The sequence below is a fragment of the Alexandromys fortis genome, unplaced genomic scaffold (assembly GCF_014885135.2).
Source record: "Alexandromys fortis isolate MF-2015 unplaced genomic scaffold, M_Fortis_MF-2015_v1.1 scaffold_30, whole genome shotgun sequence".
Lineage (NCBI taxonomy): Eukaryota > Metazoa > Chordata > Mammalia > Rodentia > Cricetidae > Alexandromys > Alexandromys fortis.
This window is the reverse complement of record NW_026067922.1, coordinates 7,385,759-7,444,393: the sequence shown is the minus strand read 5'-3', so window position 1 is coordinate 7,444,393 and position 58,635 is coordinate 7,385,759. Positions and strand designations below refer to the sequence as shown.

The following is a 58,635-nucleotide window of genomic DNA, read 5'->3' as shown; positions in this document are numbered from 1 at the left end:
CTTGCTTGCTTGCACAGGGGAAAGGAGATGTTAAGGGAAAAAGGCCTTAGGAGAAACCAACCCAGCCAATGTGTTGATTTCAAACTCCTGGTCTCCGTGATCATGAAGAAATCCATTTCTGTAGATTTGGTCATCCTAGGTGGGGCTTTCGAATGAAGGTCTCAGCAAGCTTTGCTCCAGTCTGTTACAGCGCCTCCTGGCAAAGCTGGATGGCAAGCGCTATGTTTGGCTGCTTCTAAATGTCTTGGATAGTCATCACAGACTTACAATACCACATGCTTAGCGTGTGTGGGTCACCCATCACATTCCGCTTTGCCTCCAGAATAAGGTTGGGCTGAGAAAGTCACCCAGAAATCTTTCCCCATTGGACATGCAGCTGGGGGCAGTGGAAATAACGCGTGCATGGTTTTTGTCTGGAGACAGGGCTCTGTAGGCATCTTCTAGACTCTGTTTCATCATTTACTTTATACCCTACAGAAGAGGAGGACACTTGACCACAGATCTAGCAGGTGAGAGGCCTGTGGGCTCAGAGTTCTACAGAGAACTGAACCTTGGCTTCCAGGATCCGTGAGAGTCTACACATGCGCTGTCCAGACTAGATACTCACAAGCATCTATTCCGAGCCCTCTTGTAAATGGGATATGCTTTGGTGTGCCCAGAAAGGGGCACCAGGCATGTCATCTGGTGACAAAGATGGAAAAAAAGATTACACAGTCAAAAGGGGCTGGATTAGCCTGGGACTGGCTCCTTCTAACTCCAAGTCATCCAGTGGGCAGTCTTCATGTGGCTAAGGCAGGTCTGAGCCATGTTCTGGAGGAGAAAGCAACTTCTTGTTATCCCGGGACATTTGGCATCCATCTCTAATCCCTTCTTCCTCTCCTCCTCTCCTCTTCTCTTCTTTCCTCTTGTTTTCCTAAAACAGAGTCTCACTATATATTCCAGGCGGGTACAGTTCTCACAGCTTTGAGATTCCAGGTGTGCTTCGCCATAGCACACTTTCTCCCAGTCCTAACCTCAGTTGCTCTCCTTCCCCCTGGAAGTCCTTCATTCCTGCTGTGCAAGTATGATGGCCTGAGTTTGATCCCCCAGAACCCATGTGAAAAATCGGGGTGTTGTGTCACTAATCTGTAATAGCAATGTTCTCGGGAGGTTCATCTGCAGGGCTCACCATCCATCCTCTCTAGCCAGATCTGTCCTGTTTATAGTCTCCAAGCAAACCTTTTTATTTATGCACTTCTAAATTTGTTGATTTATTTAAGAAATGTTTATTGAGCAACTACTATGTGCTAGAGGTTATGTCATAGGAACCAGGGATCTAGAGTCAAGAAGAACTCGGTTCATGATCTTGCCCTAGGGAAGACAGCAGATGGATGGATGAGCAGCGCCCAGAGCCCAGGCGCATCATCAGAAAGTGCTGAGTGGTCTCTTAGAATACATAACGACTAGTCTGTGAGCAATCCACCAGAAAGGGCCTTATCGAGAAGGCCTTTTTAGAGAAGAGGTAAGTAAGAAAGCGTCCCTTGCAGAAAACAAAAGCAAAAGATGCTAATGCCTCGGCCTGAATGGTCTCCAGTGCATGTGAGTGAACGGTGGGGTAAAACATCACATTGTCTCATCCACTCAACATCACACAAGGATGCCCGTGTTTCACTGTCTTTGCAATCTGCCTTGTCTCTTCTCCTCCCACGGCCACTTGGCTGCACTTGTTCAGCAGGTTCTTGCCACTGTGGAACTTTTCATCTGGAGCAGACACAGGTGGCATTTTCTTTACAGAGTCAGTTCATAAAGTCTCTAGGTGTTACAGGCCATAGAGGCTTGGTCTTAGCTTCTCATCTCAACCGCAAGAAGAGCAAAAGCAGCTACAGCCACCAGCTAAGCAAGAGTGTAGATGAGCCAACAAGGCTGTCAGGACAGAATGGTGGGCTAGCTTCGGCGCATGGCTCAGAGTTTGTCAACTCCTGGTCTACAAGGAGAGCTAGACACGGAATAAGTCCCAGAAGGTAGCTGTAACCTCTGTTAATGTGATTCTTCTCCCTGTATCTGGGCCAGTGTGCAGAGAGCTGAGCTCCACTCTGTAGCTCAGGGACACGCTACTTGTTAGTATGTTCCAAGTTCTTCTGTGTGTAAGTGTCTCTTGCCATTCCCATGATCCTCTCTGAATAGGTGAGTGTCTCAAGGCACCTGCTCTGTACCTTCAAAGCAACTCTCTGGGCTGTGTCACTGAGCAGGGACTTCTGAAGGGTCATAGACAATATTGTGCCATCAACTCCGTTGTTTCTAAGGCCCCATTCCACTGACTCTCAGTTAGGCTGAGTCGCTTTTCATACTGCAAACCCGAGAAGCGTAAGCACTGATTTTGTATGTTGTCTTGACTAAGCCACAGTGTCCAGACCAAGGTAACGGTGCTGGTTGCGAAGATATTTTTAGATAAGATTAGCATTAAATTCAGTAACTCTTAAAGAAACTGTATTATCCTTCGGATCTCCAGACACAATATGTACTTCCTTTTGGAGGAAGGACTTCTCCCTCAAGACTGTAGCATTGACTCTGGGTCTCCAGTCTGACCTGTAAAATTTAGACTCACCAGTTTGCACAGGAATCATGCCTGGCAGGAATTCGTGTGTGTGTGTGTGTGTGTGTGTGTGTGTGTGTGATGCATTCCATGTGGTGTATTCACATGTGCAACTGTGTGAAGGCCAGATGTCAGATGTCCTCCTCTGTCATTCTCTGCCTTATTCCTTTACAACATAACTGATCGATGCCTAGACCAGCATGCCTGGGCTTCATTCATTCAAACCTCAGTTCTCGATGTGATAGAATCTATGGCGTCTTGTTTTTCCTGAACAGCCTAAGCACCCACTGGCATCGTGGCTCACCATGGACCTGGGATCTTTGGCATCTTCTCAGACAGGCCCCCACTAACAGCATCTCTCCTTCTCCTTCTCTCAGAAACTCCTGATGGGGTGATGTCCTTAAGACTCAAAGAGGTCTCCCTCCTCCCCCATGGCAAGCCATCCTCTGAAGTCAGGTGTCTACTTCCCTGACAGCCTCAGCTCTGACTTTGCTTTGTGTTTTCTCCCCTGTGTGTCTTATCTTAGACACTTCCTCTTCCTCCTACGTCCGTGGAAGCCATGAGATGCTCCAGATAGCTCCAGATAGCTCTTCATCCCAGACAGAGCCTGACAACTTGGCACCAAGTAATTGGGTCACCTTGAGCTAGATCTCTGCCCTTTGATTTCTTGGAGCAGAATATAGGTATGTAAGAGCAGCTTGCCTTAGAGGAGGCCATCATGCAAATGAAGCCATTACTATTCATCACACAGCAAACAGCGCTCCCAAGGGCAGGGAGGGCACCTTAGGACTTTCCATATCCTGTCTTTCTCAGGCAGCAAGTCTGCCTAGGCTCCACAGATGCTCTGGTCCTGACCTTGGCTCCCACGCTAGCACTATGTTTCTTCAGCAGTAGGCAGCGCAGTGACCTTAGCTATCCATCGTGTCCTGCTGGGACAAGACAAACCCAGGTTGTGTCTAAAGGGCTTCTTTATCACTTTATTTTAAAACAAGGCTATTTACAGAGATTAAAAGGGGAGTGAAGTGTTGGGACACATGATTTTAGGAAAATATACTTTAAAGATATGGTATGTTGTATGTGGTGTAATGTGATCTATAACGTGTGTGTACGGTATCTGATATGTGTATGTGGTATGCATATAAGATGCATGTGCACATATGTTTGATGTGTATTTCTGTGCATATGTGTATGATGTGTTATAGTATGTGTGTACGGTGTACATGTATGTATATGTGGTATGTGCATGCACACACAATGCATATTGTAAGTATGTATGTGGTATGTGTAGTGTATGTGGTATGTGTGTGCATGTGTATGTGTGTGCATGTATGTGGTGTGGTGTACATGTGAGGTGTGTGTGCGCGTGTGCTTGATTGATGTGTGTGGTGTGCATGTGGTATTTATATACATATAGGGGTGTGTGCAATGTGTGACATGCATATGTATGCATGTGTCTGCAGTATGTGTATGGTGTGTGTGTGTGTTTTCTAAACTGTTCCACAATAATGAACATCTTGCAAGGAGACCTTGCCCTCTGTCCAAGGCTTACAATTGGAGAGACAAACACTGTTGGGTCAAGCAGCCTGTGTTTGGGGGCGTGGGAGGTGCTGGGAGGGCCAGGATGGAATGGAGGGGCCAGGGTCCCTAGATCTGACCCTCCTGTGTGTGTTCCCTACCGGATGCTGGTGTTAGCTGAACAGATTCGGCTCATGGTTTCATCTCGGGAAAGACAGAGTAAGGAGGGGTCAGTTCCTTTGTGTGGCGAGCCTGCTGGTGAGCACGGATGGAAAGCTCAATTATCAGTGAGGTTAGGGGCAAGGGGAGAGGTCAGGGCCAAATGCCCGCTCTTCCTCTGGGCGCTGAGAGAGCCGCTCTGGCCTTTGCAACTGGGGAGGAGGATGCATTGATCAGGGTCAAAGGTTGTGTGTCATCAAAGGCAGTCTAGGGATAAAGGGAGCCCTTCCCAAGAATTCTAGACTGGCCTATGAAAATCCAAGGCGATTCACTTCCTGGTGAGAATATGCAGGCATGCCTTACACTGGAGTCCAGAATTCTTATTACAACATTTACCAGAAAGTCTCTTTACTCAAGTTTAGCTTTCAAAGACTGGGGATTCAGAAGCAAAGGGTTGGTCTGTCTCTATCTGCCTCGGCTAAGAACTGAGAACCCTTTGGGGGGAGATTACACATGTCTTCCTTTGGGAAGGAAAAACAATTCATTAAAAAGTTCTTTGTATAAGGCGGGACACCTCAAAGATAGGACCCTAGCCACCCCTGTCTCACGCTTATCTTTTCCCATGGGACTGTTTCCTCTTTAGACATAGAAAAAACACAGTCAATTGAAAGCTGGAAGTTAAATGTGAAAGATAACTCGACCAACGAATTGCAGGGAAAGACGAGAAAGATGTAAAGAAAGACAGACAGCCTATTAAAAGATAGACCAATTAGCAAAATGACAGACATTCGGAGGCAACAAAGCTCATGCCAGAAACCAGAGGGACAGGACTCCATGTGGGCAGCTGCAGCCCTGCTTCTACCGGCGGCTAGCTTTAAGTCTGATGACATCCCCCTGAGTGTGATTCTGAGCTGGAGAGGAGACAGGAGTCTTCCAGCAGATGGGCCTAAATATTTCCAGGAATCATTTCTTGCCCTGCACAGTGAAGGAGGAGAGAGGAACAAAGGCTCTGTTGTGTACCTGCTTAACTTTGCAGCAGCCGCAGCAAACCCAGCAGAGGACGGTCCACTGTGCCCTGGAACAGTTGGTATGCACAGGAAGTCTGAGTCCCAGATAAAGATGGGGCAACTGAGGCAGGAGTCACTGTTTGAACAGGCGACCTGAAGCCCAACGGGTTTGGGGGTCCTGCTGTGTGGTTGCCACCATTCTCAAGCGTGGTATCAAAGTGTGAGCTAAAATGGAACTCTGTGAGAGAAGCCATGATTGCCTGCCTGAGAGAAGTGGCCAGGAAGCTACTCAGAGCCTAGGCTTGACAGGGAAGGTGTGAGCACATTGTCTTTCTGTCATTCTCGGAGTCCTGGAAATGCGCACAGTATAGGATGCCTAGGGCCTTGTGTTCTTGGGTTCTCCACACATTTCTGTTAACTCAGTTAACTTCACCAGCCAACTTAGGGGTAAAGTCACCTCCCTCAGGAAGCCTTCCCCAACTTCCCTGTGGCAATGACATTTTATTGCACGCTCTTTTCGCTTGATCTGTTCCAGGCAGGACTGTCTGGTGCCTATCCCTCAGCTGAGAATTTGGCTAGTTCTTGATTCTTGCTCATGTCTTAACCTCCTACTCTGGTGCGGAAGCTCCTGGGTAGGGTCCTTGGGCTGGACTCAAACAGGAGACCCTATTGGCCGAGTAAAAGAAAGGAGGCCAAGGCTGGATACCAATAAACCTGAATCTCATGAACGTCCTGGGTTCCTGTTTGTGTCAAAAGTAGAGCGGGGGTGTGGGGAGAAGCTTGTCCTTTGGTCCCAGGCTCACACAGTCGGTGCTGCTATAAGTAGGAGCACTCACAGAGTTTAGCTCACGCCCTGATATGCTTACTATAAGGGAATGACAAAGTTCAGGTCCCAAACATGGATGCAAAGGGAACTCCTGCTACTCCCTTGGCCTCCCAAGAGTCATTTCTCAGCATGTTGTCTTCCGTTTCTCTCAACAGGCTTCAGCCAAGACTCAGTTCTCTCTCTCTCTCTCTCTCTCTCTCTCTCACAGACACACACAGACAGACACACACACACAGATACACACACACACACACACACACACACACACACACACACACGAGGGTTTTCCAGACTAAGGCTAAGGAAGCAGATTACTGAGGAGCATTTACTACAATCCTAGCCCCTCCCAGTCTGGTGACTGCTCACAGAGTCTGAGGGATGGAGAACATCCAGTTCTCACCCTTTTTATTTGACAGATGTGGGTTCTGGTTGGAAGAAAAGTAGCTTGTCCAAGATATGGCATGGAACAGAACTGTACCTGGCACCAGGCCTCCTAGTACCAGGGTCTGCAGTAACCAAACAGCCGTGATGCTGGTGATGCTCAAATAGCTCATCCCAGGTGTCTGCCTCGCACTGTTGAGAATGTCACACTGGGTGTAGCAGATGTTAGCATCCACATGAGGAAACTGGGGTTCTCAGCGGCCATTGGGGTGGCGGTGGGAGGAATGACACCCTGTCCAAAGGCGTAGAGTGGGAAATAAGAAAGCTATAACATCTCAGACCCTACCTCCTTCCCCTTCACTGCCCCTCTCTCCCCCCCAGCCACATCCTGCCAGTTCCTCTAATACTGTACACTTTAGGAGAGCTGAAAAACCATGGAGCCAAACCTATAGATAGTTGGGGGATTTGTCCAGTTTTCATAGGCCTCCCATATTGTTCACTGAGCACTAGGAACCTCCGAACACTGTTCCTGCTCTCGGCTTCCTGTCTGGGACCCTGTGGGTCTGTGGCTGGGGTTGGGCGTGGGTATCTCCTTGATGAGAGGTGGCTGCGTTTCCCTAGTGAAGCCTCATTTGTTAGAATGCAGAAAGCTGACCTGGCTGATAAGCTTGTATTTCCTTTCTTGTTTTCCCTGGGAGGCTAGAGAGGGGGAGTCTGGGTTTTCAGCTGATACCATGCCAAGGGATCTCTGTTTCAGAGAACCATGAGTTTTCTGATTTAGGTGCCCAGCATGCCTTCTCTTTCAGAGCAGCTCTCTCTCTCTCTCTCTCTCTCTCTCTCTCTCTCTCTCTCTCTGTGTGTGTGTCCATTTACACGTGTACCTGTTCGATCATGGGGAGTGAGCATGCTCTTGGGTGCTCAGCCGTCTGGATGGAGGCCAGAGCTCAACTCTCACTAGGCCATCCTGTTTGTGTTTTTCAAGATGTTGTTTCTCCCTGACCTTGGACTTGCCAAGTATGTTAGGCTGACTGACCAGTGAGCCCCATGGATCTGCCTGTCTCTGTCTCCCCAGCTGTGGGATTTCAAGCATGTGCCACCACGCCTGGCATTTTCAATGTGGGTTCTGGTATTTGAACTTGGTATCCATACTTGTGAAGCAAGTTCATTACTGAACTAGCCCTCTACTTCCAAGTGGTTTGGTTTTTTTCTCTTTCTTTCTTTCTTTTTTTTTTTTTTTTTTTGATTTTTTTTTTTTTTGAGGCATCGTTTCTCTGTGTAGCCCTGACTGCCCTAGAACACATTCTGTAGACCAGGTTGGCCTCGAACTCACAGAAATCTGCTTGTCTCTGCCTCTGACTCCTAAGTCTGCGATTAAAAGTGTGTGCCACCACTGTCCCAGCTTCCAAGAGTAGGTTTTCGTACCAGTTCTGGCTGCAGCCAAAAGCTGAGCAGGCCTTGGAGTAAAAGGCTCTGTTTATGCTTTTTAAAACTGCTTTGTCAACCCAGCTTACAAGATCTCTGAAGGAGTTTTAGTCTGGCTGCCTGTGGGATGAGGTTAGAACTCTAGGCTAGCCATGCACATCCTAGTTCCAGGATACAGGGCTGCGGCCGCAGCTTGAACTTGGTCCAAACTGTAGAAAATTTCAAGCTTACCTCATAGGCAAACCACACTTTCAGAAGCACAGTGCCCCCATCTCCACGACAGGGTGATGACATTATCAGAACCACGGGTTCTCAACCATCTCCATGCTGTGGCTCTTTAATACAGTGCCTCAAGTTGTGGTGACCCCCAGCCATAAGATTCGTAACTGTCATTTGGCTATGGCTGTGAATCAAAATGTAAATATGTAAATATCTGTGTTTTCCAATGGTCTGTGGGGGTCATGGCCCACCGGTTGAGTACCACTGACCTAAACTCCTGAGGTGGTAATGAAGACTCAAGGAGAGACACTGAATAAAATACCGTGGCACCCTAATACCCGTGATCTTATTTCTTTCCTTCCTTTTCCTTTTCCAAGCCCTTCCTTGTTTTTTGCTTCTACTTTCTTTTCTTTTTAAGACAGTATGTACGCTAGGCTGGCCACAAACTAATGATAATGATTCTCCTGCCTCAGTCTCCTGGGTGATAGGATTATGGGCATACACCATGGCTCTTGGCTGTTTCTTCTTATTTTATTGAGGCATACTCAGAAGCAGGCCTTAGACACTGAGGAATGGCTGTGAGTTTGGCTGGGCTCCTGTCCTTCAGGAATACGCCCCTGGTGCAGGCAGTGGACAAACAAAGGATAAGAAAGACAGTGTATGCCTGGCTAAGAGGAGAAACTATTTTTCTGAGGTCAGGTGACACTGTCCCTTACTTTGTGGCTCCAGTCCAGTTTTTATCTATCTATCTATCTATCTATCTATCTATCTATCTATCTATCTATCATCTATCTATCTATCTATCTATCTATCTATCTATCTTGCCTCTTTTTATAAAGAATGTCCTTTGAGTATGGGCAGTGTCCTATTTAAGAAGATGAAATTGCCAGGTGGTGGTAGCACATGCCTTTAATCCCAGCACTGGAGAGGCAGAAGCAGGTGGATATCTATGAGTTCAAGGCCAGCCTGGTCTACAGAGCAAGTTCCAGGACAACTAGCGCTGTTACACAGTGAAACCCTGTCTAGAAAAACAAAAACAGAACAAAACAAAACAAAAATATCAAAACTCCAAGGCCACAGGGAGCAGCCTCCATACTCCAGCACCTGGAAGCACCTGCTAGTGGCCTGGAAAGAGGGCTGTCTACACCGGCGACACGTTACTCCAGCCCAAGAAAAAAGATCAATGGAGGGTTTTGACAGGTTTATTTTCCTGTCAAGACATCAGAAGGTGAAAGAACGGGAGCTTGTGCACGTAAGGGCTTCTGAGCACTCGGCTGTCATGGAGTACCCTGCGTGATTGAAGTTAGTACTGGTCATACCTGAGCAAGCAGTCAGGCTAGCCCTCCATTCTACCCTATGAAACCATCTAGGGCTGAAGCATCAGCCTGAAGACCTTGTATAGTGGATGCAACTTACCGGGTGCCCCTGGCCCCTTTCCCTGGAACACAAAGGCCTCTTGTCTGGCTGGGCTGTGGGAGTGGACACAAGCCATCTCCTCTTTCCTTTGTCGAGGGTCTAATCTTTGCAATCTGGAAGGGGGTTTTGTTTCAGCCTCTTGGGGGCCAGGGGGCAGAAAGGAGGATAACTTCCGACTTTGAAGAGGAAAGAAAGGGTTAAGCAGGACCCCTCAGCGGTCTTACTTCTCCCTTTCAGAGAAGAGCTGGTGGCTGCCCCTGGGGGCAGTCTCCTGCTGCTCGGCAGGAAGGTGTGTCTGTGATTAGTATTGCTAATGATCACATCATCTTGGTTTTATCAATCTTGCCTCTTTTTCTAAAGGTTCTTAACATTATCAGTGGAACAGATTTGCAGCAAATAAAGAATCCCCAGGTCAGGAGAAAAAAGCTGAGGGAACTGTGAAGACAGTCAGAAGTCCCCCCCCCCGCCCCCCCCCCTCCAGGATAGGTTGTGGATAGCTAGTTTCAGGGGACAGGAGAGATAATTTCTTGCTGGGGCTGTAGATCAGTTGGTAGAGACCTTGTCTAGAATGTACATAGTACTGTCTTTGATTCTCAGTGTGGTAGTAATGCCTGCTACTCTAAGACTTGGGGAATTGATGGGAATGATTAGGAATTCAAGGTCATCCTTGGGTACAGAGTGATGTCAAGCCTAGCCTGGGATACATGAGTCCTGGTCTTAAAAAAAAAATCACAAAGAAGGAATTTTGCTCGTATTCTATGGCTCAGTAAAAATCACTGGTTAATATCTCTGAGTTCAATATTTCAAAATAGTTATTACAAAGGCTTTCGAATGCTCCCAAAGTAAGATATATGTCTGAGGCAGGAGATATGCTAATGGACCCAATCTGGTGGCAACAGATGTTATGCATGTATTGAAATACCATACCACACCCCACAAATATGTACGATTCCTCTGAGTCGAAAAGAGATGCATTCTAGGAAAATAGCCCTTTGGGCAGTGCCTGGAACTCACTTCTGAGCATCCTGGGAGCCACAGTCATGAGAGAAACACATAAATCACATCATCAGCAAGAACCGACACTGTCTCAGTTACAGGAGACATTGATATGGCAGAGAAAATTACCAATAGTGTCCCTGCAGTTTGGGGCATTAGGAAACACGGCCTTGGGAAACTCCAGAGTTCATAAATAGCCCCTGGGCAGTGGTTTCCATTGTAGTCCATGAAATAGTGATTCAGTCTCAGAGAAGGTTTCCTCAGACACAGGCAGTATGGAGTTCTTACCATCCACCCAAACATCGTCCTCTCTTTCTGGAAGACTCTCTATGCTCTCTGTTGAGGAGTCTGCACAGATGGCAACCTGCTTCCTTTTACCCAGTCATCTCCTAAACACCTTTGACTAAAGAACCAGACACTGGAGAGATGGAGGGAAATTCCCCAAGTCTTTGAGGCGCGATTGCTTTTTTTTTTTTTTTCCTCCAGGGATACTGTCTTGCTCACAGGCTCTCATAAGCTATTTTTTTACGAGGCACCTGAACTCTCTCTTCTGATAGAAGCCCCTGCCTGCAACCTAGAGACACAGCACACACCCCTCTTCAGCCTGCAACGCCTCTGGACGGGGTGCCCCCAGAGATGGACAGAGCACCCTTTGCTGCAATCTATTTCCTGCCATCGCACGCCATCTGTGTGAACAAAGGACACCCCCACCTGCCGGTACGCCAGGACGGAGGGTGCGGTGCGAAAGAAGAGTGTGTCCTGCCTGCCGCAGGGGTAGCAGGCAATGGCCGTACAAACAGCAGGATGAATTTGTATCAGGACAGACAAAAGGCTCCCGGGTCCAGGGAGGCTTCTTGGAGGAAGTGACACATCAGCTGTAATTGAAAAGATAAACAAGAGTTTTATGAATGGGGAGGTGTGGGGTCCTCTTGGAGTTTGGAAGGACCAAATGGTCCGAGCGAGCTGTGGGTGGGGACAAATGGCTGCGATCCAGGCAGCTGGTGGGAGCGGGGCCCAGACTGTCTGACTAGTTAATCTGGGCTTCCTTGAACCAAGGAAGTATGGAGGGTCTCAAGAGGGGTGCCGAAACTTTCCCTGGGAGTCAGGCAGAGAGGGATGTATGAAGGTCACAGAGGTAGAGGGAGGCATGAGCCGAGTGATGCAGAGGGCTAGGGACAAAGGACAGAGTTCTGGTACCGAGTGCCGTTTGGTCACAAGTAACGTGGCAAGCTCTTCATGGTCCCAGGAGAACCAATGTTTCCCTTGGCTGGATATCAGACCAAATTAAGGACACTTGTCTCACCAGCTGCACTGGGCCCCGACGTCACACTCAGCATCCTGGACATCGGTTTCTGGTCTGAGAGCCCAGCAGCTTGTCCTGCCATGGCTGGTGGTGGACAGTAGAGAGGACGAGGGTGCCATAGGTGATGCCCTGTGTTGTGGGTACCGTCTGTTCTGAGGTGTTCACTGTTCACAGAGGTAGGGGAACAAGACTCCTCAGCCAGAGCAGAGCCGTAGCTCTGATGCCCCAGCCAGGGGGCTTTTAGGAGTGGTGGACAGACAGCCACAGTTTGTCCTTCCTTCATCAACGGCGTCCCATTTGACCTCACAACACCCTGTGACACCTGGATGACTGACTCATCCCCAGAGACAGATGGAGACGTGGTAGATTTTTAACAGGTAGCCATGCCTGAAGTTTTGATTCAGGCCTTGGTGCTTGTTCAGTTGCACTGGTCACAGACCAGGCAGCAGGAGAGGAAGACAGAATCCTGGTGCCCACTATAACTTCTCTGAGACTTGCCTCGGGAAGCCTGGGGCCCAGAGAGAGATAGGGGGCACGTTCGAGGTACCTTAGGATGTTTGGGGTGACTCTGGGGTCCTAGGAATAAATGGTTAGGGTAGAAGCAGGATGCATATTCTATTTCTTCCTTTAGTTCTGGGAAGCCCTTTTGCAATCACCAAGAGAACAACTTCTCAGGCAGTGTGTGGGTTCTAGAACTTTTTGGGACCCAGGGAAACTTCTTTGTTGTGCTATCCCTTTTTCTGAGATGGCCTGTCTTACCTCATGATGCCTCGGTCTTTTTTCTGAGATGGCCTGTCTTACCTCATGATGCCTCGGTCTTTTAGTACCTGAGCTCAGATGCCTGAACCACACTGACTGGGCCGGTTGCTAGGCATCTCTGGGCATGCGTCCCTTCCTCCAGCAGAAGGAACACTTCAGATCCCAAGGTGTGCAAAGCCTTGGCCTCTGCTCTTAGCAATGTTCCTGGCTTTGATCCTGGGCACATGGATCATGGAATATTTAATGAAGAAAGAAAAGTGTGTGTGGTGGGGAGTTGAAAGGCAGGTAGGAAGAAAGAAGGAAGGAAGGAAGAAGGAAGGAAAGAGGGAGGCAAGGAAGGATTTACTTTCCTGTGATTAAAAAAGCAAAATCACTCAAGTGGGAGGATGTTTGCTTTTGCCTCGGTGTCCACATAATATATCTGAGCCTTGGACCCATACCTCAGCTGAGGTGTACTGTATTCCTGTCTTTTGTCTGGCAATGTAAGCTGGTTAGAATCCGAGGGAAATCAGCATTTTTCTGAGCTATGTAGTCAAGTTGTTGAAATTCTATGTAGATCTTGACCTGGACCTGTTGATTCTGTGGGATGTAGAAAACCTTTCTCTCTCTCTCCCTGACAATTTCTATGTATAGCCCTGACTGTCCTTGAACGAGCTCTCTAGATCAGGCTATCTCGAACTCAGAGATCCGCCTGCTTTTGCCTCTCAAGTGCTGGAATTGAAGGTGTGCGCCACCATTGCCCGGAAAAAAAAACAGTTTTTTTTAAACAACTAATTTTTTTTTAGAGGATAATGTTTTCTACAAAAATTTTAGAATTGTAGATAAGAAAAGAAGTCTAAAAGAATTAAGCAACCTCATTATCCTGCCTCTACCTTCCAGGTGCTAAGATTACAGGTGTGTATACCTCNTTCTCTCTCTCTCTCTTTCTTTCTCTCTCTCCCTCTTTCTCTCACAAACACACACACACCCCTCTGCAAGGTCTCAATATAAACTAGGTTTGTCTCAAACTCTTAATTTTCCTTTCAAATTTTCGGATTCTCGGTTATTTAATTAGTTACTAGTATTCTTTTTTTCTCTCAGTTATTTGGAAACTCATGTAAAGTGGACACATATAACCTACAGACTGATTTCTACTGCCACGAAACCTTCATAGATAATAAGTATAAGAGGGCACTGGAATAGGATGCAACATTGCAATGGTCAGTCACTGAATTGAACATCTGTTTTGTGTTGGCAGTTTTGATTTTGTATATATGGACAGTTGTTTTTGTGCGGTCAGATCTCAAACATTTGTGTAGAGTTTTCTGAAGCTCTTCAGGCAGGCCTGGAGCTGTGTGGCCTAATAGACATGATGATTTGCCTAAGAGAAACCTATGCTGGTGTCATAAGATGACCTTTGAGGGTCAGTAAGATGGTTCGGGGGTGATGACGCTTGCCTCTAAAGCCTGCCGATCTGAGTTTGATTCCTGGCCCCTGTGTAATATGGAAAGAGAACAAATCCCACAAGCTTGTCTTCTGATCAACACACACCTCCGCTTGCCCACCCCAAATGCGACATATATTTTTTTGAGGCTGGAACAGAAGAACCCTTGAAGACCCCGTGGCTGTTTCCTGTGTACAAACTGCACAGGCGTCTTTCGAGTAGCAAGGCTCTCAGTGGCTCAGCCAGTGGAACCTGCTGGTTAAGGATCCCTTACCTGAAGGCTAAAGGCCCTGAATACAAACAGAGCAGAGAGGATGGCGGGAAATTGCTCTGAGAGGATGCAGGCCAAGAAAGGGACTTGTTCATATGAGTCCACGCGGTCACAAGCCTCATCCAAGCTGTGAGGTGACAGAGCCCTCAAGAATTGCGTCTCGCTCCCCCACCGTCTTCTCAAAGAGAATATTCACCCCATTTTATAGAACCAATGGCTTGGGCTCAGGAAAAACAATTTCTTCCCCTAGTGACCCAAGGGCAGGAAAGGAAATTGGCCTCACTCCCAGGATCTACTTGGTCTTCTGCGGTCATGGACAGACAGACAGACTGCTTTCTGAGTCTTTGGTGCAAACAGTAGCATGGTGAGGAGAATCCTAGGAGAGGTATCTTCTAGAATTTTCCATTTCCAAAAGCCATTGTCCTGTCACAAACACTCAAGATGAAAGAATTAGAAGTAACTTAGGACTTTAGAAACGGCAACCAAGTCCTGAAGCTAAGAAACAAGTTGTTTTTATCTACAAATTCACAGAGGATCTCCTTCACATAGGGGCCTACACACGTGATAACCTCTTGGACCTGGACCCTTTGCTACCCAGACACAGAGCACAGCACAGTCAGAAGATCGGAATTCACAGACCGCACCACTCCTTTCCTGGCCCCATGGCCCGAAGACAAATGAACACATTTCTCCAACACTCAGTTAATTATTTGATAAAGATAGAGATTTCTGTTCAAATGAGGTCCTCACTGCAATGCCAAAGGTGTTTGATAAAACCGAAGAATGAAAATTTCCTTAAGCAAGCCGTACCGAGTGCAGGAGAGGTGTCAGCACGGGTCCTGGCCCAAGGTAGGTAGGTAAGCATTGTGGGAATGCAAGATGGGTAAGTAAGGCCAATGTCTTTTTAAATCTCTGCTAATCAGTACTGGCTACAGCGGTGGCCTGGATCTTTCCAGCTTTTCTTATGCTTCCAGCAAGGTTCCCACCTCTCACTGCACTAACCTGGAATCTCCTGTCCTTCAGTGCTGTGCACTGAACCTAGGACCTCATGCATTCATGTGTGCAAGGCAAACACACTCCAACTGACCTGGAGATCAGCAGAATCTCGCACTTACTGCCGTCCACATATGTACGTGTGTGTGTGTGTGTGTGTGTGTGTGTGTGTGTGTGTGTGTAACATGCAGGCTGATATTAGGGATCTTCCTCAGTCACTCTTCACCTTAATTTTTTGAGATCTTACTGATTCAATTATAATGACTGGTGAGCAAGCCCCAGCAGCCCTTCTGACTCTGACTGCCTAGCGCTGGGATGAAATGGACACTGCTCTGGCTGGCTTTTTGTGGGATCCAGCCTTAGTCCTCATGTTCATGCAGCAAGCACCTTCGTGGAATTCCTAGTCCCTTGGACTATCTTCTTGGAGCAGGCTGAATATGCTTCATCAGGGTCAACGGTGTGAATTTGTCAGATCAGACTTTCCGTGGAAGCTTTCTTCGAGCAGGCAGACTGGCCATCCCCTGAAAAGGAAGCAGCTGGGGTTTTACAGATAGCTCTTTTCTTTTAATGAGCACAAAATCGTGCGGCGATCCTTAACCTCTCGGAATCACAAGATCACAGACAGCCCATCTTTGAGAAAGCCTTTGTGGCTGACCTACCCACAATCCTCTGGTATACAGAGGAGTTGGTGTAGAGTAAGAAGAGACTTGATCAAGTTGTAGAACAGAGATGGCCTTGGCATTGTGACTTGGTCCTTTATCTGAATATTAGTTCCTTCAGGACTTCCTAGGACTAAGCCAGCGGTCCTGCTTAGACATCTTGGGCAACTCCATGGGGGCTCTAAAGCAAATGAAAGAGTTAAGAGCCCCCCCCCCCCGCCTTGACTTTGCCAAGATTGTAAGTGCTTTCCCGGTATTGGGGCCCCCATGGCCCTCCAAGAGGTATAAGTACAATGGCTGTCTTCATGGACACGCTGGTGGGCAGAGCAGGCGTTGTGAGCCAAAGTGGCCCTGACATTCTTCGTTCCCAGTGTGTAGGTGGAGAGACTTCCTTACTCCTCCATCTGTGTACTTGCGAGCCCACTGGAGAAGGCTAGGTGCCCTGCATTTGGATGACGGCACGGGCGACCCGGCCTGTGCAAGTCTCTTGTTGTGGGTAAGGCCGACTCCCAGCTGGCATCTCTGAGCAGCACGGGGCTTTGCTCTGAAAAGCCGTGACTTCCTTCCTCTTCCACTGAACCCAGATTGGAGAATGGGGCTCTGGCACTGTAATTAGACGCCGGCAGGAAACAAATAACGGAGACATTTCTCTAAGTGAGGAAGGAAGGAAAACATCCAGGCTCTGGAGAGCCTCCAGTTTCTGTTCTTCAGCACTGGAATAACAAGCAGAGCTAGCTGCTCTTCAATCTTTACCAAGCCCCTGAAGTAGGTACTTGAGCCCTCGTCTGCAGATGCAGGCATGGGGGTCAGGCAGGGCTGCAAACTTGCAAGTGGTATCTGGAAGCTGGACCTGAATCACACTTGTGCCTGATTCTTAAGCCGCCGCCCTCTCCATGCCCCCTCACCCCCGCCCACGTCTACCTCACACAGTGCGGGCGTGGAGAGGGCATTTTGCCCTTGTTAGCTTTTAACCATCCTGGAAGGAGTGAAGATATTCTAAAGAGATACTCGTGCCCCTCCCTCTGGCTATCTGACTATTGAAATGACGGTCCCCCCACGAAATTGGAATTTCCCCAGGGATTTCACGCTGGGAGAAGAAAGAAGCTGAAGCCTGATGCCAAGTCCAAGGAAAAGATTTCGCACAATTCTGACAGCTTGTCAGACCACCTTGCAGGAGAGACTGGAGCCGAGACAGTGACGAGCCAATGATGTGTGTGAGCATACTTTGGCTAGGACTGCTTAGCTATGCCTATAACGGCTCTTTATTTAATCCTATGCCTCATGTCAGGACCCTGAAGTTGTTGTTGGTCGATGGGGGCAAGCCCTGAATCTCTTTACTTCTTCCTCTTCTCGATGTGACAGTGCACAAATTTTCCTCTGTTGCCACTATTGCTTACCTGTTTAGTGTGGGTCCAGGATGACCCTAGCGATTTTGGTAACAAGCGCATGAGAGGTGATGGGGGGGGGTCTGTCATCAACCCTGACCTTCCTTGCAGACTTGTGTATTTGGTATGTTTCTGCAACTGTGTATCTTGGGGAGAGGAGGGACACATGTTCCTTTTGCACACTGAGGCCAACTCACAGCCATGGCTCAGGTTGAACCCACTTGAAAGGGCACACAACAGTACTCCGGGACCATGATGAGTTAATACTGACCGCTGCAATGACAGCAACTCTGGACATGTCTGTGAGAGAGTTTCTCGACTGGGTTGACTGAGGTGAGAAGAGCCACCTTCACTGTGGGTAGTACCACCCTTGAAGGAATAATAGGAAGACTCTTGAGTGTCAGGTGCTGAGATTAGGCTGTCTCAGTTAGGGTTTCTATTGCTGTGAAGAGACACCAGGACCGAGACAACTCTTAGAAAGGAAAACATTTAACCGGGGCTGGCTTACCATTTCAGAGGTTTAGTCCATTATCTTCATGGCAGGGAACATGGAGGTATACTGGCAGATATGGTGCTGGAGAGGTTGCTGACAGTTCTGTATCCTGATCTGAAGGCAGCAGAAGGAGACACTGCCCCACAGGGTGTGACTTGAGCATATATGAGACCTCAACACTTGCTCCCAGAGTGACACCCTTACTCCAGTAGGGCCACAGCTACTCCAACAAGGCCATGCCTCCAAATAATGCCACTCTCTCTATGGGCCAAACATTGAAATACAAGAGTCTATCTGTACCACCAAACAGGCTATCCCTCCTCTGATTACTCCATATTGTATAAATCTTAACATCAACCTTCATCATTCTCTATTTACTGGGTGTGATGTGACCAGCTGTCCCAGGGTCCTGCTGTAGAGCCTTCCCTGTCAGGATGGACTGAAGTGTGATCCTTGAAGTGTGAGCCACTAAAACCCCTCCCTTCCTTAAGTTGTTTTAGGTGTGTTTTATCCTCACCATGAAATATATGAAATCCAAGTGCCAAACAGGCTGATGGCGACTTTTGAGTAGTTACTGTTGCTTTAACTCCACTGTGCCTCAGTTTCCTCCCTGGAGAGAGGAGTGTACTGTAACTATGTTCCAGATGGAGTAAGTGCTGGACTGTGGGATGTACCATATTCTCGCAGAAGTTTCTATCCTGGTATATATGAAGTAGCCACTCCTGCTTTGCCTTCTGTCTTTTTCTTTCTCTAGCCGCTCTAGGGCTCCAGTTGGGTATGGGCCTATAGAGGTTGTCCCTGCCCGGACCGTCTGGATGAGGAGTTGTTGACTTTCTCATTGCCTGGCTTCTTGTAGCCATTACATGGAGAAAAGTGTGTGGAGGAAGCCACAAACCAGGAGACAGGGAGTGGAAAGCCTGTGGCTTGGATCTCATGAGTGTTCCAGTCAGGAATGGGAGCTGACACCAGACTTACCTGAGGATACTCCACTCTGTCAGGCTTAAGTTCTTATGGAAATTCACACCTCCCACTGCCAGAGCATTCTCACTGTGTCTCAGCCCGGTGAACCTTAGCACCCAGGACAGCCCCAGCTCACCCTGGGTGCTCAGCACTGCTCTGGCAACAGATGGTTGACTGGGCAAGGTCCTGACCTTGCTCTGTCACTGCCCGGCTGTCGTGACCTTGGGTTGGCTTTGCCTGCCAGCCAGCCTGAGTGTCGTTAAATCTTCATCCTCTCCCACCTCATTATCACCTAGGTTTGAGAGAGTTTCACCTCTGCTGCTAGGAATACCCTGGAGTGCTGTGGCCTTCCGAGCCAACCAGAGGAGGTGAGGCCCCTGCAGGTCGGATCTGGGAACCCCCAGAATCCAGAGCGAATGTCTTCACGGTGAGGTAGAAAAAGGCCATCTTTCCAGCAGCTCACTTAATAACCTCCAGGACAGGGTGGATGAGTCCCAGTCCAGGGGGCCTCCATTTTCAGGCCCGCAGCCCCCAGCCTGTACCTTTATCTCCTTGCAAAGATAACACCCTGCTGGCAGGAGCCATAAAGCAAGGAGGGGCTGGCAGTTTAGGGTCCTGGGGCGTCAGAGCTTTGAACTCTGCCTTCTGAAGGGTTAGGGCTTGCTTTATGGCCAGGCTGTTTGGGGGTGAGGTTGTGAGGGAGGATGGTGGGAGAGCAGAGTCATTAGGGAGAAATGAGTCCCCCGGGCCCAGCCCTCAGCACCCTGTCTGCAGGCATGAAACAACAGAACCCAGAGAGGTGGGACCAGCAGAGGAAACGGTGTTCCATCCTGGCTTTATTGACTTGTAAACGACACCATTAAAGATGAAGTCCTCACCTTGGCTGGAAACAGCTGTGCTGCTGGCCCTAAAGCGGTGGCTAGCTGGGAGGCCACTCCAACAGGCTTGCCCCAGCGGGAGGCAGCTCAGGGGCAGCCCAGGACCTCAGCGGCTGCCTCACCCCCCACTCCCGCTGAGCTTTGGGAAAGGGAACTGGGATCATTCAGGAGGAAAGGGTTTATGAGTGGAAATGTCATTGACTGATTTTTTTTTTCTGAAACGAGGACATTTTCCCAGAAATCTTAATAACCACCATTTGCAAAATCAATAGAGACGGGTATGGAGAAGCCCTGGGCTGCGGAGGAAGAGGTGGGGTCAGTGAACACGAAGGGGCTAGGCTTCTACTTGGTTTCTTACTCCCGGCGCTTGTAGGAAGAGACACTGAGCTACCTGCTCTTACTTAAAAACAGGCATAGTGGGGTCTTGGGAGATAGCTCAGTAGGTTTAAAGCACTGGCTGCTCTTCCAGAAAACCCAGGTTCAATTCCCACATGAGAGCTCACACCTGTCCAGTTCTAGGGCTTCTGATGACCTCACAGAGACGTTCATGCAGGCAAACCACTAAGGAACACGCACACATTACATATTTTTATATATTAAATATTATATATATTTTAAAGAAACAGGTCTAGTAATACTCCTCAGAGGAGGGCTGAGTGGCCCCGGTGAGATTGGGGGGTTGGGGACATCTGTCTCTGTGAGGTGCTGGAGTTTTCTTCCTTTTATTAACAGCACAATGGAATCAACTCCAGAGGAAATAGAAATACAGGATCTCGGCCCCTCTCTGTGTTTTCTTCGCAGAGTTAGGGAGAAACAAAGGACTAAGATCCCAGGGAGCCAGGCCTCCCTACCCAGGTGAGTTTTGTATACTAAGCTCTTCCTAAGGAAGCTACTGTTGCAGTCTGAGAATGCTTTCAATAAGTGTGTGAGGGGACAAGAAATAGGAAGAGAAGAAAGGGGGACAAGAGAAAGAACTGAGCAAGAATGGAAGGAGGGTGGGCACAGGGCCACTTGTCCTCCCAAGTCCAGTAGTTTCTGGACATTTGCTGACTCCAGTCTCTACCATGCACAGCGTGATCCTCATAACTCCCAGGAGAACTCAGGGGAGGGAAGCTCAGGCTGTGGCAGCCATTCCTTAATCGATAAGTAAATTTCTCCTTCTGGGTGAGTTCTTTGCTCTGGGGGCGGAGGGGGGGCAGAAGATAAATCTTTTGTGTCCCTCTTTTCTCCCAGAAACAAATGGTAAGAATCTGATAAGAACGAATGTCTAAAGCTGCAGCCAACAGTTATGGGCAAATTTTAAGCATTCAGTATGCGGCGGGTGGTTCCACAATTAAGGATGAAGGCAAGTGAGAGGTTTTCCCTAATGCTGAAAAGTGGCATTGCCTGGGTTCCCTGTTTGCTTCCAAAGTTGAGCCTGGGCCACAGGGTTCTAGAGCTGCCCAGGGCTCTCTAGGGCAGCTTTCGGGAATCCGTAGGGCCACAGGGGCTAAGGCTTTATGGCCAGATGCTGCCATCAAAACAAAACAAAACACCTGCAGAGATACAGTCCCACAATGAGAGGCAATAGAAAACGGTTAATTGAGCCACAGAGATCTTTGTCTTTAGCTGACAGATGCCTTCATTCCATAAATAACAAGCAAAGAGGAAAATAAACAAACAAAAGGAAGGCTCTGCTCTGGAGGCCTCTGCAGGTGGGAAGCAGGCTATGCAGGTTTGCAGGGTGAGCCCAGGTCCTGCTGATGCTCCTCTGGGCACTTAGCATTTGCAAATCCCCGACAATCACAGCCTGATATCATTTTTCCTTCCTTCCTTCCTTCCTTCCTTCCTTCCTTCCTTCCTTCCTTCCTTCCTTCCTTCCTTCCTTCCTTCCTTCCTTTTATTTTAAAAATAAAAGAAAACAAACCATCTTTTCTTATTTTATATACCAATCCCAGGTCCCACCCCTCAACCCCACCACTTTTTTTTTTAAAGGGTTTACTTTTTAGGGACTGCAAAGAAGGCCCAGTGGTTAGTTGTGCTGGCTTCTCTTACAGAGGGCCCAGGTTCAATTCCAAGCACCCGCATGACAGTTAACTCTGGTCTCAGGGGCCTCAGTGCCCTCTTCTGGCCTCTGTGGTGTAAATGACTTAAATGTAGATAAAACACCCGTACACATAAAATAAAGCATTTTTTTAAGATTAAAAATATTTAAGTGTATGTGCAAGTGAATGTGTGTACGAACATGTTGAAAATACTTAAGTGTGTCTAATTGTGCATGTGTGTGTGTGTGTGTGTGTGTGTGTCAGGTGCCTGATGGGGCCAGAAGACACAGTCTCTGAAGCTGGAGTTAGACGTGATCATAGGCTACCTAATATAGGTGCTGGGAACAAATTCTGATTTTCTGTAAGAGCAACTGGGTCTCTTAACCACTGAGCCATTTCTGCAGCTCCTGGCATCAGTCTTTTTTTTTTTTTTTTTTAAAACATGTAACAGAAGACAAAAGACAGGGGACACTTCCCATCATCTGGAATTTGTTAGAGGCTTACAGTGAAAGAAATCGCAGCCTAGGTCACCATGGTGCCCCTGCATCTGTGAGGCCAGTCTGGCTTTGATAGGAGTTAGAGGTTTTAATTTTATAACTTCCTCCCCAGCCCCCCTTTCCTTTTTCTTTTCTTTGGTAGGGCATCACTCTGTAGGGTAGGCTGGCTTGGTATTTACTATTTAGTCCAGGCTGGCCTTGAATTCATGGCAATCCTCCTGCCACCCTCTCCCAAGTGCTGAGATTATAGGTATGTATCAGGATGTCTGACTTGAAAATTTGGGATTAATTAAAAAAAAATGTTCCTGAGGGGAGGGCTGGGGAGATGGCTCAGTGGTTAGGAGCACTGGCTCTTCTCCCAGAGGTCCTGAGTTCAATTCCCAGCACGCACATGGTGGCTCACAACCATCTGTAGTGGGATCGGATGCCCCCTTCTGACATAAAGGTGTCCATGCAGATTGAGCACTTTCCTGGGTACGCCATTAGCTTTTAATTCCAGCACTTAGGAGGCGGAGGCAGGCCAGCTTGGTTTACAAAGTGAGTTCTAGGATAGTAAGAGCTACACAGAAAAACCCTGTCTCAAAAAAAAAAAACAAACAAAACACATCAGAAAGTCTTTGAGTATTAGAATAAATATTTTGTGTATTTCTATGTCCCTTCAAGGTCCTCTCTCTGTGTTGCCTCTCAAATGAGTTCCGGCTTGCCAAAGCACCTTTAAGCTTCCAAGGAATGCTGGAAGAAAGGGGGAGGCCCTTTCCTTTGGGATGAGGGAAGTCTTGTTTGGGATGTAACCTCCCCTGCCCCCAACACTCAAGACACAAGGCCTCCAGGAGGTAGCTTCCTCCAGCAACTCCCCCACTGCCAGGATTTCCAGGTAATCCTCCTAAGCAGTCCCCCAGGGGCCCGGGCCTAGGGAAGAGACAGAGACAGGCGGGGGTTTCCCCTGAATCGGGGGCCCATACCTGCCACATCGCATTCTTCAGGATTAAAACCTCCTATTCTCTTTACAAATCACTGGTTCAGGCCTCAATTATCCAGATAATTGAGCCGCCTGGTCCTTCATTTTATTGGCGTAGATGGCATTTATGTGTAATCTGAGAATATTCTATCTGTCATAGAGTTTCTTCCCAAAGCATTCTTTCTAACCTTCTTTAAGAAACAAATTTCTTGTTGCCATGGAGATCATCTTTTGGTTAATTTTATCGGGCTCAGGAGCCAGCGCTGAAAGCATCATCTCTGGCTTGTTTCTCGGGCTCTCTACCTTGTAGCACCCCAGCGTGTCTTCTTCCAAAGAGCCACCCAGGTCTCAGCAATCCCCAATAATTCAACAGCTCTGTTGACTTGGAATCGGGAAGACTTGGTGCCCTTCCACTGATTAGGTGTAGCCTTGACATCACCTGCACTTTAAAATGTTTTCATGAGAAAACACAGAATAGAGATGCAAAGCCGCTATGTTTTGTCAATGAGTGCTTTCTGGGACCCGTTTGTGAGAGGGCCACTGAGATGAGAGGTTGCCAAGCAACAAGGCCTTTGATATGGAGAAAAGAAGAGAAGGCTGGTCTTAGGCATTAAGTCCTGCCATTCTAGGTGTGGGTCAGAGTCTAGAAATGCGAAGACTCCAGTGTCCCAGGACGGGGAGTTACACAGAGACACACAGCGACGCCAACAGACGTAATTTATTAGGATCGAGAATGAGAGCAGGCTAGTCAGGGAGGGAAAAGCTGGACCAAGAGACTCATGACCCTTTAGGGGTCACTGGCACAGCCCCCACCTCTCCTGCATTTGTTTATTGCTTGTTTCTTGCAAGCTTTTTTTTTCTGAACGTTCCTTGTTGCACGTCACCCAAGTGGGGAAAGGTTTACCGTCTTCTACCCACTGGCTTCTCTCACGTTTAACTTGATGTCCCCTTCAACCCTCACTCCCCTGCCATGCTACCCCTCTTTGTCACGTCACAGGGAAGCCATGACTGCAGAGTTGTGACATATCTCCCAGGAGCTTACAATCTGGGGAGGGTTAAATGGCTTCAGAGGGACTCAAGGATCCTTTCAGAGCCTCTACAATTGGGAAGTTAATCCACGTTCTCAGATCCGGCATTGAGTTTGGAATCAAAGTCTGTCTATTTACACTCACTCGGGATAAAGTCCAATTCAAGTCCTCCTGAGCTGGATCGGGCTCAGGCCTCATCCCTCTTAGTGGACTTTAAGCCACTTGCAGCTCCCAAGTGCCCTGTTCTTCTCCCTGCCTCATTTTCTCCTCTCCGTACTGTCCACAAACGGTTCTTTCCCGGGAGAATGCACATTGACCTTTGTACCTGCTTGGACTTTTTTTTTTTTTTTACTTTCAAAGTTTACTCCAACATCACTTTTTCTGAGGTCTTTTGTTGATGGGACTAGCTTTCCCTGGGGGAGCCTGTCAATGCATGCAGTTATCTGTATCTGCACCATCTTGTCTACTAGACCAAGAAAATCCTGAACTGTCCTCATGAGTTCATTTCTGTGTTCCAGCTTGCAATGCAATACCAGGCTTGGAGGAGGCAAAGGCTGGCAGGAAAAGTCAGCAGTGCCAGCAGTTGACACAGACAAGCCTAATGTCCACCAGGCCCCAGACTGACACATTACTGCAGCATTCCTATTAATTCTTGGGGGGGGGCAGTACCTTCATTTTGCTCCCGAGTAAACAGGGACAACAAAGAAAGCTGCAAAGGTTACAAGGTGGTGGGGGTGGGGGCTGGAGAGATGGCAAAGAGGTTAAGAGCACTGGCTGCTCTTCCAGAAGACCTGGTTTCAATTCCCAGCACTCACATGGTAGCTCACAATTGTCTGTAACTCCAGTTCCAGGGTGATCCAGCACCCTCACACAGACATATATGCAGGCAAAACACTAATGCTCATTAAATAAAAATAAATGAATAAATAAAAGTGTTCTCAGTTTTAAAAAAAGGTCACAAGAAAGAAATGGAGTCAGATACAAGCTCTGGAAGTTTCCTTCCAATGACTCCTTTCAGACAGCAGTGGTGGGGTTTGGGGTGCTGCTGCAAAGCTTGCCACCTTGGCATCTGTGGAAACTGCAGACCCAAGACAACTTTCCGAGGCAGAATGTTTCAAATCTTCTCTAAAGTAGGGAGCAACACCCCCACTCTGGGGAGAGGGGGCCTCTCTCTGGGGTAGGATAGAAACTTGCAGGGAAAGGAACCCTTCATACTGGAATCTGGTTGCAGCCTCTTGCCACAGAGAAGCTAGAATTGCAATTAGCAATTAGCAACAGCTTCAGGTTCTCCTCTTCCAGCTGTGAAACCTGGAATTTCCTAGCAATTTCGCCAGAGCTCCAGACACAGGGACGTATTTGAAACCTTGTGCAACCTAATGGTACCTGTTTTACTTTATCTCATCCCAGAACCCCTGGATAATCTCTCCTATCAAAAGAGAGAGGAAGGGGGAAATACCTTTTCAGCGGCTCTTTTGAGGTGTGACTTTAGAGCCACCAAAATGTACGAGGCTAATTCTAAGATAATGACAGTTCTCTCTCGGGTCCAGGTTCACACTTTGGGCATGCCTTACATTCTTTCTGGGTGCCTCTCTTCCTCCTAACCCCTGTGCTTAAAGTCTCTATTAAAACATGTTTCAGGGACTGGAAAGATGGCTCAGTGTTTAAGAACAGGGGCTGCTGTTCCAGAGAACCAGGGTTCAATTCCCAGTCCCTACATGTTGGCTCACAACCATCTCTAACTCCAATCCTAGGAGATCTGATGCCCTCTTCTGGCCTTTGAGGGTAATCGGCATGCACATAGGACATGGACATACATGTAGACAAAATACTTAAATGGGTTAAATTAATTAATTTAAAAATGTTTAATAAAATCTCTGAGAAATTTCATACTGGCTAGTCCTGGAATTTTACTGCTTGAGTCTCCTGAGTTCAGGGATTAGAGGTGTGCAGCACCGCATCTAGTGACCACATGACACTACCAAGGTCACATAGGCAACAAATGATAGAACAGATTTAAAATAACAAAACAAAATCTACAAAAATGCACCAGAGTATCTGGCCCTGAAGTCGAAATTCTTGTCAAAAAAGAAAAATGAAACTCCGAAGAACTGACTTTATAGATTATAGATTAATCCTCATTAGAAGTGTTTCAGTCCATACACAGCTCCTCCTGTATGGTGCAGATCCTCCCCAGCATCCCTGAGTTTTCTTCCTAGGCCTGACTTGCGACAGAGCTGTGGCAGGGACTGCTGCCTCCCGGGTGCTGTCACCGTGTCTGGCTAGGCGATGCCCCTGAGTGCTGATGAATGGCAGTTATCCCGGATAGATGATGCTTATTTCAATAGCCTTGCTTCCTCAGCAGGAGCCTGGGAATCTCCTTTAGCCCAGAAGTGGGTGAGTGACCAGAAGAGTTGATCTTTTCATCGCTGCTACCCTATCTCTTCGGCTCCACAGCCCCGCCAGTGTGGATGGCTTTACTTTGCAGAAATGTAGCTGTGACCCCCTCTTTTGTGGGGAGCTGCCCCTGGCTCTCCTGTTTCAGAATTCCATTTCCTTCATCACAGAACTGGGCAAGAAGAAAACACAGCTTGCCTAGGTGCTGCAAATGCTCTCCCCTCTCCTCACATCTGGTGACAGATAATGGGCGCAGCTGTATATGAATGGGTCCCCTCCCAGTCACTCTCCTGCAACCCACCCCACCCCACCCAGTCTGCAGAGCACATATTTAGACCCTCCTGCGTTGGATGTGTTCCGCCTTGTCTCCCAGCTGTGTAGGTGAGGTCAAGATCAGTTTCCCCAAGCAGTGAATGTGTGTCAGCGTCCTTCAGCATCTGCTGAAATCTGGCTCAGTGCAAGTGTGCACAGTGCATGCTCGGTGAATGAATGAATGGATGGATGGATTGATGGATGGATGGATGGGAAACAAAGGAAGACAGTGATAGATTTTCATTTATTTTACAGCTCAATTCCGTGGAAAATAGGTCTTTATTTAAGGGCATTTCATTTGTAGCTCATAGGAATTTGGAATGAAGCCCCAAGGTTATGAGTTTCTCTATTTTGTTTTGCTTATTATACTTTTCTTTGGGGTTATTTACTGATTTGTTTTTAGCTTTTTTTTTATGGATCAGTTGCTTCTTTTGTTTTAATTTTGCTTTGATTTAAATTGAGGATCTTTTGGAAAATCGGCTATTGGAGGTAATGAAAACACTCTGGACTGGAAGCCTGGAGACCCTGATTCTAATTTCACTCTGTCACCAGCAAGGTGACTTCTGAGACAGCCTCTCATAAGTGGTGATGTTTGTTTATTTACTCCCAAATTGGTAAAATATGGTGGTAAGTGGGGTGATCCTGAATCGGCTTTTTTTGGCCTCGGAGTTGTGACTGAACAGAAAGGAAACAGCAGCTTCTCAATGCCCAAGCTCGATGATATGTGTGTGACCGTGCACTAGTTTTTAGTGTGAGGAGTAATTTTTCCCGGCAATGGGAGGGACAGGAGGATGAGTCAGATCACAGGAAGACTTTCTCTGCTGAGATAGTGGCAGGTTTCAGTGTGTCCTGAAGCAGCTCAGGAGCAAAAGCATCAGGGCAGAAGGAGGAGCTGCTGCAGCATCCGGTGTGGCCAGGTCACAGGCTTCTGTGCAAGGGTTGAGAAGTTGGGTTTGTCTCAAAGCTGAAGTGGAATCTTCAAAAGGCTTTCAACAGGGAGAGAGGCAGCCTGTTGTAGAAGGGGAACAAAACAAAAGACACTGGAAGCAGGGACCAGCAGGGAAGTGTCGCAGTGACATTAAATAAGAGACAGGGCTTGAGTCAAGGCAGTGAGGCAAGAAGGGGAGAAGTGGCTAGGCCCTGTAGACAGACACACTTAGGGAGAAAAGTAGTGCTGTTCAGTTTGAGTTTAGACATAAGGAGCAGCGAGTACAGAGTCAAAGACAGCTTTCAGAGTCCTTCCTTTGGTAGCATTTCCAGTTCACTCAGAAAACACAGCCTATCAAGAGCAGGATGAGTTTAACCTGGGACATGTGGAGGTTAACAGTGGCCTCAAGTGGACGGGTCCGCTTCCCAGGAGCTTAACTATCCTGACTGTGGATAGGTTAATCTGGTGGAAGCTTTTGGTGTAAGCAGACACTGCTCAGACACAAGACTGAGAGGGATATCGCTACTGAAGGGGCACATAGAAGGTGTTGCTATGGCGTGAGTGGAACCCTGCCATGGTGGGTAAGGACCGCGCACGCAAGATTTTTGTGGCTGGTCTGCGGTGGATGAGGGACAGACAAATACACCATTCAGGCAGAGTTTGGATGTGGGTTTACTGAGATAAAGGAAATAGGAAGGGAAGAAAGAATGAGAGAGAGAGAGACAGAGACACAGAGAGGGAGACAGAAAGCCATCTCCTCAGAGAGAATGGCAGAAAGGAAGAGAGAAGGGAGTGGACAGAGCTTGTCTTTTAAGGGAACTTTGCACTCGTGTACAGACTAGGACCCTGAGCTGCCCAGGGTGCAGCCTGGGTACATCCTGCCAGATGACAGGGCAGGCCAGCATAATGCCTGGATCCTAACAGAAGGACTGAGAGGGTATGGCCTCAAAAAGCTCTAGGGATAGAGTTCACCATATGTTATGCCCAAATCCATGAAGACCCCCAAAAGCCAACAAGGAGACTGAGTCCCATATGTAAGCAAAAAGCCGTTATTTTATACAAGTTTGCAAACTTGGTCTCTCCGCATGTCCAATGTTTAGGAATAAATGGAGAGCCTGAGCTCAGTTAGAGTTGGGTTTTTATAGTAGTAAAGGTGGGGGTGAGGGGTTTCTTAGGTTCAGGACCCCTGATTGGCTGACAGTTGTCTAGGGGTGTCCTGGTGAGGGTGTGGTGGCAGGTATTTTTATCTACAGCAGTTGGAACATTAGGCATTTCCTTTGGATGGTCTGTTCTTGGGTGGTGGTCGGGTAATCTCAGTTTGTGGTCCTTCTTGCAACCAGGTATTGCTTCAGGGTAAACTACTGAGACTCAGGCCTCCATTAAATTTACTGATGGCTGAGTCCTACTCTGGCAGGTGATACTGGTTGGAAGTAAAGAATCTTCTTTGGGTGATCTATTCATATTTAGCTTATTATGGCTGGCTCCTACAAGGACAACAGGGATAATCTTGGGTTTTCACTTGCTGCGATTTGGAATTACCATGGAAACAAATTTCTAGAGATGTCTGAGAGGGATTCTTTAGATTAGATTAGCTGAAATGGGAGGATCCATCCGGAAAATGGGATGGGCTCACAGGCTGACTGGAAAGGAGGAAGCTAGCAGAGTATCAACATTTACCTCTCTTTGCTTCCTGACTGTGGACACAATGCGATGCCTTCAGCTCCTGTCACCATGCCTTCCCCATCACATCATGATGAGTCCTAACCCAGAACTTTGAGCCGAAATAAACCCTGGCTTTCTTAGGCTGCTTTTGTTAGAGTGTTTTGTCATATCAGCAAGACAAGTGACGAGAGTCAATCACTCTAGAGGGTCCTGTGAGATAAGAGCTGAAAGTGTACTATTGTGTTTGCTAAATGAGTAGTGCCTGGTGACCTGGGTGAATGGATTGTCATTAGAGACTGAGCACAACCAGCAGCCTGACTAGAGAATGGCTCACATAGAAAGGAAGTTAGAGGCTGTTCTATTTGGAGAGATGTGTACATACGCTCTGCGATAAAGAAAAAGAGAACTGAGGAAGGAGTTACAGTCGCTCTGTGTGTGTGTGTGTGTGTGTGTGTGTGTGTGTGTGTGTGTGTGCATGCGTGTGTGTTTGCAAGTGCATGCTAGGCCAACATTTCAGAGGAGACAGGAAAGGATAAAGACAAAATCATGTGTGGAAGCATTAACCAGGCACAAGACATAACAGTATTTGGAGATGAAAAAAAAAAATTGACGGTCTATCCTGATGGCTTCAATTTTCTTAATTTAATCAGCAGGATGGATACCTGTAGTAGAACAGGGTGGGGCCTTGAACTATGGGCTTCCAGTGAGGCTTAGACTAGTCTTTGAAGAGTCAAGGAAGCTTGCCAGAGATAGACTGAGAGATTCTTGGGCAATGTTAGAGGTTGGCCACCAAGGGCTGTGTTGATAATGCAATGGTTTTCTTAGTTGTGGTGACTTTGTCTCTGGTGGCCTTTGGCCTCCAGGGATGGGAACAGAGAAGGGTGGCAGGTTCAGTGGCTCAGGATGAAGTTTTTCTGCATATGTTTCGGATGTGTAAGGATGTTGGTGAGTGAAATGTAGGCTCCCTGTAGAGTACAGATGGGGACTCTATTTTCTGATCAGTACCCACCATGGTCAGTCATTATGCTAGGTGAAAGGGATGTGTTATGCTCAGATCATGGGCATCAACTAGGGGACTGGGTTCTGTATGTGAAAGCAAAGAGTCTTTATTCTTATTCAAGCATGAACTCGACTCTCCATGTGTTCAATGTATTGGTGCAAACAGAGCCCCCAACTCAGTTGGGGTGTTTTTTTTTAATAATAGCTGAGGTTGGGGTGAGGAATTTCTAAGGTTCAGGGTTCAGGATTTCTAGCCCTGATTGGCTGACAATTGTTTAGGGGTGTCCTGGTGAAGAGGGATGGGTGTATGCTGGCAAGTGATCCTATCTACAATGGTTGGAATGTTAGGGATTTCCTTTGGATGTCTGTTCATGGGTGGTGCCTGCCTGGTCTCAGTTTACCAGGCCTCTACTGAGCTTGGCATGGTTGGGTCCTATAGGATGGTGATATAAACAGATCCAACATTGTACTGCAGGAGCACATGACCTGTGTACACAGGGGAACAACACCAGCATTAGTCGGGGGACTTGAGATCCAATTCAACTTCTGCTCCTTAGCAGCCCCTGGCTCGAGACCCCCCTCACTGCCGAGCTTAGTTTCCAACTGTGCAATAGCTACTCATGAAATTTACCTCCTGTCATTGTGGAAGAGTGGATGGAGTTTTCTGACCACATGTTGGAAGCCAGAGAGAGGGATAAATCAAGACTCAGCATTGCTCTTCTCAGGCTCTTTGAAGTCCATAGACCAATGGTTGCTATGACGGGGTCATCATCAGGCTTGCCTGCTGTGGGCTCTGGTGCCAAAGCCTCTCGGAGCAGTGTCCCCAGCCCACACTTTTGCACTGTTCAGATGGTGTTGTGAGGCTGGGCTGTCTCCCAGCTGAGCCAGGAGCTAGCCAGTGGTCACGGTCACAGTGATAGGTTATCAGAGCCTTACCACAGACCACACAAACAGCTGGCTGGAGCTCCCTTGCTGTCTGCTCCGCTACCCAGTCAGTCACAGTGACCTCCTCCCAGCTGGTCTGATGCTCTGTTCTCAAGGCCCACAGAATGGTCTGTGGCCAAGTTAGATGTTTACACCATTCTGTGGGTTCCTGGTTCGTGAAACAAAAATACACATGGCTTTGAGGCCTCTGCTTTGGGGAAGACAATGTCTAATTGGATGTCTGAGGCAAGACGAGAGCAAAGAAGGTAGGAAGGGAACATTTCATGAAGACAAACCACTAAGATACCCAGAAGCACTCAGGTGATTCTAGAATGGTAACACTACGGATGCAGCTTAGAAACAGTGACTTTATGTCAAGGTTTTGTTTTTTTTTTCTTTCCATCAGGCTAATTCTTTAATGACTCTAATCTAATTCCAATTCTAGTTCACAGGTATAGGAACCAAGGCCCAGAGAGTACAGAGCTGCCGTTCGGGAACTGCTCTCCTCACTATACAGCCCGGTCAGAATCAACTCTTCAACAAGGTTCACGTTCCACGCCGTTTATTATCCACGGGAAGAGCTTGCTGAGGTCTGTTGAGGCTGATTTGCATAATTCATTTTTAGAACATTAATTAGCCGGGATGTGTAATAGTTCTTGTGCCAATTTGTGTTTCAATTTCAAATGCAAATACAAATTAGCAAATGTTCTTCCCTTGGTACCTTAAGGAGGAAGCATTTGCTGCTCCAAGTGACTATTAGTCTTTACAGTTCTAAATGATCACTGATAGCAATAATATCCCCTCATTTGCACAACTGAGGGGGAGATGCTCTAGTTGGATCAGATCTGGGTGAGGAAGAGATAATTCTCTTTCAGCAGAAGAAAATAGTGTGTTAGGCATCTGTCTATCTGTCCACTCATTCATCCTTCCATTCTTCCATCCATCTGGTAGATAGCACTGAACACCTGCTTTGTAGAAGGGGAGAGAGAGAGAGAGAGAGAGAGAGACAGAGAGACAGAGAGACAGAGAGACAGAGAGACAGAGAGACAGAGAGACAGAGACAGAGAGAGAACCCGGGAGCTCACACACTTAATGGAAGAGAAAACCATGTAAATAAGAAATGTATGGTGATTATGATGTCCTGTTGGGCTTTGGGTTAGACCTACACCCAGTGGTGAAGTAGGAAGATGGGAGGATGCTCGATTGTCATCTAGATGGGGATGGTGGAGAAATATAGGTAAAGGTGGGCTGTTCTGGTGGGAGTAATGCTGGCAGTGGAGTACAATGAGCTCCAGGCTTCACTCTGGCAAAGGGCACCCCATGAAGGATGCTTTCTGAAAAGATGGAAAGGTAAGGATTGTAGGTGCTGCGGTTCCTTGGGCGTCTACCCTTGACCCTTTTAATATGGGGTACACACGTCTTTCTGTACTGCTGGAAGTCAGAGCTCTTAGCAGGTGTGCGATCAGGGGTAAGGTCATGGAAGGATTTGTGTCCTGCTTGTAGGTCAGCCTGCAGGCCTGCCTGTTAAACCATTGTGGGGAGTTGGTTGGACTGGGGTGTTAGAAAGCCTACTTTGGAAGCTGAACGAAGAATGTTGCTGTGGAGGAGACTTCAGAGGACTAGCTAAAGATTTATTGGAACAATCCAGCACTGAAAGTGGAGAGGACCGGATGCCACAAAGAAATACTTTAGGAACTAGGCCTGCTGGCACAATGCCTGCAATGCCAGCAATTTGTGGGCTAAAGAGTATAAATTCCAAGTCAGCCTGAGCCGCATAGCAAAGCCCTGTCTCCAAACACCAGCTTCCTGAAACCAACACCAAACCAAAGTTCAACCATATTGACATTTGACACACAGTAAGGTGTGGTGAGGAGATGAAGTCCTAAGGCAACGTATGTTTTGACATGAATGCGACGAATGCCACCATGTGTAAGACCCCAGTGCCTCAGACCAGTGGAAATGACAAAGCCTTGGCCCGGTGGAGTAGGGATGATGGAGAAATGGTTGGCCTTTAGATAAGAGCAGTGTGTGCATTAGTGTATCAACAGCAGCTTCCTCCTCCAGATGACTGCTTCCCTATCGGGACCTCCTGCTGGGATTGGCTAACCTGCCTCCCTCCTTCATGCCCTAAGTAACAAACCCCTTCAAAGCTGCAGCTGTTAAATCTCCTCCATCAGAGCACAGGGCCCATCTGATCTAAACTTTTCTCTATGCACATCTTTAATTTTTTAAAAAATTATTTATAACACCAGTTAGATCCATCTCTACTTCATTCAGATTGCAGCAATGTGGGGTCAGGCTTTGAATAGTCTTTCGAGTCTGACTGTGATCTAGGTCAGGCATCTTTTGTGTGCCCCTCTACAAAATGTCCATCTTAATAAAATCGCTACCATCTCCTAAGGGTGCTGTTCTTACAGTATATGCTTGAGAAGTGGTAAGTACAGGCTGGGGATGCAGCTCAGGTGGCAGACTGCTTGCCTAGAATACAGTAAGTCCTGGGTTCAATCCCGATCACTGCATAAAAACTGGGTGGTTGTGGTGTGATGTGGGAGTGATTTCTTACTAATAAAGAAACTGCCTAGGCCCATTTGATAGGCCAACCCTTAGGTAGGTGGAGAAAACAGAACAGGATGCTGGGAGAAAGAAGCTGAGTAAGGAGTCGCCATGATTCTCCCACTCCAGACAGACGCAGGTTAAGATCTTTCCTGGTAAGCCAGCTCTTGGGCTACACAGATTATTAGAAATGGGTTAGATTAATATGTAAGAGCTAGCCAATAAGAGGCTACAGATAACGGGCCAGGCAGTGTTTTAAAGAATACAGTTTCCGTGTAATTATTTCGGGCATAAGCTAGCCATGTGGGCGGCCGGGTGCCGGGGACGCAGCCCTGCCGCTCTTTCAACAGTGGTGAAAGCCTTGATTACCAGTATTCATAAAATAGGAGAATTCCAAGTTAGAAGTTCAAGGTCATTCTTGGCTACTTAGTTGGAGGCCAGCAGGGACACAGAAGACCTTGTGTGTCTTGGTGGGGGTGGGGTGGGGTGGAATTGACAGCATGAATGTGGTGATGGTAGTGATGGGGACAGGTACTTACTGGATATATACATATATACATATATATACATATACATATATATATATATATATGTGTGTGTGTGTGTGTGTGTGTGTGTGTGTGTGTGTGTGTGTGTGTGTGTATGGAGGAGCCTGAAAAACAAAGCCCAAATTTTTGAGCTGGATAGAGAAATGTGGCATTGCTTCTAATCTGATAAAAATGCATAGGGAATGAGAGGAATAAGTAGTTATGGAAAAGGTAAGAAGAAGTTTCTAGTCGATGATCTATTTTAGTTCTAGAAGAGATCTTCTCAAAGGACAGCCCCCTCAGGATTGGCAATCCCTGTGATATTCTCAGCAAGTCCAAGTTTATACTTTTAGCATAGTTTGATGACACCTAAACCATCTCGTCTCAGATTCTAAGAGCATCAGCTACTGGCTTGTCCTGGGATGTCCCAGAAATCCTGGATCCAGTCCAGGACAGATTTATTCTGGGAGCACAGGAGATGACAGTCTTATCATGAGGGCCATGCCTCCTTCAGAAGACAATGAGGAAGTGCACATGGACAATTGTTATTTTCACCAACCCAGCCTGGGTCAGGGTGGAGAGGGGGTGGTAGTGCCCTGAAGATCTTTAGATGCTTGTGCTGATGCAAGCAAAAGGAAAAGAGTTACCCACTCCACGTAGCTTAGCTGCTTCTAGAAAGCAGTGAAAGAAGAGATGCATTTGAGACCTAAAATGGAAAAGGGGGAGGGAGAAAAAGAAGGAAATGAGAGAGAAAGAAGGAGGGAGGAAAGGGGAAGGAGGGAAATAGAGACACACAGAGACATAGAGATGTAGGAAGAGGGCCCGCTTGTTCATCCCGGCAGTCTGGCTAGCTTAGCCCCGAAATAACCACACAGAAACTCTATTCATTAAATCACTGTTTGGCCCATTAGCTCTAACTTCTTATTGGCTAACTCTTACATCTCAGTTTAACCCGTTTCTAGTAATCTGTGTATCACACGTGACAGTGGTTTACCGGCAAAGATTCATCAGCGTGTCTTATTCTGGTGCAGATCCATGGTGTCTCCTGACTCCGCCCTTCTTTCTCCCAGCATTCAGTTCTGTCTTCTCTGTCTACCTAAGCTCTGCCCTATCAACAGCCAAGGCAGTTTCTTTATTCATTAATCAATGAAAGCAGCACATAGACAGAAGGACCTCCCACACCATAGAGAGACCCAGAGAGAGAGAGAGAGAGAGAGAGAGAGAGAGAGAGAGACATACAGACACACACACAGACAGAGAAGACAAATACACAGAGACAGAGAGAGGGAAAGACACAGAGACAGACAAACAGACATAGCAGATTATTGTACTTTGGGAATAGGAGGAAATTGCTTCTCAGGCATCATTCAGTTGTCATTGCTAATGCGATACCTTCCCTTCCTTTTCAATGGTCCTACGCTCTTTAAAAGAGAAGAGTAAATGAAGTTAATTTCATTCTGTGAATCATGTATCTAACATACACTTACATCATCAGTTGCCATGTGGCATGCTGAAATCTAGAGATTAAAAAAAAAAAAGACTTAATCCCTATTCCCAAAGAAAGGAATAATCATTTTTTAAATTTTTTTTTAGTTGTTTGTAGTGAATGAGAAGTCACTATAAAGTTGAGTATCTTACAACAATATAAGGTAGCTTCTTGTGATCTCATGGGTTACTTTGGGGTTCAGTGAGTGGTTCTTTTGTTGACCATTTTACATCTCTCATGGGGTTGCATTTAGGTCAGACCCAGCTCTAGAATCAAAAAGGAGTAGGATGGGGTGGACCTTCATCTTCTCTTACATGGTTCAGTGGTTTAGCCACAGGGGTGAACCTTCATCTTCTCTTACATGGTTTGGTGGCTCATCTATAGGGGTGAACCTTCATCTTCTCGTACATGGTTTGGTGGCTCATCTATAGGGGTGAACCTTCATCTTCTCTTACATGGTTTGGTGGCTCATCTATAGGGGTGTACCTTCATCTTCTCTTACATGGTTTGGTGGCTCATCCATAGGGACAGACTTTCATTTTCAGGGTTTTATTTTATTATTAACTGTTCTCTTTGTTTTAAACGTGCTTTTATTACCATATGTTAATTATACACAATAATGGGTTTCATTATGACATTTTTATACATGTGCATAATTTCACTCAGAGTCACTCCGTTACCCTCTCTTGTTCCCCTCCTACTCTTAATTATGGCACGCATTCAGCAAAGTCACTGAACTTTTAGATGGTGACTGACTTTCAAGAATGTAGAAGTAGAATCCTCAGTCAGGTGTGGATAGAACATGCCCAGTACTCAGAAATGGAGGCAGGATGATCATGAGTTCTGGGGTAGTTTGGGCAAGTTCAGGTCAAGCTGATCTCTGTGCTTGTGTGTCTGTCTGTCTGTCTGTCTGTCTGTCTGTCTGTCTGTATCTCTTTCTGTCACACATATACACAAAGTAGACTCTTAAAAGATCTACTTTGGCACATTTTTCATGGCAAAACAATTTGGAGACAGTCCACATTGAAGCTGGAAGGTCAGCGAACCCAAGGGGTTCGTCTAGCAAGATGCTATCTTAGGGACCATTTTCAGATTCCAGCACATCTCCCTTATGCTGTGACTGATTACACATGTGTGCTACCATGTTCAGTTTATGTGGTAATAGATATTGAATCCAAGGCTTCATGCATGCCAGAGAAACCTTCTGACAATGGAGCTATATCCCCAGCCTTGGTATGTAATTATTTTATGTGCTGTGTGAGATGGTCATTTTGTGTCAGTTTCTCTCAGCCATGGGAAAAGAGGGTGCATCTGGAGAACAAAAAGAACACTAGGGCATATCCGATGCTTCTAGAGTCTAGATCCTCATGTTTCTCTAATGTTTGCAGAATTCTACTCTCTCGTAGTCAATGTCATAATGTTTGTAGAATTCTATTCTCCCGTAGTCAAGGTCATAGCCAAACCTAGCAAGGCTGTCTATTCAATTTATAATTCTGTAGGACTGAATGGTGTTCCCACTTATTATTATTATTATTATTTTACCTACTCTGAGGATCTAAGAGAGTGTAACTATTTTTTTTTAGGACTTTCTCATTTCCAGATCGAGCCTTTCCACTAAGTATTTACTCACTATGTAGCTCAGGCTGGCCCCTGTCCTCCTGCTTCTGCATTATAAGTACTGGGATTACAGGCATGTACCACCATGACTGGCCTCAGCTAAGTATTTAGAACTGAATGTGCCATTGTTCTCAGGTAACCAGCAAGCAGAACTGGAAGCAGCCCTATCCATTAGAGTGGCTGGAATGATAGTTGTCAGCCACCAGCTTGATCTTTTTTTTTTTTTTCTCCCTAAGACAGGATTTCTCTGTGTAGCCCTGGCTGTCCTGCAACTCGCTTCATAGACCAGATTGGCTTCGAACTTACAGAGATCTGCCTGCCTCTGCCTCCCAAGTGTTGGGCTTAAAGGCGTGTGCACCACCACCACCCAGCGCAGCACATTGCCTTTAATAAGTTCGCCGACATGGACAATCACCTGTTGCAGCTTCATTATCTTGACCTTTAAAAGCCACTGGTTGTTATCTACCAATGTGCCATGTTTACCTGCTGTATGGATGATCAGTCACAGGTTCACAGCCGTGAGCTTGTTTAGAGTCCTAGACTATGGATACCACAAACCGTGGCAGTGGAGGCTGTTTTGGGAAGCTACAAGCCTTTCCCGTTAACACCTCAGGTCCTGCCGGGCCACACTTGCTGCTTCTTCCCTGTTCCAGTCAGCCCCACAAGAGCTGCTGCCCGCTACCACCAGGCACCTTCCCAGCGAGAGCCTTGGGTGCCTCTGGCACTGCTGTCCTTTGTCCATCACCCTTGGGTTTGTGCTGCCAGAGTAGCATCCCAGGAGCCCACACCTGTCTCCCACTCTGTTGCCGCTGCTGAGAGACAATGTAGGCAAAGCAAGCGGCGTTCTCTCCCCCTCCGCCTTTCAATCACCTGGCAATGCCTCAAAATCTAACGCCAGCTGACAAGGGAATCTGGGCTGTGTGGAGTCTCCAGGCTGCTAGCCTCTTGCAATTCAGAGCAGAGCAATTACGGGGCACAATACAGAACTGAAAAACAGTGGAGCCTCCATGGCAAAAGTTGAGCCAAATTATCTCCCTTCTTCATTTCATGTGATGTCGCTTCTCAGTCCCTCTCACTCCGGGATGGGGGCCTGCTTCCACACCGCTTAGATCTGACGTTCCCCTATGGCTTCCTTTGGTGGACAGAATAATGTTTAGCAGAAGGAAAGTTGCCCCAGTTCTGAGCCAAATCTCAAAGGCCCTGTGTGTTTCCATTTAACTCTCTTTGAACTATGCTTTCACCTGGGAAAACACACATGCCAGCTTGTTGTGAGGAAGAGCCAACATGGAGCTCTCAGAGACAGGTAGCATCCATCAGTGGAAGTTTTATTCCAGACCCATTGAGCTTACTCCAGTGGTTCTCAATTTGTGGGTTGTGACCCTTTGGGGACAGTCAAATGACCCTTCCATAGGGATGGCCTAAGATCATCTGTACATCACATATTTACATTATAATCCATAACAATAGCAAAATTACAGTTATGAAGTAGCAACAAAAATAATGTTTATGGTGTGTGTGTATGGGGGGTCACCGCAACACGAGGAATTGTATTAAAGGGTGGCAGCATTAGGAAGGTTGAAAACCACTGGCTTCATTGATATAGCAGCTAAACATAGAGAAGAAAGGCCATTCCAGTCTTATTTTAACAAATTGATTTTATTGAGCTATATATTTTTCTCTACTATCCTGTCATCCTCTCCCCTCACCTTCAGCCCTCTCCCATGGTCCCCATGCTCCTGATTTATTCAGAAGATTTTATCTTTTTCTACTTCCCATGTAGATTAGATCCATGTATATCTCTCTTGGGGTCCTCATTATTGTCTAGGTTCTCTGGGATTGTGAATTTTAGGTTGGTTTTTCTTTTTGCTTTATGTCTAAAAGCCACTTATGAGTGAGTATATATGATATTTGTCTTTCTGGGTCTGGATTATCTCATTCAATTTGATATTTTTTTAGATCCATCCATTTGCCCACAAATTTCAAGATGTCATTATTTTTTTTTCTGTGGTGTACTACTCCATTGTGTAAATGTACCATATTTTCCTTTTCCATTCTCCAGTCGGGGGCATTTAGGTTGTTTCCAGGTTCTGGCTATGACAAGCAATGTTTCTATAAACATAATTGAGCTCATGTCCTTGTGGTATGATTGAGTATCCTTTGGGTATATACCCAACAGCATTATTGCTGGATCTTGAGGTAGGTTGTTTCCTAATTTTCTGAGACAGTGCCATACTAATATTCAAAGGGACTGTACCAATTTGCACTCCCACCAACAATGGAGGAGTGTTTCCTTTACCCCACATCCTCTCTAGCATAAGTTGTCATCAGTGTTTTTGATCTTGGCCATTCTTACAGGTGTAAGGTGGACTCTCAGAGTTGTTTTGATTTGCATTTCTCTGATGGCTAACAATATCGAGCATTTCCTTAAGTGTCTTTCAGCCATTTTATATTCCTCTCTTGAGAGTTCTCTGGAAAAAAGAAAGCATATTTAACAAGTGGTGCTGGCATAACTGGATATCAACATGTAAAAGAATGAAAATAGACCCATATCTATCACCATGCAAAAAACTCAAGTCCAAATGGATCAAAGACCTCAACATAAAGCCAACACTGAACCTCATAGAAGAGAAAGTGGGAAGTATACTTGAGCACATTGGTACAGGAGACCACTTCCTAAATATAACCCCAGTAGCACAGATACCTAGAGAAACAATTAAGAAATGGTACCTCCTAAAACTAAGAAGCTTCTGTAAAGCAAAAGACACAGTCAACAAGACAAAATGGCAGCCTACAGAATGGGAAAGATCTTCACCAACCCCGAAACTGACAGAGGGCTGATCTCCAAAATATACAAAGAACTCAAGAAATTTGTCATCAAAAGAGCAAATAATCTAATAAAAAATGGGATACAGACCATTCCAGACTTAGAGCCAATCACAGACTTGTGGTTTTATGCCAATGCCTTTTGGACTGCTTGTTTTTCAGCAATTACTAACTGATACATCTGATCCCAAAGATGATGTTTGGCAAAGAGACAACATGCACAGAACAGACACCAATAAGAAAACAGTGTGTATGCCCTCGCCAATAAGCTATATAGTATGTCACATTCGATGGGTTTCCAAGAAGGGAGAAATTTCAGTGGCCTAGGTCTTCAATGAGTCTTGTAGCAAGCACTGAACTTGAACTAGGCTTGGGTAAAATGTGAAAAACATTAGCAGGCATAGTAGAGCATGCCTTTCATCCTAGCTCTTGGCAGGTAGAGGCGGGAGGATCTCTGTGAGTTCCAGGCCAGCTTTGTCTGCAAAGTGAGTTCCAGACTACTGGAGCTACTAGTGAGACCCTTGTTTCATTTATAAAAAAACGCAACGAACAAACAAACAAAAACTCCAAACAAATCAAAACCCAAAAAACAATAAGTTCAGATGACCAGATTAGAAAATAGGCATGGAAATTGAGAAGTTAGTACCGAAGTCTAAAGGAGTGAGGAAGGATTCAAAGAAGTCATTATTACCTTCTCTTTCACCTACCTGAGTAAAGTCTTGTCGGACTGTATCTCGGTGCTGTTTGTGAGACAAAACACACAGATGTGTGCACACCCCACAGACATTTATCTAGCAAGCCCAGTATACCACAGTCATTGAAGAAACTAAGAAACCTGCCTTTTATCTATAAACTCATTTGTAGCATCCATCACTTTGTTCTATGACCTTTATTTCTAGTATCTGTTTTCAAAAATAGTCATTTTATTATTTAGTCACGGGTCTCTCTGTGTGTCTGCTTGTGCCTGTGGAGGACAAAAGAAGGTGTTAGATTCTCTAGAGCTGGACCTACAGGCTGTGAACCAGTCCGGGTGAGTGTTGGGAAAAAAGCTCTGGCCCTCCAGTAAAGCAACAAGGACCCTTAACTGCTGAACTGTGTCTCCAGATCTTTATATATCTTCCAAATTATGTTTTTATTTAGTTAGTGCACATATGCACACACATGAGCCCACAGCCCACAGGAGGAGGTCTGATGACAACCTGTAAGAGTCAGTTCCCTCCTCCCACCGAGTTGATCCCAGGGATCAAATCCAGGTCGTCAGCATTGGTGGCAAGCACCTCACTCACCCAGCCATCTCACTGGCTCCCAGTACGGATATTTTCATAAATACAAATGGATAATGAGTTGTCACTTTCTGTCACATCTCTTTGAGTCTGAGATTGATTGAACATTTCCAATGCGCTTCTGGGCTTTTGTTTTCTGTGCTGGTGGACTGCTTGCTGATTGATATTGACATCAAGTGTCTTTGTAGATAGCGGAGCTACTGCTGTTCTCCCATGGGACATAGGCTGTGTGGTGGGGAAGCTTTCATCTCCTGTAAGAACCGATCAAATAGACTGCCTGTCCTGGCCATTGTCGCAGCTGTCGAGACGGTGGCACTGCCAGGGTTCTGCCACCCAGTCCCTCTACACACAGAGGCCTGGACCCCAAGATGTGTAGTATTCTGCAGGGTCCTGAACTTGGTGGCACTGTGCCCTGGTATTTGTTTTATTGGTACTTGTTTTATATAAACGGTAAAAACATTTTGGTGCCCTTCCTATTCCAAGCAGTGCAAGGGCCTGCTGTGACCAAGAGAAAAGTAAGCCCCATTAGGCTGTGTGACTTGGGATTTTTTCAAGAATATTGTGCCTTGTGTAGGTGGAAAGTGGCCCTTTGTTGTCCAGCTCCATGGCTTGAAATGCTGGAGAGCTTCTGGGTGTCATTACCTACCCGAAAGGTCATGGGATGGCTCAGCATGTTACCCGCTGTCAAACCACCGCTTGTCAAAAGAACCCTGATGTGTGTATATCTACTGGCCATGCATCTGTATTGGAACAGACAGAGATACCTAGGAAATATGAGAACTAGAAAACACGTGGAGGTCAGCTTGTTTCCGTTCACCATTTGACAGCCAACACACCTGGCTTCTTCCCCCTTTCTTTTTAAAAATGTACGCATTTAATTTATGTGTATGAATATTTCTCCAGTGTGTAGAACTACTCACCATGGGCATGTCTGGATGCCCACAGAGACCAGATACAGAGACCAGAAAAGCGCATTGGATCCTCTAGAACTGGAGTTCCAGACTGTTGTCAGCTGCCACATGGGTGCTGGGAATCTAACCTGCATCCTCGAGAAAAGCCGCCAGTCCTCTTAACTGCTGAGCCATCGTCTCTCCAGACCTCTTTCTTTATCATTTCTAGTTAATTTGTGTTTGTTGTTGTTGTTTAGTTTGTTTACTTTAAGGTAGGGTCTTAGAATCCAGACATGGAGTCATTTGAGAAGAAGAGTGACTTGGGGGACAGGAGAGCCTGTCTCAAAGAAAATAACAGTGTATGGAATGTACTGAATCAAGGAAGTGCCCTCATTTGGATCCAGAATGCAAAAGAAAATAAAAAAAATCGGTGACACCTTAGGCGAGCAAGTCATTGGCCAGCTTTTCAAAAGCTGCTGGTGACAGGTGGTGGGCTCTGCCTCACTGCTCCTGTGACCTTTGTCCAGTGCTCCCCTGTGTATGGCAGGTATTCCTTTGCCTGAGGCTGCTGCAAAGAAGCCATCATAGTTCCTGGCAGGAAGGTCAAGGAAGTCTTGGCCAACTGATTCTTGCCTAATCCTTACAGTCAAGATACATTTTTGATACAGTATTGAACTTGGATTATGCTCCCCAGAAAGAGATGTTTGAGTCTTAACTCCCAGGACCTTAGAATGTGCCTTTCTTTGGCAGCGAGGTCACTGCAGATTGTCAGAAGCTAAGCTGAGGTCACAGTGCAGTAGGTTGAGTCCCCAACTAAGGATGACTGGTGTCTTTATTACAAGAGTGAAATGTGGACCCAGAAACCCCAAGAGAAGGCATCTGACTGCTGGGACAGATCCTAGAGGGGATCCTGTGACAAGCTGAAAGATACTAGGAATGATCTTCCCCTCAGGGCTCTGTAGGGCACATACAGACATCTGACACCTTGAGACTAGTTGCTTTAGAACTATATGACAGACTAAATCTCTGATGTTTGCTGTACTTTGTTCCAGCAGCCTTGGAAGATGATATTCTGGGCTTCGTATTACCCACCCACCCAAGGAGTTGGTACCTCTGTGATGCATACATGCGTCTGTAGTGCATAAGAGTGCACACACACACACACACACACACACACACACACACACATCAACACTTCTCCAGCAGCTCTAGCCTCGTTTCTGAGAAATGATCGATAAAACCTCAGGCCCTTCTAGCTCCCCTGGAGACGCATTGCATTTCTCTGCCGTGGAAGAAAGCTGCAGCTTGTGTTTGCAGCCACAGCTCTGTTTTCACCTCCTCTCTCTCTGTTTGTATAGAGGAATCTGGGACTGTCTTTGCTGTGGGCACAGGGCATATGCAGATATGTTATTACTGGGTTTGTGGAGGCCAGTGGCTGTGTATTCTTGGACTCAGTTCAGGTGCTAAGATCATTTTATAATGCCTCTCTGGTAGAACTCGTCCCCTTGTACTCCTAAATGAGGTGTTGTAAACATTGGAGTTGGGGACCAGGTCAGATACAAGAGGCGGCCATTCTAAAAGGTAGGGGACTAGGTTATCAAGTCTGGATTTTTGTGCCCTCCTTCTTTTTAAGCCTGGGATTCTAAGCAAGTTACTCCCCGCTTTACCTCAGGTTCCCATGGATACAATGGTCACATCTTGTGGTCTTTATAGATGGACCCATGAGCAGCGCCGTGGGTACTTTGGACCTGATAGGGAGGGCTGAGGGAAAAGCAAGCCCTGGCTCTCGTCCAGGAACAACACCCAATGGCTTCCAAGCATTTGTTTTAGGATAATAACAGCAATAAAATTAAAACTATGATTTCTTGTTAAAATACCTCCTTCTCAAAGACAAAGTCAGAGTCTGTGGTCCCAGTTTTCTGATTTGGCTATCCACCAGCATCCCAATGGGAGGTTCCCCATCTCGGAGCATATTTCTTCCTTTTCTGGATAGTACAAGTACCAATCCGGACTCTTCAGTACTGCTGTGAATTCAGATGAGAATGGGACATATAAGCTCACATGGAGATGTTATGGCTAGGACCTGAAAAGAATCCAGTCCTCAAATGGCTGCTGCTCAACTCAAGCCTTCGGTGTTTTCCTCTCTTCCTTCTCTCTTTCCCCATCAGCAGGGCCTCTAATGGCTTTGGCATCTCTGCAGTCCATTTCCTGGAGAGTGTAAATTATTTATTAGATGGCCACATCTGCCTGCAGGCTGGGGCGCCGTCAGTGCCTGCTGTGGGAGGAGGTGGGGCTGGCAGACCTGGCCCCTGCCTGGCTCCCATCTCCCTTGAGGTCTCTTTTAGCCCCCAGGCTTCTGGGATGAGCACTTCATGCCACCTGCCTGTCACACTCTGGGCCGTTCCTGGGACGTTCCCATCCAGCCTGAACTGCTAGCTCTCAACCAGTGGGTTTCTCCTTTGGGGGCAAACTTGGCCTCTTACTAGCCATGAATAATCTACGAGCTCTTAGAGATGGTTCTGGGGAGACACATGCCCCCCATTAGTGACCCTGCTATCCCTCCAAGGTGCATCCTTTCCACGTTGCACTTCTACCAACACAGAGATTCTGGGATGGGCATGGTGAGTCCTGGTTTCCCAGATGATGACAGAGCAACGAGGGGGAGCTCCTGAGAGCCATTAGCTTCTACCCAGGAGGACGTACACGGAGCCACGCTGCCTGCCACCTGTGGTCAGTGCAGGGGACTGTGTGGATGTGTCTGCTTCTTAGATAGTCCCACTGGGTCCCCTGGTTCTTGCTAGTGCTCCCTCACACTGGCCTGAGCCCAGTCAGTGAATTCAGGCTTCTCTGTACCTCTACATCCTATTTGGTGCCCGTCTGTTCATCTGCCTGCAGCATTTGCCTGCCCAGGGTGTTCCCAATTATAGCTGGCAACCTCCAGGCCTCAGCATTTGCCTTGAGGAGCCTCCAAGGAGAGTTTATGTTCTGATCCCCTGTACCCTCCTTTTCCTGACATACATGGTGCTTACAGCTTTATTGTTAGTTGTCGCTCTGAGGACAGCCCTGACTATGTCGTTCACCGCTGTACCCCCTTGCTTAGCTTGACTAGCCCTGTGCTTAGTTTGACATGACATTAACCTTAAGGGAGTCCTATAGCTTTCCATCCACTACTCGAGGTGGGAGGGGAGTCAGATCCACATATTACAGTAAAGCCAGGTTATTCTTTTTGGGGAGGGTTTCCATTTATTCCGCAATGATGTCTAGGCAGCTCTCTCTCTCTCTCTCTCTCTCTCTCTCTCTCTCTCTCTCTCTCTCTCCTCTCTCTTTCTCCCTCTTTCTTTCTTCTTTCTTTCTTTCTTTCTTTCTTTCTTTCTTTCTTTCTTTCTTTCTTTCTCTCTCTCTCTCTCCCTCCCTCCCTCCCTCCTTCCCTCCCTTCCTTCCTTTTTTCCCCCCTTTTTTCTGACTCCTAAGGTTGGGCTTGTGGATAATTCTTTCTATGCATGATTGTACTCAAATACAGTAGTGCTTGCTTAATGAAGGAGCGATCCCTTAATACATTTATTGTTACATGATTCTTGCAAAAACATCATAGAATGCATTACACAAGCTTAAATGGGCACCGTGTCAATGGGAAAAGTGTTCATAAGATCCCTGTCCTCCAGGCAGTGTTTCACTGACTGGAACGTCATTGTGTGGATCCTGGCTACTGGAGTTAGCAGAAAGGTTTTTATCTGGTCACCTCCCTGAACTGCTGAGTGGTTCTAGAATTTTGATTTTTTTCTGAAAGAACGTTTCCCACACAACCTTTTCTGTTCGAGGCAGGATTCAAAACCCTGTGTCAAAGGACCAAGGAAACATTTTATGTCTATTTATAGGTTACCAAAGATTTATGGAATTGGAAGTAAGAATTTAGGCCATCCCTGGTCAGAAGTAGATAGGCAGGAATGTATCAAGCATGGCGTTTGACACTTTATTTCTTGGATTATGTATCATAAGGTCCTGCGCACTAACTGCTTTTAGTTTCCATTCAGAGTGAGGCCCAGCACGGTCCTTCAGCTCGCACCGGTCTACACAGTTTTATTAGGTAGTGTGGGCAGTAATGACATTTTAGCCACTGACGAGATGAGCATTTGGATCCTCTAGATGCTCTTAGCCACAGGTTGTCATGGTGAGCAGAGCCTGTATCCCTGTGGACACTCAAGAGGGGGTGGGAAACAATGCTAAGACAGAAAAAGAGACACACTTCGGATGGCATGGTTGAGAGGGTGGTAGATTCGGAGGATGCCTGGGAGTGAGTGCGTGAGTGTGCATGTGTGTGCGTTTGTGTGCGTGTGTGTGCTCGTGTGCACATGTGTGTTGGGAACGCAAAATTTGGAGCAGGAGTGAGGGTAGAATGGAGGCATGAGGAAGGTTCCAAGTTGTCTATTCCTTCTGACAACTCTCCCCTCCTTGAACCTTCCAGGAAAAGCTAGTGCTCTGGGAGTCAATGTCCGTCAGAATCTTCACACTTTCTCTTCAAGGCATTTCATACCAACCCTCTTCTTTACTTCACTGAACAGTGGTTACTGTCATCAATGTTTCACTAAGAAAGCTGTAGAATCCTAGGCAAGCTGGGCTGGCCAGGAACACGTCCAGCAGCTAGGAGATCTACACCCCTGCTTCTCTCCTTCCATTCAAGGCCAACACTCCTGGCCCATCTAAGCCGGAGATCTTGGCATCCTTTCATTTCTAGCTGGCAGTAAACCCTCTGGTCCCCAGTGGTGGGCTCCTTCACTCTGTAAGCTGTGGCTGATGAAGGAACGTGGGTTCCTAGCAGCCAGAGGTCTGCTTAGTCTGACAAAGGAAGCGTCAGTTCCCTTTTGGTCACAATGAGCCTGAAGGACCTGGTTTTGCTGCCTGGTCGCTAGACAGTAGCTATCTGGTAATGTCTCTTTTGCTGCCTGCATCACCCAAGGGCAAAGCATTGGCCAGACACAGTGAGAATGTCACTTGTCCTTAATGAATCAGGTAAATATCAGTTTTACCGGATTGGAAGGACATGTTGGTTTTTTTTTTTTAAAAACCTTCCTTCCTTCCTCCCTTCCTCCTTATCGCTCTCTCTTTTCTTTCTTCCCTTGTTAGATCTCACAAGGAGAAATTTCTAAATGTGATTGACAACACTTTTTTCCTCCTTTAGTTTCTTTATTCTGTTCATGAATTACTAAGGAGACTTACACAAATCAGATAATAAAAGAAGGGTCACGGAGGTTTGGAAACAGGTTGGCCGATGACAAGAGCATGTACCCCAAATGTGGCCTCTGGGCAAGGATGCTCCTTTCCCAGATTTTGATTTGTGGTAAAGAAGGAACTAGCAGACACTGGCAAGTGCTTTGGAATTTTATTTAGCCCTTATAGCCAGCAGGCACAGGAGACACTGGCTTCTTCATACCAGTGGCAAACTGAGCCCAGAGTCCTCAGGAAAAGTGAATAAGTGGCTGGGGGAGTATGGTGTCTTTGTAACTGTGCAGCCAGGTTCTCTTGGCTCCACACTCTCTGGTAACTGCTTTGTTTTATAAGTCCCCACAAGGACAGTTTTGTCGCTGAAATATCTTCCTTCCTTGGGTCAGAAATCCATCAGCTCTTTGTGATCATTTTGCCTGGTTGAGTTTCATCCCATCCTAACCTCCCCAATATCTGCCTCTGAGGTTTCTCTCAAGCCCCAGTGTGACCCTACCTGGCAAGCTCCGAATGAATCTGTTGCTGGCTCCCAATTGGCCAGGAACATATCTTGTAATAGTGGCACCCAGCCTTAAAATCCCGTTTGCTTTTCTGCCTTGAAAATCACACATAACACTTGCAGGATGAATGATCTTTATAAATAAGATTTCACATGTGCTCACCCCAGCAGCCTATCCTGTTTGTTTTCTAGCTAAGTCCAGAAATCTTTTAGTATGTTTTTGCCTTGGGTCATTTCTTCATGAGACTTTTTGTACTTGCAATGCATTTTTTCTCATATTTGCATTTTTATATTGTGTTTCCTTCAAAATCCTTTTGAAAGGACACCTCGTTCAAGGAGCACCCCCGGATCTCTATGCTGTGGAGAACTCACGCTCTCACCCTTTGATTAGCATAGTGTCTCAGAACGCCAGACTCTGAAGGCGAGGACGAGTGGCCCCCACCAGACTTCGTTAAGAAACACCAAACAAAAATTTCAGGTGACATGGATCAATAACCAGTGATGGATACTCTCTGCACTTGTGTTGAATGCTCATCTTTCATCCGAGGCTGTGAAATACAGTGGAGGAAAGAGGCCGAATCCTGAGGGCAGCAATGCAGCTGGGATGTTTCAACCTGGGCGAGTCCTTGAAAAATGCTGGGAAATGTTAGTTTTGAAGAAAGAAAGAACGAGTACTAGACAGGGAGCTGGAGAGATTGCTCGGCCGTTAAGAGCGCTGGCTGCTCTTTCAAAGGACCCTGCAGTACCCACATGGCAGGTCACAACTGTCTGGACCTCCCAGTCCCAGCGGGTCTAGCAACCTCACACAGACACACATGCGGGCAAAACACTAACACATACAAAATAAAAATAAATAAGTCATTTAAATTTTTTTTTTAAAAAAGCAGAAGGCCCTTGATGGAGTTCATAATTTGATTATTTCCCTGTTGCCGTTAATCTTGCCCTACCCAAGGTGTGGATGGCAGCCCGACTTTCAGAATTGTGTGGTCTGAGTGAGAACGGACCCCATAGGCTCACTTATTTGAATGCTTGGTCCCTTGTTTGTGGGACAGTTTTGAAAGGGTTAGGAGGTGTGGCCTTGTTTGCGGAGGCGTGTCACTGGGGGTGGGCTTTGAGGTTTCAGAGCCCCATGGTGTCCCCAGTTAGCTTTCCCTCTGCCTCTTGCCCAGGGATCAGCGTTAGCTCTCAGCTACTGCTCCAGGGCTATGCCTGCCCGCTGCCGTGCTCCCCACCATGATGGTCCTGGATTCACCCCAAAGTAATTTGAGGGAGGATTGCGAGACTATAAGCAAGCCCCCTATCGGATGCTTTACAATTCGCCTTGGTCATGGCGTTTCTTTACAGCCATAATAATAAAAAGTAACGAAGACAAGAATGATGCCCCTTCTTACAGTTCATTTTCTCCACTGGCATTCTTCGACAGCTGTGGGAGCACTGTAATGCTTTTGAAACAGATGGGTCACAAACTTTCGTGTCTGTTCCAACCCAGCCTCCTCCAACATGGCATTTATGGACCCAGAGAAATTGAGAAAATGTGGCCAGGCCCAGCAGCCGCCGCGATGCCTCTGGCTGTGTGTGCATAGTTTATTATCCGCCCCACCCATGGGCAGCCTGCTTTTCCTGGTAAGAAACTGGAAGCTCTGCCTTCAGTGTTCACTTGACCCATCCCCTAGGGAGAGCATGTTCCTAACAAATAAATTCCCTACATAAGTAATTTGAGGGAGGATTGGCTTATTCTGTTTCACTCGTGTGAAAGGCAGGGAGAGCATGGCTAACGTTTGGGCAAGCCTGGACACACAGAAATTGGGCAGTAGGGAGTGGACATGGCTCTAGCCCTATGGCCCTACATCTGCCAGCTAAGCTCTGTGTTCAAAAGGTCCCGTCACCTCCCAAAACAGTGCCACCAGTTGGGGACCAACTATTTATATACCCAACAGTGGGTGTCTTGAACATGGCCACTCAACTGGTGCCGTCAGTATTAGCAAGAGCAACAGATATTAGGAAGGTGCTCCACTCTGGTATGGAAGGGTGGATATTTAACAAGATGGACATTTTGGCAAGACTTGGAAAGGGATGAGGCCAGTGAAGGGCCAAACAATGGATGACTCCATCTTGACAGTGACTCCATTTAAATTTTCTACCCAAGTGCCTCTTGGGCCTCACCCCAGTCATTAGATCTCAATACCCACTAGTGATGGGAGCTGTGGCAGCCAACCCTGGAGACCTGAGTAACCTTGACCTTACAGATAGGGCATTTGTGTTGCACTACAGGAAAGGGTAGGAGGACTTGAGAGACAAGAGTTCGGGCCCATGTTAGATCATTGGGTGATCCTGGAACAAACACAGTTTGTTTGTTAGATTCTGGTCTTAGTCAGTGGGAATTGGCTCGTCATTCTTCTTGATGCTGTACTGGTACCAGCTTTTTGATTTGAAGTGTGAAATGGGGCGGTTAATAAGACATGAGCAGAACAAAGTGCCACGTGACCTCTAAGCCTGGTATTCACACCTCTACCCTATACTGCCATGGAAAGTAGTGTTTGGGACAGTCCCCTCTGTACGGGTAACTGTGCTTGAGCTGTGCTCCAGGGAGCAGCATTTAGTGTATTTGTTAGCACCATTTCATGAGGATAGAACACCAAAGAGGAAGGGAAGTGGAAAGTTGGATCCGAGGGCCTTTGGTCTCTTCAGCTTTTACTTTGGCATTCTAAACACTTAATTTATTTTTCCTGTACTCAATGTCTGAAAATCATTGTCCTAAGAGATACTTTCCATAATTACCTTTGAGAATGCATGTCCCAACTTCATTTCCAATGCTGTGATAAAAAATCCTGGCAAAAAAAAAAAAAAAAAACCATCTTAGGCGAGAAGAAGGTTACTCGGCGTGGAATTCTAGGTTAAAGTCCATCGTTGTAGGGACGTCTAGGCCAGGACTTGAAGCAGCTAATTCCATCGCATTCACCGTCAAGAGCAGAGAGAAGTGAAGGTGTGCATGTCTTTTTTGTTTGTTCATTTGTTAAGCACCCTTTCTACACTCACACAGTCAAGGATCCTCTGCCTACAGCATGGTATCCCCCATAGCGGGCTGGGCTGTTCTACACCAATTCATACAATCAAAACACAAAACAGCCCCCCAGAGACAAGTGCTGGCCCACCTGACCTCTATGATTCCTGAGTGAGACACCGTTCCCAAATGACTCTAGACTGTGTCAAGCCTACAGGTAAGTCTAGTCAACACGAGCTCTTTACATTAACTGTTTTCCCTGTGCCCACCTCCTCTTTCTTGTTCTAATCTATATGGGGTGAATGGCTACTTCTTTCATCCATTAGAGAACTAAGAACGGACCTTACTCACACATCTGAGATGACACTGGGGACATACACACGTGCAGATTGTATGGAGGGTACCTGGGGCCTAAGATCCGTTTAATCGCTACTGCTAAAGCTTCCCACCTGCTGGCTGCTGTCTCAGTACCTACGCAGGGTTCTCAGCTCAGAGTGGGGCCTGAAAGCATGGATAAGCCGTCTTCTCCTCTTTGTCTTCACAGCCCCGTTGTCTGTTAGTGTGAGGTCTGCTTCTTTCTGGGATGGATGACTTTGGATGCCTGCCCACCCCTTTCAGGAAAGGCCCCTTCTGTCTAGTGGGATATAATCTTGGAGACCCCTATAGGGCAAACCTTCAAATATTACCTAGCAAATAGAATGCCCACTTCCCAGGCTCACTCATCCCCACAGGAGGGTCTCTCTCTTTCTCTTAGTTAATGATCACAGGGTGACCATAAATTCCAGCTTGCCTGGGACAGTCCTATTTTATGCCTGTTGCCCTGGTGTAATTATTAATAGCTTCCCTTTCACCCACAAAGTGTCCTATTTAGGGTGATAAATTATATGGTCCCCTTAATTGTCCTGATTAAGATCAGTGTGCTTTCTCAGCTTCAGTGACCACTGATGCTTACCTCCTGCCACGCTACCTTGAGCTGATCCTCCAGACAACTGACCACCCATGTGCCTAGGAGTCTCCTCTCTGCTCTTCCATGTGTATTTCCAGTCCTCCCCGCCACCATTCAATGAGGATTCCATGCCCACCTACAACATACCAGGGCATTCCCAAGGCACTAGGCAGCAGGAGTAGTAGAAGGAAGACAGACTATAAACACATAAACATATAACCATTCTGCTCCCGAAAGACCGAGGTGTGAAAAATGCACACTGACCTCATTTATCCCCTCCCCTCAGTGGATTCCCGAAGCCATGGGCAGGACTGATCCCTGTGCCCATGTGCTGTTTCTCAGACACACACACACCTATGACCGAAACAATAGCCTTGTGTGTGCTGGACAAGCATTCTACCGCGGATCTCTGTGTATAGCTCGTTTTGCTTTATGAGATAATGTCTCACTAAGTTGTCCAGGCAGGCCTGTGCTCAGTATGTAGCACAAGCCAGCCTTCAACTTGTGGTCTTCCTGCTTCAGTCACACAAATAGCTGGAATTCCAGTTATGTTGTGCCCACCAGGCCCAAGTATACTTAATGTATTTTAATGGGGAATTTGGTGTGGTGGGTGGTACACCTTTACTCTTAGCACTTAAGAGGCAGGTGGATCAATTTCTATGAGTTCTAGGCCAGTCAAAGCTATATAGTGAGACCCATATATATTATATATAATTTATATATAATATATAATATATATTTTATTTAATTCCCGTTAAAAGCATGTATTAAGTTAAAGTGTATATAAATGTTCGTTAATAGTAAAGACAAAGACAGTAGGGCCATGATGGGTAGGGCTGGGAGAGGTGAGCAAGTGTGAGTCTTATCTACAGGGTTAGCAGGGCAGTTTGTCTACTATGATGCTCTCTAAACCAAGTCAGATGCAGTGTGTTAATGACTTTGGTGGGGAGAAGGCTTTTCAGAGAAAGGGGCAGGTGCCTAAGTTCCAAGAAATAAAGAGGAAGACTATTGAATGGCTGGTGTCAATGCCAGTCAATGGTTCAGAGTACACTGGGATTGCATGACCCAAGGTCTTGTCTTCCCTGCGGTTGCCTGGCATTAATGCCATGTCTTGATGGCCTTGAGGGACAGTGATTGGTTCATTTCCTTATCTGTTCTCTTGGTAATAGTGGGTCAGAATCAAAGCTTTCCAGGACAACCAGGTCTAGCTAGAGCAATGTGGTCATGCTGCAGACCTGTTATAGGCATATAGAGGTTCCCATGGCACCTGAGGGCTAAGCCACACCCCCTGACATGCATTGACGGTGTCAGCTTCCAGAAAGTCCATGGTACCTCTACAGATGAGTCTGCTCTATAGACCTTGGTTGAGACTCATCCCAAGGGCTTGGGATCCTTACTTGATACTGGTTCTGTATAATTTTGGGAGGCCATTACCGGGAAGAGAACCCAGGATAAGAAGAGAGAAACTCCCCTGTTTAATAGACGTTCCTTGGTGTTGCTCTAGCCATTAAATGTGTTAATATTTTATTATTGGTTTTAAGTATATATACTAATAACTGTTCTCTGGACAATACAGATTGTGCTATTGATCACATTTCTCTTTTTCCCTGGCTGCCAGGAACTCCTCTTCAGTCCCATGAATCATCCATAGGACTGTGGGCACAAACCTCCAGTCTGAATTTCTCTAGATTAACTCACCCTGGACTTTTATTTATAATGCCGCTCTTACTTTTTGTCTGTTTTACATTTTTTTTCCTTTTTAAATCTTACCCAATTTGAAAGTTTTAAGGGGTCTAGGTCTTAAACAGATCCCTTGAGAAATGGCACTTCTAGATTTGGTCCTTTGCAAGTGAGTTTTGGGCACCTACTATGTGAAAGGAAGCCTTAGGCCCAGCAGGAGGGACCAGAAAACATCCCTGCCCCCCAGCTTAAGTCCCTATTCTGTCCCTCAGTTTCTCATGGGTCAGATCTCAATGAACACCAGCATTCTATAGAATGAGGAAACTGACCCCCAAATTCCAGCCCTGGAAGGGATTAGCCATTTGCATAATTTACTTTGTTAATAATGGTGCCTGGCCTAGTACCTGCAGGGAGGAAATCGAGTTTTAAAAAAAGAAGATGGTGGGGTCGACATTACTTCAGCCTGTCTGTGTCGATGTCTTTGTGTGGTAGGGAACTGAGAGCCTTGGTGTGAGGGTTCAAATGTCTCTCTAAGCGACCGCCCCCTCCCAACACTTTCACCCAACTGGCCACAAAGGAAGGTTGAAGCTAATTCAAACCAGAACTCAGCAGCCACATACAGTCCCATACATGATGGAGGAGGGGAATGGGAGAGAATACATTGAGATCTGCCCTTTGATCGTGTTCAATGCGACTTTGCATTTACCTGAGGGATTAAAAGTTCTCATTGACGGAGGCTCCGGGCTTCCTACTCAGTCTTTGACTGGACAAGCGTTAATTGGACAATATAATGGGGGCGATGTTAATTCCTCTCTTAGAGTTCCTTTTCTTGTTCAGTCAAATAGAAAGGCCCTTTTAAATGGCAGGAGAGGAAGAAAGGAGCTGGTTTATAAGGGTAATAGATTGCACATCTTCCCCCTTGTCTCAAAACAAGCTCTGTAGTGGAGTCAGCATAAAGCAAGCCCCCAGTCAGGGGAAAGAGAAACGACCTGGTGGAGGCTTGCCTGGAATGTCACGCCGGAGCAGGGATCAGGAAGAGGGCACTCTGCGTTTTGATATGGGGGTGGAGGGGGGCGTGTCAAAGGGACAGGGAGAGCAGGCACCCGTGAGACTCAGGGGTAATAGAGGGACAGCTTTCTGTGGGGAGCAGAGTGACGGGGGTAACGAGGTAAATACTGAGGATAATTGGAAACCTGGCACTGGGAACTTTCAGTGGCCTCCAGCCTCCAAAACCGTGTCAGTTGCCAACTGGGCATAGACGATGGGCAAGAGGTCGATTCTAGAACTGGCATGCTGATTTCATGAATGTCATAATTAGAATCTTTGTCCTGTCAGACCTCGAAACAGGTGACGAGGCCTCTGTGGACTCCGAGAGCTGCTTTTCTGTTTGACAGGCCAAGAGACTGATGCCTCCCCCTCACGCTCTCTCTTGCTACCACCTCATTTGTCTCCTGCGTTTGCCTCTTGTTGAATTTCAATGATACACTTCCTCGGTCCTGATTCTTAATGGATGATGAATATAACCCCGTAATAGGTGCTTTTATATCACCGTGACCATAATACTCTACAGAAACAACTTAAGGGAAATTTATTTCAATTAATGGTTTCAGTCCATCATGACAAGGAATGCAGGGCAAAACAGCTCAGCTTGCGGCAGCAGGAAGGAAGAGGCTGTCCACATCACAGTAGACTGAGAAGAAAAGAACAGAGGCAGGAACCAGGGACCAGGCTGGAACCTCCAAAACCCCGTACCTAATGACTTCTCCTGCCAGCTAGGCCTATCTCCTTCAAGTTCCACAGCCCCTCAATATAGTGCAATCGTCTGGGGGACAAGTGTTCAGAGAACAAACCTACAGGGACATTTCAGATTCAAACCATTCTGTTTTCGAGTTGATGATCAAGTCAACAAGAAAATTCTGGTAATTCCTAAAGGGCAAACATACCACTGTGTGCCCTTGAGCAAGTTCAACTTTCCTATGCCTTACACATTCAGAGACGGAGTAAGTGCCTTGGCTTTTCAGTCAATAGGGTTCTTTCGGGGATCAATGGAGAAAATGGATATTTTGAAATGGCCTTACAAACTCCAAAATATGTGAGATGAATTATTCTCTTTATATTTTTTCTTCACTGAGGAGATGAAAGGGTTGCATAAGGAACAATGGACAGCAATGATAAATCTATTTTGAAAGATGAACGTGCCAAGCATGGAGCATGGGGAGAACCTAGGGAGGACTGTATGACTAGAGGGGCCTGTGGTGGTCCAACCTGAGCCAACTTGGTTGAATTCCCTTGTGTGTGATCAGAGGGGTCTGTGGTGGTCCAGCCTGGGCCAACTTGGGCAGTTTCCCCTGTTTGTGACCAGAGGGGTCTGTGATAGTGGTGATCTAGCCTGATTCACCTTGGGCAAGTACTCTTGTGTGATCAGAGGAACCTGAGGTGGTCGAGCCTGAACCATGTTGGACAAATCCCAGAGGACAGACTGAGGTGTCATTCTTATCTCTGAGCACTGTTAAGTTCAAGCTTCCCCTGAAGCCTCCTGGGCTGGTTTCTTTCCACGTTTTCTTCTGCAAATCTCATAACCAGAACGATTTGGGATAATTTGAGAACTATCCACAAAAACGAACCCTGACAATCTTCCCCAATCTCTCAAATGTTCTTTTGGTTTAAGGGTTGACTAAGACTTACGTGGCAGCTTCCTGTTCATATTTTAAGACCAGACTGCAGAAAATGTTCTGGATTTAGGAAGGTTCTACCTCATGGCAAAAAAGAACAGAGTAAAGAAGGAAGTCCAGCTTCACTTTGTTAACCCGATGCTCACAATTTGACAGGACTCAGTCCATAATGCCAGGAGTGTACGTGGAGTAGATCAATCCATGGTGGTGGGCAAAGAGGCTATTCACACAGTAGACCAGGGAGCAAGGAACGAGGCAGGTGCCATCTTCTTCAGCTAGCTCAGGAACACTGTGTACTCTTTATTCCCCTTTTAAAAATATTTCCTTGGAGTTATGCCTTAGTTAGCATTTTTTTATTGCTGTGAAGAGACAGCATGACCATGACAACTCTTAACAAAGAAAACATTTAATTGAGGTGGTGGCTTACAGTTTCAGAGGTTCAGTCCATTATCATCATGATGGGGAGCATGGCGGCGTGCAGGTAGCTGTTGTGGCCAGAAGGCAGCAGGAAGTAGACTGATTGTCACACTGAGTGAAGCTTGAAAAAAAGACCTCAAAGTTCCCCCATCCCCTAGAGACACACTTCATCTAACAAGGACACACCTCCTAATAATGACACTCCCTTTGGGGGCCATTTTCTTTTAAACTACCACAAGTTAGATGTCTACAATTTACATTTATTAGATCATCTAGTCAAGCAGGAATATGCCTGTCTCTGCCAACAGGAGCCACCATCAGGAGATCTCTCAGAGAGGAAACCACAGGAGGATCCTGCTTTGCTCCAACAGGAGATACTGCGGTCATCAGGTAGTTGACTGTGGTTGCTGCGGTAGCAACAGGAACAGAACGGCAGTTGGAAGAAGGGTCATCCTTCTCAGTAGCCCTTCCTTCCAGTTGAGAAGATGCTTCTTATCTGGAGCCACCTGAGACACCATCCTGAAGGATTCAGCAGCAAGAGAAGTGTTCTGAGCTCTAGACACCACCCTTTCTGTCCTTCCAGTGCACAGACACCACTCAGTTGAGTCTCACTCATTCTCGTTCTTTTCCAGTTCCTTTAGCTCATATACTGTGACCAATTGCCTATATTAATCGCCCAACATTTCAAACTCTGGAGTATATGATTTCTTCCTGATACAAGGACTGGACACAATACTCTGTCCACAGTGTTCCTGATACTGAAAAGAAAATAATTCCTTAAAGAAGTTGAATCTCATGTGTATGTGTATGCATGTGCGAGTGCATGTGAGTGTGTGTGTGGTGTGTGTGTGCGCATGTGTGCATGTGCAGGGTAGAGGTCAACTTCAGATGCTTTCCTCAATGTCTTCTCTACCTCAATCCCTGAGTCAGAGTACCTCGCTGGTCTGAAGTTTACCCATTGACTTAAACGACCTGTCAGCAAGTTGCAGAGAACCTTCTAGTGCAGGGAGGCATGAGATCTTATGTCTAGAATTTTTTTTTTTTTTTTAACAAAGGTATTGATGATCCAGACTCAGGTCCTCCTGATTGTGCAGCAAATACTTTATCTGCCGAGCCATCTCTCTAGCCCCACCCCACAACATCAAGGCCCACTTCAAGGCCACGGATGTCCGTGCCTCAGCTTTCCCAGTGCCCAAATGCTAATAAGTTCATGTCTCCATTCTTCACTTACCTTGAGAGGCCCCAGGTGACTGCTCATAGACACAGTGCTGGAGAGCCAGAGCGTCTGGGTGAGCTTCAGCCTGGCCCATTTCCTTCCTCACCAACCCATCCTCCTGTATCTGCTCCATCTTCCAGTCTCCGGCTTTTGATGGGTTCTTTCTGTTCTGGGCTGAAAGCCACATGCTTCAGACTTACCAGTCCTTAAATATTTCATAGCAGACTGGCTGGGAATTAATATTTAATCACAGACTCCTTGGTACTTAAATATTTAATCACTGATGTGACTGATGAGCAATGAGTCAGTGCCCAGGAAAACATTTGGTTGCTGGTCCCAGTTTTAAAGGCTCTTTGGTTTGGGTCTCAGAGGATAGAAGGACCAATAGCAAGTCTATTGTCCTCCCTCCCTCCCTCCCTCCCTCCTTCCCTCCCTCCCTCCCTCC

General features: G+C 46.7%; 1 long non-coding RNA gene across 3 annotated transcripts; it reads left to right on the top strand.

Moving 5' to 3' along the window:
- The first annotated feature begins 14,216 nt into the window (after window positions 1-14,216).
- LOC126501249 (uncharacterized) lies at window positions 14,217-49,441 on the top strand. Of its 3 annotated transcripts, none has more exons than XR_007591600.1 (3): window positions 14,217-15,118; window positions 31,809-31,953; window positions 48,580-49,441. It is a non-coding gene; the product is annotated as an uncharacterized lncRNA (long non-coding RNA). The 3 variants fall into 3 exon arrangements; XR_007591601.1 differs by lacking the exon at window positions 14,217-15,118 and adding an exon at window positions 31,511-31,629; XR_007591599.1 differs by lacking the exon at window positions 14,217-15,118 and adding an exon at window positions 31,605-31,684.
- The last annotated feature ends 9,194 nt before the right edge of the window (window positions 49,442-58,635 follow it).